Consider the following 68,422-nt stretch of genomic DNA (forward strand, 5'->3'; position numbering starts at 1 on the left):
GTTCTTATGTATAAAAGTAAGTATTATTGTTGCCGTTATTTTGTTTTTTATTTACAAACTATGTTAGTTACGAATATTTTAATTTCTGATGTAAGAATTTCAATTATTGAAGTATAAATTGGCATGATTCTTTTTTATTCAAGTTGTTTGTTTCAAAAGTCAAGTCGACAAAACGTTTAAAAGATGTCCCAGGGATGGTAGCAACAATTTTTTTCAGAGTCGATTGAAACGTTTCATCCCATGTGTTTCAAAACTGTTAAAGGTGTGTTTTGTCGTAGAAAAGTTTTATTACTTTCGTCATCTTTCATCAGCTTTCAATTGTATTTAAGGTTTTATTATTAAAATACTGTATACATGGTGAGTTTTCTCCGGGGTCTGATCCGGGAGGAGCTTGGATGTGCTGAGACTCCGCCTTCTATTCATACTCATCCGCTTCAGAATAGTAGTGTGTAATTATAGAGCAGATACTCTTATCTCCAAATCTGTTTATGTCAACACGTATTCTGAAGCAAACGAGTATGAATAGCAGAAGGCGAAGTCTCATTGTCAGCACATCCAAGCTCCTCCCAGATCAGACCCCGGAGAAAACTCACCCTGTATGTCATAAAATTGGCACAAATGTGATGTAACTAATTTTATTACTTTGTTCAAGTTCAGTATTTAATTGAATGAGACTGAATCTTAAGTAAGACGTTAATGTTGCGCATTATTCTGTAATTTTTGTCTCAATAATTAAGTTTATAACAACACTATTCTGCTGAAGTTACAACAGCCCCGAGTATGAATTTGGTTAAACAGTTTTTCCAATTCTTTAAATAGCCCCCAGATGTTTTTTTGCAATGCAGATGATGCCACTATAGCCTCATACATTAGTAATCAGATAACTAAGATTCAATTACAGCATATTATCAATTGCGCTTGGTTGAACTTTGGTTTGACTTTCCGGAAAATATTTCAACCATCCCCGGTCTCCCCTATTTTGCAAATGTTTTATTTCGATTTACAAGTGTTCCTTCTCACTTATGTTTGCAATTATTATAACTAATTATATGTTTCTCTGTTACAGATGACTTAAGTTTTATTGGCTACACTGACAAATCAATATTTCATTCTATTAACTATATTTTTTCTGCATTTTAACAATTTTTTCAGTTTCTCATGATGTGGTTTGGATTTTTCACCTTCTATACTTTATATCGCAGGTCCTGCAAGATGACTAAACATCTGTATTGAAATTATGTATAATATAATGATGCAGATGTATTAATTCAAAATCACTTAAAACATGAAAATTAAATTCCATTGGTTCTCGAACTAATAAACGATCTATTTTTTTTTGTCATTATTTATCTCAAATTGAAATCACAAATTTTAGTTTCACATCTAGTTGCTTACCGTATTCTCATAAAGAAACATTATTAATATGAAACGTCTAATCAAGTCCGTAAATTTCGTTAAAATAATTCATGAATCTAATTGAAACTAACTTGAATGTATACTTGTACTTGAATTTCTTTAGAAGACAAATATAAGATAAGAACAATATATGCTTAAAGGTAATACCAAAGCTCTATTACGCTTTCGAAACACCTCAGAGTGTATTCACAATGCTTCTCTTTATCAACAACGATTATTGTAGGCTTACCGTTAGACAAGACTAAAAGAGAGAACTGTCGAAATAGCATGAAGAATTGCGTTACTGCTGAGTATACTAAAATGAAGGTACCAGTATTTTGAAATGCAGTGGCTGATAAGCTTCAGATGTTAGTAATTTTTTTAATGCTTGGCGTTTTTGGTACCACTATCAGTTAATTAGATTCCATAGTAAATTTCAAATACTTAATCCAGGGAGAGATTTGCGAGATCTGAGGTTTTTTCAAAGAGAGCTGCCAAGAGAGTTTTTGTAAAACAGAATAAAAATGTTTGTTAAATAGAATTTATATTTATTGACTCTTTACATGCAGTAAATATAATTATATCTTCAAATTTTTAAATTTATTCATTCACATAAAAATAGAATTTAATCCACTCGAATATATTAATATTACAATTGTGTAAGATGTATTTGGTCTGGGTATCTCCCAGGGTACAATATAAATAATGATAGTTGGAAGAGCGATAAAACACAGCCTAGAAAATTTGGTATTACAATGAAACCATCATTCAATAAGTATCCATACAATAGCCACTGGAATGATACTATTAAAGATGACAATATTATCGGGAATGGTAAAGTTTCGGCACTTTTAACCCTCATAACATGAGCCTGAAAAATATTCACAATACATTATTATTCAGAAAAAATATGTCAGATAGGCATATATAAATTGGGATTCAATTAAACCGTACAAGCATGGATAATGGTGAAGCAAAAAATGCAATCGCGAGGCCAGAGCTAAGGAATCCAACTATCTGTCTCGCCTGAACTTCGTCAATCTCATACTGACTGTAGAGGTAAACTGATATTACAAATATGACAGCTGCGCTTAGCTGTTTCAACGTCAATGATTTCTTCATGCTATATGACATGAATACGAGGACGTATAGCAACTGTAGCGAAATTCCAAAGATATTCACTACAATTATTGTCTGATCACCGATCAGCATGCCATACCTAAGTGCCAAACTGCATCTAAAATTAACGAAAATGATCAGTTTCAAAGTTTATGTAACAGATTTTTTTGGTTACAGAGTATCCATTCACATGAAAGCGAAAACACTAAGGCTAGCTTTGTATCATAATGTTATAGCTACCAAAAATATATAAAAACTGTGAATACAAAGTTACGAGACTTGTGACATAAATTCATTATATATGATACTATAATCTTACGATGTAAAACATGTCACAAACGCGAGTCCAGAGGCCTCACCAGTTGTTCCATTGCGAATGTATTTTCGGCACACCAATCTGCAATGACAACCATCAGTAAATGTTTTCAAAGGTATTTAAACAAGAAACCCATACTTCTGTTTCCAGTTATTTTCAACTAGTAATAACCCAGTTTTTGCAATGTGTTAAACAAAAACACAGATAAAAATAAACTTATTTACTTGATCCAGCGATAATATCGCCTATTTTGATAGTGCACATTTATGAAACATATTTTTAATAATTTACGTAACTGTTATTTATATTTGGCATAACTAGGTTTTGGCTATCAAGGTTATGTTTATCTTTACCGAAATTAAGGTTAATGTTTCACTTACATGCCCGCTAAAAATTGTAGGATCGTTGAGACTGAAGCTGTCACGGCGATAAATTCTTTGAATTCTAACCCTATCATATTATCGTAGCACACATTTTAAGTATCTATGTACGTTTATGTGTAAGTAGGATTTGCACCTAACTGTTGATCAATCTACCGGGATTCTAATCCGTGACACGATGCTATAAATTTTTATCGACGTGTAACGTGTAACCACGTGTAACAATCAATCCTACATTACTTTGCCGGCGAAGATAGAGTTGTCAGATTCAAGTTGGATAATGCAGAAATGATCTTGAACTTACTTTAATCACAAAAGGTTATAATATAGAAAATTGGATTATAGTTGGTAGGTACATTCGTAAACTGACTTAAACTAATGGCGACTTAAGTCTGCACCGTGATCTGTACAGCTGGCACATCTTGAACGGTACTACACGGTACTGTGCCCAGCTATGCGAGTTGACATTAATTTTTATGCAACTTTTACGAGTATTCGTACAAAATTTTAATTGTCATATTATGCTTCAGTAGGTCATTATCCACACAAAAGTGTAATCGTACAATGCTATAATAAGTACAGTCTATGCGTCATAATCTACGAAAATTATTCGTTGCAATAATTATAAGAATCCCGGATATTGCCTTGTTTTCTGTAAGCGAAATTGAAGATGATTGGCACTGCTAGCACATCTCGAACGGTACTATGACTCATTATACGAGTTAAAATTAATTTTGATACAAGTTTTACGAGAATTCTTACAAAATTTGAATTATATTATGCTCGTTCAGGTCATCAACATAAAAGCGTAATCGTACTATGCCATAATTATGTAAGTACATGCTATGCGTCGTCATCTTACGAGATTTAATCAGTGCGATAATTATAAGAATCCCGGATCTTGCCTTGCTTGCTGTAAGCCCTGTAAGCGAAATTGACGACGCTGTTTGCCAATTCAGACTTGCGTGGGTATATTTGACGGAAAATAATCACGATTCGGGTTTCGCAACGTCTGTTTGCTTTCTGTTGAACACAACATTACGATTCGAACAAGGAAGCGTTTGTAAGTCTCTGAATAAATTTTAGAGTCATTTGTACGTCACTTGATGACGCGATTGATTGAATTGGTACTCATCACGAGAAATTGAGGCAATTACAACTGACGTCAAGTACTCATAGCACGGCACGCCCGAGTTAAACGCTTTGAATCACGAATTACAGAGCGACCACCGCGTAAACATAAATGTGTACACAAACTGCGGTTCAGCTACCAATTAAAATAAATAAATTCTTACGTTGTGTACAGCTTTATTTCGATTTGACCTATTAATTGACTCTATATACAGTAATTAGAGGACAGCCAATGTTCGTCATACAGTTAACTACGTTTCGTAGGAATGAACAGACAGTTGGCATTTTTACAGGGGAAGGATAAAGTCGAGTAGAATGCGGAAAAGTGAAATAAGAGATCCGAACCAGCTATGTCAACAAAATATTTCTTATTATTGTCAGTTGCGGATATTATCTAACATAATATTAGCTGGTTTACAATTAATTTTGTCTGCATAAAATACATTTGTGTCATCAAAAACATACCTGTATACTCTACATATTTACAAATGAAACAGTAACGAGGCTTTTAACGCTTATTATTAAATATCTTGTATATGTATATCTTATATACAATTGGAACAATGATGTGCATTTCAATGCTTCTTATGAAATATCAACAAACTTGTAATAAGATTATTCCTTGGAATGTAGGAAGATATTAGTTTTTCTTCTTTTCTGGTACAGATTCCGATTCCTTGGTCGATTTTGACGGGTATATCACAAATAAGGACAGTTGTGCCGACAAAAGAGTAAAAGCAACTGCATTCTGAAACTAATCACAAGCAGATATTCTAAATGAAATTATTCCACAGATACTAAATAGTTATAATATTTAACAAGATCGATTAATGTAGTCGTTTTTCATTCATCGGAAAATCATCAATTTGTTTATCTATACAATAATGACTATAGTAAGCAGAATGTTATTTCTTTGCAAACTGAAAGCGATCTTTCTTGGTTAATATATTTCATTTTAACTTACTATTAGAAAGCCGTTGTCGATAATAAAGCCGTATAAGAGCCACTGAGAGGTCACCAGAGTACCTGTGAAAATTAGTGGGAATGGCATCCCTTCTGTGCTTTTGGACTTTATGATCGTACCCTGTGAACAGAAAAATTATAATGTGATAAATTAGGATACTGTTGAAATTTGCGAAATTTATTAACGCAGTACTCTGAACTACTCCAGACAACTTTAATTGGAACTACTTCTTCATTTGTACAGGAATTTTTGAAAACGATTAATACTCTAGAGATAAATTTGCTAAATATTTTAATGCTAAATATTAAGTAATTTGATGTGCTATTTTATGCGTATCTTAAATCATTTTTATATTTCGAAATATCAGTGTGCACAATTATACTTACGATATTGAGGAGTGGAGCCGAAAGGAGAAGGAATAACACCGTGGTAAGGATAATTCCAAATCGGTAGGCTATTTTGTCTGGGTGTTCCATCTCCGCATAGCCAAGAATTGCTACTAGCACAGCAATTACTTTACCTGCTAAAGCAAGTGTACCAGTCTATAAAGATATTGAAATAATTTAATAAACTATTGCAGTTAAATGAAGCAAGTACTGTCATTGTTTGCTGATATTACATCTATGTATATGCTTTGGTAAAATATGGAGCACATTTGATACTTCACATAGTTACGAGTGCTTATTCTTATCAACGAACGATTAAATAAAATTTAAATGTTACACAACAATAAGATTACATAGACAGAAGGTACACTATCATATAAGATATGAAGCTTTCGTATAGTCATCATGAACGGTGTGAAGCAAATACGTGTATTGATATGTGTGTGTATACATGTCATACTATTTATATATTGATATACCTTATCAGGTGAATAGGCATAATAGAAGAGGAAGTATCCAACATTCAATAGAATACCACATATATTAACACTTATCGTTGGTGTGTCGCCTAGAATGTAACCATACTTGAGTGTCATGATACCCCTGTTGATAATAAAATACTCAATTAGTTGCCAAGACAGATATCAGAAGAATATTAACAATATCGTCATGTTTGATGATATTACATATCATTATAATACCATAAGCTATATGGATTCACAAGACACCAGCTTCCAAAGTTACATTTTTATGGCATGAAATTTCAGACTTTTGTTTTATTGTTTTATCAAATATTCTTACATTCCAAATCCACCAATGAATGGCATCGCTGGAAAGCCTTTGGCTGATCCTTTTTTGTATATGTCTTTACACACAAATCTGTGAAAAGAAAAAAAAACTTCAGCACAGTCAAAATTGTTAAGTATCATAATGCGCTAACAATATCTTAGTAGCCTCAATAGTTGTGTAATAAATACGAGGAGAATAATACCTAATGTATAGAGGATGTTTTAAATTTTTGCCAAGGTATCTTCCTTTCTTCTAAATTTATTCTAATCGGGAAAGGTGATCATGATTTAGGTATTTTTAATGAATATGATTTTCTTAAATAAAATAACATTTGTTATATCTAAATGTAATGTTGAATCAGTTGCGAGGTATACGGTTTAAAGGATAAACAAATGGTGTCAAAATCTGCAAAATACTTTTGCAAAACCCCTACTAATGAAGTATTTGCAACAATTGATTAATTTAATTACATCAAGAGGACTTACACGCCGGCGAACATTTGTGCCAAGGTTGTAAGAAAAGCACTCGTGGCAACGATTTCCCTGTAATCTTCCAAAGCCATTATGAAGTTTTATCGTTAAATTTTCTATTAAACTTTCTGCTTAGACAGGAGTAATCTTCAACCACGACCCAATCTCTTCAGCTGTCGGAACGTAACTGTGCGGGACCGACCTGTATCGTTGCCGTATTGACGGTGAACTTCTGTTTAAAATGAGATCAAATTGATCAAGCGGAACGATAGTAGACACGGGAGATAAAAATCTCCAGATAAACATGGTCGCGAGCCAATCATGTAAGTCTATTAACCTTCGAATTCATTAGGCGTTTTTCACAATCTCTAACAACCTGTACTCTTGCGCAGAAGGTATGTTTTATGTAACATTGCTATATCATAACCATTGTTGATATTTTTTTATGGATTTTTTTACGTCTAGCAGACGATGGTTAAAACATCACGACCTTTACATGCCCTCCATAAAAGGACTAAACGAAATACCACGAACGAAACTACACGCAATAAAGTCTCAAGGACATGAAACCGCAAGATGAAAGAAAGCCACGTGATTTCTTGCACGTGCATCGAACTCGTTGAACTCTAGCCGCTATCTGCTGACTGCTAAAGACAAGTACATAGTCATAACTTTATGGACCAGTAGCAGTGACTGAAGGCTGTTGATAAAGACGGTTACCCTAATTTATATATTACGAGTCGTACCCAATGGGTGTTTTCCATTTACTGACTCAAATCGACTTGTGTCGCTATTTCTGGTGTAACCGGCCAATCTGGGTAAAGGAATACACCAGAAATAGCAACACAAGTCGACTTGAGTCAGTGAATGGAAAGCACCCAATATAGCTCAGCCGTTCAGTGTACAAATAAGCTTTCGGTTTCGAAAATACCGCGCAAACCGCCGTTGCGATAAAGGCCAGACCAGACACTTGATGAGTAAAGCGTCCATTCAGTAGTCCATAATGATGCGCCAAGTCCTACATCTGTTACTGATTTGTTGTTCATGCCCTAACCAGAGAACTGAGATCAGCGGTCATGGAGACTGTACAAGGAGCACGAACTTCATTTACAAATAATGTACCTATATCGTTTCCCAAAATAAGACGTTGACTAAGGCTCAGTCAACAAATAAGAGAGCATTAATGTTCCATAAGTACCACTGATCACGTACCAATACGGCGGAGCGGGAGAGTATAAGCAGAGATCATCTCTGGTATAAGGCAGTAGAGCATCCCTGCAACCAATGACACTTCGGTGCTAATGGAACACCAGCGACGCTGGTGATACAAAAAATAAACCTAATGTGTACGATTACTGCGACACCATTTAAGTTCGTGCTTCTTGTCAGCGGTAGTCAAATTGAAAGTTAGATGCATAATGAATCTTGTTAATGAAATTAACCGACGATTTGAAGGGACAAGAGTTTCAATAAATCATAAAAAATAACTGTCATTTAGTAACATGTTATAAATGTTAGTTAAATGAGTAATTGTCGACAACTAGAATTAACAAGAATTGTCGTTATAAAGAAATGTCACTCTATGTATGCTGATAAATTTCTACATTCATAATCTTAAAAAAATATTCAGTACGCATAATATCTTACGTGGTGTACTATAATATCTAAATTTAAAACTCACTTGTCATCATGTTGGAAGGCCTTGTTGCTTGGATACTGAACAATTACTTGGGAAAGTATGTGGAAAATTTAAACACTGATCAATTAAGCATCGCTCTACTGTCAGGTAAGGTTACGGTACTCTAAGAATTAATTTTGTTTTGATATATTGAAATCAATGAATCAATCTTTAAAAGTAAGTTCCTAACATGGGTCATTTGCGAATACTCTAACTCGATTATCCACTAGAAAAAACATTCATACTTAATTATCTTTCCACAGGTGAGGTGGAATTAGAAAATTTGCCTTTAAAACGAGAAGCTCTACGACATATCGGATTCCCAGTTGAGGTCAAAGCAGGATTCGTGGGCAAAGTTCGCCTGCATGTACCAGTAACACAAATTCGTACTGCACCATGGGTGATAGTTATAGAACAATTATATCTAGTGGCAGGGCCAATATGCCTCAACGAGGTTAGTTCACACATACATATGACGTTCTTCCTATAATCAAGTGACCTGTTAAAGCAACAGTCATGCCATTAATTTCATAGTATGACAACGAGGCAGAGGAACATGCCGCCCAAGAATACAAACTGGGTCGATTAGATATGCTGGAGGCAAGGTGGCGAGCAGATACAGAACGCGAGCCTGGATATTATGCTACCAGCTACAGTTCGTGGCTAAACTATGGTACATCACTAGTAACAAATATAATCGAAAACCTACAACTCAATATAAAGGATGTACACTTTAGGTACGAAGATGATGTTACGCTGTCCTCGCATGATGGTGAGTAGTGCCCAAGACGTAAATGATCTCAATTGTCTTCATAATTTTGCTATGCATTACAGGAACGGGAATTGCATTTGGTGTCACGATAGGGGCATTAACGACGCAGAGCTGTGACGCTAGCTGGATACCAGGCTCGACATCTTGGAATCTCGGGGATGCTTCATTTAAATTAATGGAACTTGGGGGCCTGTCTGTCTATTGGGATCATGTGAAAAAAGAAGAACTCCTTGGTAACTTAAATCTTGGTGACTTAGCTGTGAGTACCTGGATGCAGATCAACATCCTTGACCAAACCATTAAGACTTAGTAACACAAACACTTCACATATACATAATTACAAATAAATTTTGCTAACTTCTTTATTAAGCAAATTTTTTTTTAACATTTTGGCCACAGGTTGAACAGATTTATTCACCTAAAATCGTTCTGACAAATATCTCGCATATAGTATTATTGAATAATTATTGATTTTTGGTAGCTTATACAGAGAAAAAGACATGTCTATTGTTCAATTAATTCAAATGCTTCTGTTTATTCGTTTTCAGTAGACATCTCAGGAATGATTAAACTTTTGTCTGTCCCAAAGTGAGTAATCGTCTCTAAGTTCATTTGCATTATTTTCAGATTGCAATGAGTGAGTCCAAAAAAGGAAAGCATAAACATATTTTATCTCCTGTAAGTGCACAGGCACATATCAAGCGAGACAGATCAGAGAGACCTTTACGGTCTGTAAATAAACCAAGACTGATAGTCGATTTGTTATTGGATCAGGTTCCACTATCTGTTATTGACGTGAGTATGAAAACTTCCACAAATGTGTTTATGTTACTGTTGTCAACTACTGTAATTATTTACAGTGGCAGTACGAACAAATTGTTATGTGTATTAAGAAATTAGAATATATTGACCGTCAAAAGCAACAAAGACGTTGCCGACCCAATGTGTCGATTAGTACTGCTCCCAAAGAATGGTGGAGATATGCCGCTCGCTGTCACATAGGCAGGGAAGCCCTCAAAGTGAAGATGTCTTGGGAGGATATCATTGAAAGAGGCAAAGAGAATGTCCTATACGTTGAGGTGTGCACAAAGCTATTAGGTCAGTTTTAGTAAATATTATTTCAATTAAACTTTGAGCATGACGAACATTAGCGGTATGCTAAATCAGGGTATCTTGATGTCAGGGAAATCTGGAAAACTGGGAACTGTTAGAGAATTTGCATCCGTCTGGAATAACCGGGAAATGTCAGGGAATGATTTGTTATTGACACTAGACACCCTGTCAATAGATACCAAGATATAGCAAATGTCAAACACAGTATTGTTTCGGTACACTGACTGCTATTGAAGATGGTAGCCAGACAAATGTGAGGTGAATGTGTTGTATATAGATAATAGCAAAATTGGCAAAGTTTCAAATTCAAATTTTTCGTTTTCTAAATTTAATACTTATTTATTTGATATAATTATTACTTGGTGAATTTTTGCTTTATGTAATATAAACAAAGAATGTGGTTTTCATTTTCAGGTACTCCTACAACAATTCTTACTGCAGAAACTAAGCAATTTAAAGATACTGTCGAAACAGAGCGCAGCTTTGATGAGTTAAGGATTTTGCGAGAGTTGGCAATGGCAAGAGTAAGACCACCGAAAATACCACAGGCTAATACACCTGCGTCACCACAAGGTCGAGGCATGCTTGTGCAGTGGTTTCCCCAGTGGTGGGGCTGGTATTCAAAAACATCCAACAATAATATTCAAAGTTCATCCACATTCGAAGGAGAACTTTTAGATGCACTAGCTGATACTATGGACGATGATACTTTGATACGAAGAGATACTATTTTTGGGCAATTCAATTTCACATTGTCAAAGGGCGCGGTACGGCTTTGTACATGTAAATGTAACACAGAGGATACTCAAACTGTTATGGAACTACAATTCGAAAAAGTTAATCTGAATTATGAGTCCCGACCGAGATATGGGTCACACAGATTTTCCATAAGCTTAGGAGCTTTGTTTTTACATGATTATTTGACGGAAAGTTCTACTTTTCCAGTATTGGTACAACCGCAGACTGCATCTGTTGCCACTAATAGATTACGAGGCTCCTCAGATAAGTTACCAATGCAGCCCCTTTTCGAACTCATTTACGAGAAAAAACCATTTCATACAAACACAGATCATTCTCTGCAAGTCAATTCCAAGTCACTCGATGTTGTATATAACCCAGTCGCAATGCGTTGGCTAATTGACTTCACTTGTAAACCATACAGACATGCATCAAACCAAAAATTACAAGCTATGAAACGCAGAACACGTAAACAGCTTATGAAGAATTGGGAACAAATTTTGGAGGGTGATCTAGTTCATCGTACCACGTGGGATTTACAGTTTGATATCTCAGCACCACAAATTTTGTTAGTCGAGAGATTTACAGACTCGAATGCTGCGGTCATTGTTGTTGATTTTGGAAGGTTGCATTTGACTAATGGCGCAGAAAAAGATGAAGTTATAATCAGACCTGGGTCATCAAACAGTGATGATGATGAGAAATATGCAACACCTTGCTCTACTCCACCTGGAAGCAAAGAGAATGGCTCATTGCAAGATCTTCAAGGTTTATCAGATGCGGTATTGCATCAGAAGCTCTATGATCAATATGTTGTAGAATTATCAGACTTACAAGTTTTGGTTGGCAAAGTACGAGATCATTGGAAGCACGCACGTACCAGGGGAATGTCTAGTTTACACGTGTTGGAACGATTCAATATTTCACTTCAGATTGAGAGACGTGTGGTAACAACTACAGATCCCCAGTTTCCTTCGATCACAGTGTCCGGCAATTTACCCAGATTGGTTGTACATGTGAATGAGCAAAAAGTTGAAGCCATACGTTCAATGTATAATTTATTATTGCAGTTATCTAATGTATCTGAAAATGAGAAGGGGAACATAGAAAGCCTGGAACCCGGAAGTCCGAAAAAAGAGGAAAGTCCTGACAGAACATTATCCCGGTTAATGATGATTCAGTTTATAATTGATCAAATGACATTTGAACTACAATCACGGGGACGCAGCGTTGCAGAACTCCAAGTCTCTGGAGTCAGAATTGCATTGAGCAAAAGGCCAGCTGATCTGAGTGCATCACTGTCGGTTCACAGCCTGCTCCTTGTTGATGCTCTACAAGAATTTGGACCAGATTTTGAACTTTTGGTTGCTAGTCACAAGCATGTGGGAATGGATAGTGTATCAGGTAGTCTGCGAGACTCTGAACCGGTTTCTCCAACATCACCAGTGTCTCCAGGATCCCCAGATCCAACTTTACCTAGAAGATTAACATCTCCCGTTGCTCTAACTCGAGCTTTGTCCACACTAGTTAGGGACTCCAAGACGTCTAGTCCTCCAAAAACCAATTCCTTTATAGGACTAGATCAGTTAGATTCTGAGGCTTTAATTACCATCGAACTAGTCCTAGTAGATGATATCTCGGAAAATATTCGCGTTGCTAACATACAATTCAATAACTTGGATATAATTGCCAATCAAGAGACCATAGTAGAGCTGATAGGCTTTGTGAGAAGAGTGTTTCCTACGCATAAATCAATTTCGAAACGTGTAGAAAGACTTGGTTCCTTAACAAGTCAAACTCTCGAAACGAAAACATTGACAAGAACAGAAATCACGTTCGATTTTCACAGATTAAACGTTCTACTTCTACGAGCTGTTATGCAAGACAGTCAACTGATTGGTCAGAAGATAGCTACAGCAACTATGTCGGATGCTAGAATACAAGCAACTCTAGACAGTAATGCTCAAGTTTCGGGATCATTAGGAGGCTTACAAGTACTGGATCAGACTCTGACAGGGAAAATGCATCAAAGAATCTTGAGCGTTGGCAGGGATCCGATCGCCGATCCACCCCACCACCCGTTGGAGCATTTTGCAAATTTATCCAGCCAGCCAGAAGCCTTTCGATTTTCCGTGAATAGATGTTATAAACAACTATCTCAGTCAGATAGTTTTGTAACATTAGCTGAAGTAACTATCCGCATTGGAAGTGTCTGGTACACGCATGCTCCTCATCTAATATCTGAGCTACGGTCATGTGCAGATGAATTCAAGCAATATTTGAGTAACTTCGCTCGCCAAATCGGAGCGGCTGCTACAGACATGGCAATTGGATTAGTCCATGCAGAGGAATGGGCAGCACCACCTCGAAAACGTTTACCAAGCTTATCTTTAGATGGCACAGACAATTGTGGATCATTGTGTTTAAAACTCGATGCTGTCTTAGACAGTCCAGTTCTAGTACTGCCGCGATCTTCTCATAGCACTCAAGTTTTCGTTGCCCATCTAGGTACAATGGCTTTGCAACATGATCCGCCAATTGATCAGACTGCGAATCAAAAATTAACTTTGGAAGTGCGTGATATGAATTTATACTCTTTGGATACTTCATTGAAAGGTAATTTGGTTACTGGAACTTCTCCGATGAGAGCTGAAGAAATGTATTGCTGCAAGGAATATGGGAAACCCATTTTACATGATACTGGATTGAGAATAGCTTTAGAGAAGGAACATGCGAGTTTAGTCATGACTCCAAGTTTTTCACTAGAATGTGAGCATCCAAATAATCCTGTCATTCAAGTTCGTGGCACTGTAGTAACTCCTTTAAAAGTATCACTATCCCGAGGACAGTATGAGCAACTTTTAGACACAGTTCATAGATTGGTGAATAGTTCCAATATAGAACTAGTTCCAACAGAGCAAAAAAGTACAAGCGCCAAAGTATCTAACTATTCTGAGAGATTTGACCTTTCAATAAAGGTTTTGTTTGAACTGCCCGTGCTGAGTGTAGAATTAAAGCAAGATCACCTAGAACAACCTCTAGTGGATTTGTCAATGCAAGACTTTGTCGTCAAGTACGAAAAGCTAACAAAATGTGAATCTACAATAGAAGTAGCACTCAAATCCTTACTTATGGAAGACCTTTTGTGTCCAGTTGGATCTAGACATAGATACATGATGCAATCTTCAGCACCTATTCGAGCAAAACTACCAGCTGGTGTTTCAAAGTCATGCCCTGATTTGCCGTTTGTGCAAAGGTGGAAACGCGATTTCGGCAGGGGTAGTTTACCCGATAGACTTGAAACAGATACTTTATATGGAGCTGTACCTGCACATTGGCGGAGACAACCTATTTCGCAGCTAGATACACCAAATACTCCACCGCCTTCACCTGGAGCAATAGTTAGTGAAGAAAATTTGGTATTGATCAGCATAACCATGACACAAGTAGATCCGATGATCACAGACAACGAAATACAACGGAAATCTATCTGTGTCGATTTTAACTGTCTGGATCTAGTGGTTAGTGTTGAATCTTGGATGGTTGTACTTGATTTTCTAGGAATTGGATCTCCAGTTAATTCAGATCCCCATGTAACTTTGCATGAAGAGTTTTTAGATGTTGATCAAGTTGATGGAACTGAAGAGTTTCCATTATACTCTGAAATAGAAGTTGAAATAAGGTCTCTGACTCTAGTTTTAACACAATTGGAAAGGGAAATTGCAAAAGCAAATATATCAAATGCAAGTGTACATATTCTAAAATCAAGCCACAGAACTAAAACATCCGGATCACTTGGATCCATGTCTTTATTGGATTTGACTCCTCATGGCAGACTTTATCGTGAAAGATTTTTATCATCTGGTAGGGAAGCGCTTAATTTTCAATATTTGAGTTACCTGGATGCTCAAGACAGACCTTATGACGCACAACTAAAGTTAAAAATGTCAGCAGTACATTATGTCCACACACAAAGATTTCTAGCAGAGTTGCAGGCCTTTTTTGCACACTTTTCTCAACTAAGAACTGTTATGGTAAATCTTCGAAATGACGGAGGAACTGTACTAGATGTGAACAAAAGAGATATGCGCTTGTCCTTTGAACTTCATGCTGGTGCACCAGTTATATTACTTCCTGTGAGCTCACGATCAGAGGAATTGATTCTTTTAAACCTTGGAGAATTGAGTGCTCACAATTCTTTCAAATTCGCCGATAAAGTGAAAACTTGTCTTATAGATGTAATGCTACTGGAATTAGTTAACATGGATGTTTATACAGCAAAAAGACTTAAGTCTGATGATCATTGTCATAGCATAGACGTTTTAACCATAGGTAGTTTCTTAGTAGAAAAGCTAGGTCCATCCTTATTAACAGAAAAGTGCCACTTGAAGCTTGAAGTAGAGAGAAATTTAGACACATACATCAGCAGGGATTTTCCAGACTGGAGCATTCACGGAATTTTGTCTACAATGGATTGTGCACTAGATCCAGCGCAGTATATGTTGATTCGTGGATTACTTTCTTATAACATTGGCGAAAGTTTGGATGACTTACGTCTGTTGATGGAAGATCTGAATAATGACGAATATTTCAATAATATGGAAGATACGTCTGAGAAAGTATGGACTAAGTCATGTATTAGCCTAGAATTGGTTAATGTTACCGTTGCATTGCATCCAAACCATGGCTTAGCTGCTCTGGCATGTGTTAACTTTATAAAATCACGGCTTACTTTGGATTCATTGAGTGATGGCTCGCAAGATATAGATTTGGTTTCTCAAGAAATTTTGGTAACTGATACCCGATTCCAAGATGAACCTGTCAACCACCGATCAAATGTTTTCACGAGTATTCTACAGCCCTTAAGAAATTCAGGGAGTATTGAGAATCACGTTCAAGCCGAAGTGCATCATAGAAGACGAAGACATAACGTAGCTACTACAATCATATTACATAGTATGCGACTTACTGCAATACTGGATTGGTGGGAAGCAGTTAAAGACTTCATAATTTTGAACGCACCCGAACCTGATCCAATAATTGGAATTGTTCCAATGGTTGTTCTACAAGACAACGATGAGACCAATGTAACGAATAACATACCATTTGAACTGAAACTCAATATTACAGATTCTGAGTTAGTCATTGTTGAGAATACTGCACTCTGGGATACCAATGCGGTCATATTAAAATCTACTACAGTGTTGGCATACAGATCGGCACCCCAATTTGGGGAAAAACCACTATCTTGCAATTTATCGCGTTGCGAATTATTTTCCTGCATTTTAGGACTTGAAGATGAAACAGCATTGTCTATCATTGATCCAGTTGGGGCGAGCTTTGACTTAACACAAGAGAAGTGTCTAGAGATACAACTGCAACCGTTGAGTGTGAGATTAAGCTACCACGACATTACAATGTTCACTAGAATGCTCCATTCACTTCCTAAACAAACTTTGTGGGCTAAGCAACGGTCTAATGGACCACCAGCTAATGCGAAGAGCCATGTTATGAAACTTTCTGCTCTTGGATTTGCAGAAACTGATTGTGAAGCAGCTCTAGATCGCTGTAATGGTCAACTTGACGATGCTGCTCTATGGCTAACACAAAATGCTGTTCCGAATACTCAAGTCAGTGCGAGTAACCTACTTTTTGTTCAAGATATGGAGCTACAAACTCCATGTTTAAGAATTTGCATTATAGATGATTGTAGAGATGCCGATGTACCTCTGTTAGAAATGACAATGTCAGAACTATCACTGAAACAGTCATTACCAGGACCTGGGACAGCATCAGCGAATTTCAGCGTAGACTATTACAACAGAGTCTTGAGTGGCTGGGAACCATTTATAGAACCGTGGAGAGCTACATTTCAGTGGGAACAAACTCTCACAAATTCATTAGCTTTGAAAAGATTCCAAGTTTCAATTAATTCTGAGGACTCAGTTAATGTTAATATAACATCGACCTTGGTAGAACTTGTAAAATTGGTTAAAGACAATTGGATGCAAGATTATTACTTGTCTAATAAAGATTCAGCACTGAGCAAGTCATTTGGAAGTCCTCCAGGATATCGTAGACGATCACCGTTTGTTCCCTTTGCATTAAAAAATGAAACTGGATCTAAATTGTGGTTTAAAACCATTATTGCAACAGCAGATACCGTCAGCGATTTTAGTGGTAGTTCAAAGGCGAATAATACGTTGGAACTAGACATGACTTGGATCGAAGTTTCTCCAGGAGAAACAATTCCCTTCACATTTGAAGGTAGAGGAAAGTTGAGGCACCATTCTACACATATTGTCAGAAGACATCAAGTATCTGTTTTAGTAGATGGCTGGAGAGCAGTGGAACCTGTCACTGTTGACAGAGTTGGAGTTTACTTTCGTCATGCAAATGCAGATATCATTGGTAGTTCACAGGTAACACAATGAAATTTTACTACATAGCTAGAATTAAGACAAGTCTGCATATTCTATCGATTTAAATGAGTTTTGTTAAAAAAACTGTATGTTGTTTTTATTATAATATGAATTTATCGCAATATGCAATTTCTTTTTATTGTTCCCAGTCGCAATTAATGTTTCCAAAGGCTAGAGTTGTTTTTGCTGTTGAACTCGAAGGATCAGCACGGAAACTTGTGACTGTTAGATCTGCTCTACAAGTTATCAATAAACTGGACTATGCTGTGGAAATTAAACTGGAAAAACCAGTCAATCACCATGGAAGTTAGTATATGATTACTTTTATAATTTTATTGATATCAGAACTGATACAGAATGATTTAGTATTCTCTTCAAACTGAAGTGTATATGAGACAAAATTAACCTCATGACGTTTTTTACAGTTCCTTTGGTGGGTCCAACTGTAAATGGAAAAATATTGCAAGTAGCTGCGAAAACAGTGGTATCAGTACCGTTGTTGCATACGGGAGCACATATGTGGCTGAGGCCAATATATCCAAACCGGTTGTTTCAGTTTTGCGTAGAACCTATTGATTGGTCAATTGTGAGGAAACCATCAGAAGTAACTGAAATTCATACCACTTGTAAAACTAATCAAAATCATGTATTCAGGTATATTGAAAGATTTGGAGTTAATTGTAAAATTGTACTGTCTGGCGGAATGTGTAATATGTATCTGTAAATGTATATTCATTGCAGAATGTGTGTTGCCATAAAACGGGATAACTACCCGCCTGATGCCAGTCAAACAGCTCCAACAATTCCAGCACATACCATCCTATTCCTGGCTCCTATCACCTTAACTAATTTGCTTCCACATGAGATAGCATACACTGCTGGATCTGAAAGTAGCAGAATTCCTCCAGGCAGGAATGCTGATCTACATATTTCAAATAACGATGGACCATTAGAAATAAACATTCAATTGGAAGGATATCCAGGTGTTGGAACGGTGAGAGATTAACTACTGAGGGACTATCATGAAAAAAAATAAATAAATAATGGCCCACTGATTCAAATGCTTATTTTGGTATGTGAAAATACATTTTCTTACAGCTATTGTTGCCTCAAAACAGTACCTCTTTTACGGGTCGAATGAGGCTGACGGATTCTTCTGGCAGAATACTATTTTTGAATGCTGCAGTTGTCGTGGAAAAAGGCTCAGCATTGCGAATTAATATAACTGCGCCGTATTGGATCATAAATAAAACAGGATTGCCATTGGTATTTAGACAAGAAGGTGTAGGTGTAGAAACGGCTGGTCAGTTTGAAGAACATGAAAGAGCTCGAATGGTGGCTCCATTATTATTTTCATTTAGTGATGACGAGGCAAGCAGAACATTAGTTGTCAGAGTTGGGACTGGAGTACATCCATATGGATCTCCGCAATGGTGTCAACAATTCCACCTGCAACTTGGTGTTCAAGTCAGTCCCATATTGATTTCTAGGCATATTAGATACATACATAATACTATAATAGGTGGTAATGACACTGAAACTAAAAAGTACATATACATCTTAAAACACTGAATTACCTCAACTTTTTAGGTACACCGTCTACGGGTTAGCTTACGTGATGGAAGACCAGACATTGTATACTTAATTGGTGTGGCGACTAGAGCAGCACGAGGCAGATATAGTGCTACTACCGTTGTCACACTGTCGCCCAGATATCAGTTGCACAATAGATCATCCTGTACCTTGGAATTGGCTCAAAAGTGCTTCACTACTACAGTGGTAAGAAAATTATGCTTAATAGCTTTACTGCTGCTGGCTCCAATGGGATCCACTCGGCAGTGTCAGCGACTCTGATAGTTATTATTTTCTGTTTTTTTTGTAATACCAGTTGTAAGTTGCCTATCGAGGTAGGTCATACCTAAACGTCATACCTAAAAAAGTCTTAATAAAAAATGACAACTTTGGAATATAGTCAAAGAAGATATTTTCAAGCTAATTATGTATGTTGCGGACTTCAATTCGCATCGATTTCTATAGTTCTAAATTTTTCGTCTATATTTTTTAAATATTGATTCATTTTTAAAATTTGCAGAGCCACCCAGACGCACAAGCAACATATATAACAGCAATGCCAGACTGTTATATGCCATTCCACTGGCCTAGATTGGATAAAGACCAACTTTTGTGTGTCAGAGTGATTGATGTAACCAACTGTATGTGGTCTGGAGGGATTAGATTAGATGGTAATCATTCACTGACAATCAACATCAGAGATGCTGCAGGAAAAATGCATTTCTTACGAGTTGATGTAGTTCTGCAAGAGAGTACGTATTTCGTTGTATTCACGGATGCCGACACCATGCCGCCACCAATAAGAGTTGATAATTTTTCTGAAGTACCGCTGGTCATTAACCAAGTAAGTAACGTTCCTCATAAGCAATTTTGCAATTGGCCTTGAACTTATATTCTATTTGCTATTGAATTTGTTGACAGGGTTATGATGTAAGTATGCAATGTCCTTGTATGTTTCTTTACAGACAGGAATAGCAGAGAGCCAACAGTGGACTGTCAGGCCACATTCTTCCGTGCCTTATGCATTAGACGAGCCAATCCACTCAGCTAGTTTAACAGTAACTGCCCCTGGAGGTGTTGCAGCATCATATGATCTAAATATTCTTGGAGAAACTGGAGGATTGACATACGAAAACTTTATCTATATTGCCTTCACAGGTAATTGATTAGCTTGTATCTGGAATTTTAACAGTAGGTTTCATGAGCAACTTTAAATAATATCTTGCAATCGGACAGGGACTTTCAAAGCTGATGGTGATATAAGTTCGAGAGAAAATGGTGTCGATCCTTTGGACGTAGAAACGCAGAGTCTTGTATTAGAAGCTGGCCCTGGGGGTTGGGTAGCTCTACGGCGAAAGCAATATGGAGCAAGATCCCAACTTTGGAGAATGACTAGCGACGGCCAGCTGCAGCATGAGGGTAAACAAAGCAATGTTTCGATAAATTTCTGACTCCTTGAGAGCTTTTTATTCAGATGAAATTTGCTTTTCATAATTTCGAACAGGCTCTAGTCCACCCAGAGATAAACATTCTAGAGCACCAGAAACAGTACTGGTTTTGGACATAGCTGGGACTGCACCTCAACCATTTTCGTATTGTGCTCTCGCATTGCGGAGGCCAGATCCACGCAGAAGATCCACCCAAACTTGGCAGTTCACAGATGACGGAAGATTATGTTGCGCTCATCAAAACATGTGTGTTCAATCTAAAGATGGGTTTATGGGCCTGCATGAAGGTGCGACTAGAAAAATTTCTCCCGATTATAAGTTGAACGTATTTTTTATAAGGAATAAATTTTTCAATCCAATGAATTATTTAGGAAGTATTATGCTATCGATATACCATGAATTAGTTGAAAAAATTAACAACAACGTAGAAACCTTGTGTATTACGTTGAAATGTCAAGTATTTCTTTCAACCATGAAAAATTTTCATTGCAAGCTTGCTTTATTTCTCACATTACTCACTTTAGCAATAAAATGTTGCAGGGTGCGGCGTTGCCCGCTGGCAAATGTGTACGTATAGTTTTAGTATATCACACAGGTGCTGATTTTTTTCTCTAAAATCTTTATGAATATATTTGCACACAGATTTGTTCTTATTGCAAAACTCCACAACAAAAGAAACAACATTTGCTATATTTTCTTAGATTATCTGTAAATTATATTTGTACGCTGAGTATCTCCGAGTAAAGAAGAAAGAGTTGGCACTTTTGGTTTTTTTAGTATCCCTTATTTTTGCATTTGCAGAAATTTTTTTTCAATACCTTTTTTTTTTAGACATATAATTCAATTGAGATAATTTTTTTTCGAAAGTTCATTTTTTAGACAATTATAAAAATTATTGATATGTATAACAAATCCACCTGTGTGTTGAAAAACATTTTCTTGGTTACCTTAATGCTACTGTTTTAAGTCTAGTTTAGTAAAACATTGTGTCAACTCCAGAATTTTATCACTCCAGGATAACTCAATCTGTATATATTCTAATTTATCCACAATTCAAAAATTGTCTTGCATGTAGTATGCCAACTAATTTTTTTTGCAGGGAGCGAAGCTGTTCTTGGTCCGCAAATGCATGTTAGCCCACCCCCGATTGAACAATGCGTTGGTAGGCAAAGATTGCGCCCTGGTTCGGGCTTTTTGTCAGTTAGAGTTTCAACTGATGGACCGACAAGAGTATTACAAGTCTTGGACATCAAAGAAAGAGTGAGCAATTTATCAGAATGGATTCCAAGTTTTAGAAATCCCAATAGTACCAATGGCGATTGAGAAATTCCAATAATTGAATGAAACTGAAAAATATTTTAAGCATTGTAACTTGTGACAAAATTTCTTTATTATAACATTTTATTTACAGAAAAAAACCTTTGCGCTACTCGAAGAACGCGATTGGTCGCACATTGCAGTAACTCAACGACCTACACATATTGGTCAAAGTGCTCCAAATGCAGATACTTGGGAATTACAGCTAAGTGTAAGATTACCAGCTGGATTAGGTCTGTCCATAGTATCACGCAGACCAGCGGAGGAATTGTTATTTGCTAGATTGGCTGGTATTGCATTGGAACTTATGCAGACGCCTACAAGTACTGCATTGGAATTAAGTGTGGAAGATGTTCAGGTCGACAATCAATTATTCGAAGCCCAATGTTCCACTGTATTATACATCACAAGATCATCTCGCGCTGATATCGATAGTCGACCAGCGATTCATGTAGCATCTGAAAAATTACCTTCAAAAAATCAAAATGCTGAGATTTATAAACATCTAATAGTTAGCGTCAAGCCGCTTTGTATGCATTTAGAAGAAAGATTACTGCTAAGGCTCGCCGCATTTGTGGGGGCTAGCAAATCTGACTTAGACGCACCAATGGATGAAAATGATTTCAAAGCACAAAGATTTATTTCAGAAGTTTCTGCTGCCCATGCCACAAGATATTATTTTGGAACGTTGAAGCTAGTGCCCAGTCAAGTAAGTAAACCGTGTATTATAAATTGACAGTTAATTCGTGGCAACAATGTAGAATAATATACTATATAAAAACTCAATTGTATACATGTTTATGAAGATGAGCAAAATTGAACTGAAACTGTACTGAAACTTTTGGGTCTATTTTTTATATTTCTAGGTGAGATTAAGCGTTTTGACGACAACTAAACTACCTGCACAACTTCAAGCTATTAAAAAGAAATTGGGATTGACGTTAATTAAATTTGAGGATGCCACAATCGAACTAGAACCATTTATTAAAAAACATCCATTTGAAAGTAGCCAGTTTCTTATGCATTCCATACTAAAACATTACAAAGATGTAAGTTCTAATAGTAATGATACAAATATAAACTAAAGTCACTGTAAGCATTTATTTACTACGCTTAGGTGAAAGAGAGGAACAGTGTCAATCACTATAAAAATAATCAATAAGTCAAAATGTAATGCAAATTCATCAACATCAAGTAATTTCTAGTTTTGTTCCAGGAGTTGAAATGGCAAGCCGCTGTTATTTTAGGATCCGTGGACTTTTTGGGGAACCCATTGGGTTTTGTAAATGATGTGTCTGAAGGAGTATCAGGACTTATATACGAGGGCAGTGTGAAAACATTAGTCAAAAATGTCACTCATGGTATCTCAAACTCAGCAGCCAAAGTTACGGAATCTTTGTCTGATGGGTTAGGTCGGGTTATACTGGATGAGAGACACGAAGAAGCCAGACAAAGAATTCGTGCTAATACTACTGGGAGTAGTGATCATATAGTAGCCGGCTTAAAAGGTCTTGGATTTGGTTTGCTGGGTGGTATGACCAGCATTTTCAAACAAACATATGACGGCGCTTCTACTGAAGGTTTCCCTGTAAGTTTATTAATGAATGATAAAGTTTTTCTGACTTGTTACCGTAGTTATGGGAAAATAAGATGCCCCTAAGTGCAAGATGTATTTCTATCATTTTCACTAAATTATCGCTATTCTTAAACACACCTGATCCAAATCATCCCTAGCCATTCCGAGCAGTATTAAACGTACGTGAAAGCGTGCTTTCTAACAATTTATTAGGGTTTTCCGGATCTGTGTCCCCATATGAGACACACGCAAATTAGAAAGGTAATTCATTTATTAATGCTAATTTGTATTTTAGGGATTCTTCACTGGTTTTGGGAAGGGTGTTGTTGGAACAATCACAAAACCAGTTGTAGGAGTGTTGGATCTGGCAACGGAAACAGCTAGCGCTGTTCGGGAGACTAGTAGGAGGTATGTATTTAACGTATTTAAATTTTTTATTAATTATAACTGATCAGTGAGGCGTATTGTGAAAACATGAATATGTTGACATGTCTTATAATACATGTGTATTATGTTTTAGTGCACATCGTGCAATACCAAAGCGAGACAGACCTCCACGGGTGGCTTCTGGTCCTGCTGGCCTTCTTCCTCCATACAATAGTCATCAAGCAGAAGGACAGGAGTTTCTTTACAGTATAAATAACCACAATTATTCAGAGATATTTGTAGCCTACGAATGTTTACGTAGTGGTACTGAAGACTTGCGGGTTTTGGTATCGAATGAAAGAATCCGAGTTATATCTGGTGGTACCAAAGGTATTGTTACTGAAGTGAGTCTAGCAGAATTAGTTCATTGTCAACCTACTCATAAAATCGAAAGTAATGGGACAACACTGTACTATATTGAGTTGACATCACGGACTGAATCTGGAGCACTTAATAATATGGATGGGCCTGAATTACTGAGAAGACCGAAAGTTCGATGTGACAGTGAAGAAGTTGCGAAATGGGTGAGTTGTATTTTATTTTAAATCAGTTTCTTAGGACACAAATCATTACATGTAATGCATATCTAAAATTGCATATAAAACTGCAGGTCGCACAATTATATTGTTGCTCCACTAATTCAATTACAATTTCAGATCAATCATCAGTATTGCCATAAACATTCTTATTTTCAGGTGTCTCAGCAGATAAACTATGCCAAAGGAATGCACGAGGAACGAAGCTTGACTTTAACTTCCTCAGACAATATGCTAGATGACATGAGAAGTTATAAGTGATTTCATATGGCAATAAGTTTTTTGTACAGTTAGAGTTTTTGAGTAATTCTTTCTATTCTGCTATTGTAAATTATTTCTTAATTTATTAAAATTATAATATATAAGAGACTGATCTAAAACTGGAATAGTATTGTGTGAAGTAATAAATTTTTATTAGAATAATGTGTTAAACTCTACTATGTCGAATTTACTAATTATTAACATCATGAGTACATTAAAAGCATAGAGAAAAATAGGTCGTACTTTATCAAGATCATGGCTGCAAGTAAAATTCATATTTTTTTATTCCGTCTTATTTACGATATAAGCCTATCAATTGCACTAAATTTTTCACTATTATACAGTTTACTTAAAGTAAACTAGTTTCAACCGTGGTTTCGATATTATCGAGGCGTAATCAGATAGTAGATATGTATTATTTCATTCATTTACGAATTACATTCATGAAACTTTTTTTACAGCTTTATATTACTCGCCAACGAGCTTATCAAATTCATTGACCAGCAAATCTCGTACCTGATTGTATTTGCACAGTTTTCGGCAGTTAATTCTCATTCAGCCAAATAAATTGTTAGAGATTATAATTCTCATGGTGAACAGTAAACCTGACATCTGGCGATATCAGATCATATCACAAGAAGGTGTTTTCCGTATTTTCAATTGATGTGCGGGATTATCGTAATCGTATCGTGAGTTGGGATCATTCGGAAGATGATTATTACAAGTTACAGTCCATAATAGTAAAAGATATTTCTCTAGAACTGTTTATAATATACACATCATCAGGTTTGGTCTCTTGCCCCTATAAGCTTAATTTTTCTCAATTTGTACGAACCTAACCTCAAAATGGATGACAGCTCGCTAGATGAAGGCCCATCAGTAGATTTTGGTCGTGCGACTTTAGAAATTGCCAAAGAAAATGAAGCTTCTCACCAAAGTCAAGGAGAGACTTCCTCCAGAAATACTGGTATTAAAGTACTTACTGATTAATCAGTCTTACGTCGTTAATACTTTGATTGACAGATGAACAATTATATATATATTTACTACAAGACAATTTATTCAGAGCTTGCTAATTTTTTATACTGCACTTTCATTACACAAATAAATTGCATTCCTTGAGAGAAAGAAATCAATTTGTCTGTGAGTTGAAAGTATTTACTTTAATTTCTGTGTAAATTTACAATCTCAATGTGAAATAGATCAATGAGCTGATTGTGAACCAAAGTATCCTTCAATTGTGTATATTCTTTTATAATATGCAATGGAACACAAATGTTGACATTGAAGAGGAATCTACATTGTAACTCTTGAATAAGTCGATTTACGCATTAAATTGACAGTTTTAGTGCTTGCCAACAAATTTTACAGCATTGATTTACATCTGTTCTTCACCGTTGCTTTCAGCTCCAGAAATTACAAGTGCCAATAATGTGCCCGGAGTAGCGCAGACACCAAAAAATGTCACCACTCTACCATTCAAACGTCTTGATGCCCACACTTTTTTCTCAGATAGGAATGATGTTGTGGAAAGAGCTATTAAAGATTGTACTGATACTTTGACCAAAGATGTAGATGGAGAAATCATTGGCTGCTGGCTTTTGACACAGTTTGTAGTATTTACATTGTAATTTTAAACGTTTTTCCAAAATTAAAATATATTTTTCAACTACGAGCAAGTTTAAATAGAAATGGAATTACTCATTGAATGTCACTATTAGAAAATTTACGTGACAGTAATGAAATGTGATTTATACTATTTTATCTAGGATCAGTCTCTGGGATACAGAAAAAGAAAGGCTTGTCTTATTGACACAAAATGCACTCTTCTCAGTTAAATATGACTTCATATCACTCAAGGCATTGGAATTTAGTAGAGTACCTTTGTCAGAGATTGATACAGTTGTAAATGGAGAACTTGTTTACCCACCAACATCACTTGTACCGTAAGGGCTTCTATATCATACTCGTTATGGTCACATAGAATTTTATAACTTAATCATTTGCAAGTAACATTTACAGAAAGTAAGAGGAAAGTGTAATGTAATTTTATTTGTACTCTATTTTACGAAGAATGTTAAATTGCTTTTAACAACATTCACATATCTGGGAAACATTCTTTCGTACATATATTATTGGTGGATCTCGTTTTTTATTAATCTCATGCAGATTGATTTACACATTGCATCTAGCAGTCCTTTTAATCATTTCTAGGCGATTAAATGGCTTAGCAGAGGGTGTATCGTCTATCTTTCATAACGCTGTTCGCCAACAGTGGTCATCCTTCACTGCACGCTCCAGTTTTGGGGAATTTGAGTCTAGGTACATCCATGGGTCGGATGTTATATAAATTTTTCCGTAGTTAGAGTACTCCCGTACGAATTGCTTTCACTTTTCTTAACTCATCTATCTCGATATTTTTTATATTTTTTCTCTATAATTTGTGCAGTTATAGAATTTTTATAACGGCTAAGTAACTTTGATCCTTTGTTCGATTTCCTGAATGCACAATCCTAGCTTTCAGACACACGTTTTCTAAATAATTTATTACCTAGCATGACAGATACTATCTCAATGATAATGTATTAAATATAATGAAGACAATTTTGTCTTGACCTTGGTGACTTGTTGACTAATGTTATTCTTGGATATGAAGGTCAGAACTCAAAACACTTTTTAAAATTTAAAAAAAAAAAAAAAACAAAAAGTGTTTTGAGTTCTGACCTTCATTTCCAAGAATAACATCAGTCATCTATTAAATATAATATTGCATGTTTCATTTATGTTTACTAATGATTCATTTTAAATTGTATCTAGTAGTGTGCGTATGTTGTTATTATCATAGCTTTTCAAAATGATATTTCAGATTGCAACATCACGTATCTAGGTAGAGTCTCGCACCCAGTAGACATCAGTTGATTTTTAGTTTATTTTATGTCATACTATTTGCATTGATATAATAATGCCCTATAGAAAAAAATTGTGAAAGCTCTAAGCTGAAATACTCTTCACAGAGGACGAAATATGGTTGGGTTACAACTTATGTGGAACAAAGGAAAGCCTTTACCTTTAGAAAAGAAATGGAACCCATTCGTTAAAAATATTCCGTGGCTTACATTTGCCAGCCATCCGTTATTCTGGCATAAGGGTAAATAAGCATGATATTAAATTGCGTTCATGAATTTTTTTTAGTTATATGATATAATGATGCATTTCTTTTTACAGGTACAGATCTGGAAAAAATGAAGTTTGATGTGGAGGGATTGCATGCGGCGCTAGTCAGTTTAATAGGAGAAAATTGTCATGTCGTTTCTAATTCAATCGTACTAGAAAATTATTTAGGTCTAGGAGCCCTGTTGCATAATAGAAATGCTCTAGGATTTTTTAAAATTCGTGGCAAAGTTAGTTTTTAAATCTATCCAAGTTTTTAGGCACGTAAAAAATGTATTTTTTTGCTGTTCAATATATCGATTAAGTTTTCGGCAGATATTCAAATGCATAACGTTAATACAGAAAAAGATTCCAGTAATTTATTATGAAAATTTTCTATTTATCAATATAAATTTATCATGTGTTATAAGTATATGGATGTAATAATATCAGTGAAGTATTACAAATCCAAAAAAATTCAATAGCATACATGATCGACTTTAAGTACATAACGTAGCCAAATAAAATGGTAGGGAAATTTTAATGTGCTGTACGATTATGTTTTTCTTCTAATTCTATATCATCACAATGACTGTTGTAACTGATACATATTCAATATATTTGAAAAATGTTTATTAGACTGGGCCAAAAAAAATGAAGAATTGGCCCAGTCTAACGTTTATATTAATAATTGATATAATGCACACGTTTGCTTGTGTACTGTGGCAATGCTTGTTGGCATACTATTTTTTAATCATGTAATATCGCACAATGTGGTGCAAGTTTACAAATAATATGAATAAAAATCAACTCTGAAATGTAAATAATTATTTAGATGTGCAAAGTTATCATTTAAATGTACACCAATTTACAAGGTAAATACTACAGAAGTAATACGAGGCAATGATACTCTGTGAGATACTTTGTTGATATTGAGGTGCGATTTGATAAAGTGAGTTCGTAAAAAAAAGAATGCAAAAATTCATTGTCAGAAATATTTTCTTCACGTCGAGAAATTAAAGAATTACGCAAACCAGGTGAGTTGGGTGATTGTTCTCGAATTTAATAAACTCGGTTTGCACCGTGCAGGTATTTTCGAATAGTAAAAGTGCGCGCAGTAAGAATTTCGAGCTCCGTGAAGAATAGATTTGCAAGAAGATTTAAGAGCTACCGGTGGCTACCGCGACTTCATCGGTAGTGGGGTTAAGGACCTCCATTGAGATTGATCCGTCTACACATAGATCTTCGAATTTGTGTGGTGAAGCAATTTTATGGCGATTACTTTTAGTTTGATCCGTGACAATGGTATCATTGGAAGATATTCAACGCTTATTGTTGTATTTGCAATTTCAATAGGATAATCTAATTGTATTTATTCTCGTCTTCTTACCGTCGTTACCTTAAGGTTAGTCAAGATCATTTCCTTCAACAGGTGTTGTTGCGCACATGCTATATCGTCATAATAGAAGCATTCTTGCATGATTTAAATATCCTTCATTGAATACCAGGCAAGGATAAGCTACGTAAAAACAATGATTCAGGGAATTGAAAAATCGAAATATAACGGGAAGCTATATGAAAATATTAGTATTAGTCTACAGTTTTATATATAATCTAAATAATTGATAGATTTTTTTACTCATGCTTCCTAGTACTGTTATTTCTTCTGTTTTCAGAGAGAAACCTTGAACATTGTACATCGTCGACATTCATTAACTCGCTAACCGGATGTTGTCTGGAGGTTTCGCAAGTAGGTCAATCAGATAAAGCCACGTATCCGGCAAAATGGTTTTTCTGCTAGTAAAAACTAAAGCCGTATTCTTCATCGGCTTTACAATTGGTGGGATTCTTGCACTGATCTTAATGTTAGCTGAAGATTTAATTAGTACCAAACCTGTTTGCAATGTGAGACCATCAAGATTGTACAGAAATCTAGAGGAAAAGGAGAGCGAGGTACAGGGACAGAGCTACCGAAAGTGGCTGCGCCTTCAAAATGTAAAAATCTCTAAAGCTGACATGGATGAATTGATGTATGCCAAAAAATACCATACAGCAGCAACAAATAGTCCAATCTTAGAGTCAGATTGGCTGAAATCAAAAATTCATATTACATGTGTAGTATTCGTCGAAAAGATCAAGCTTGCCAATGCCATAAAAAATACTTGGGCACCACATTGCAACAGGATATATTACTTCGGAGCTGAAAAGGATAAACGAATTCCTATAATCAAATTCGACATAAAACTTACATCTTCTTGGCAACTTCTCTGTGAATCAATAAGATATATCTGGCACGACGTATCAAATTATAAAATATCCTTAGACACCCAAGCCAAAGACAAAATAGAATGGTTGATTTTTGTGAAAGATGATACAATGGTTATACCAGAAAATTTAAGGTACTTTGTAGCTCCGATGGATTTTGACAAAGGCTACTATTTGGGTCACCCCATCACTCTATGGCAACAAGCGTATAATGTAGCACAGGCAGGCTATGTCCTTAGCAAGGGCTCGTTTCTGAAAATTGTATCCAACTTCAATACCACAGAAAAGTGTGCCACTGGTGGTAAATATTGGAAGAAAGAAGATTATGATCTTGGTTAGTAGGAGGAACAGAATATATTTAATCATACAGTAAGCTCAGTAAAGTTTAATATCCCTATGTCTGATTTCAATATTGTAGATAGATTTAGAACTTATGTTTTAGCCTACAGTCCGCAGTAAAATTAATTATTTGAATTTCTTTATATGCAGGAAAACACTTGGGGTCTATGGGTATTTATCCATTGGATACTAGAAATGAAGATTTGAGTGGGATCTTCCATGGCTATTCGCTACAAAGTCTTTTGTGGGGTGTAGCCAAATCTGGTAGCTATTGGACCCATTCCCTATATCCTATAGGGCCTGATTGCTGCTCGCCTAGATCGATAACGTTCAGTGCAGGAGTGCCGGATGAAATGTACAACACATATTATATGCTTTACCGCCTTAATGTTTACAAAGGGAATGGTACTTACGGTAATCAACCAGCGGCTACGGATATTCCGGACCAAGAGGTGAGATATTAATTTTTTTTTCCATCAGTAATATTCAAAAATACAACAGTGTAAAAATTCTGCTTCTACTGAGTTTTGTTCAACTACACAGTACAAATGTTAGCTAATATCAAATATTATTTATGACAATTATTTTTACTAACTGAGTGTTTTAAATATGTTTTTTTAGATGTGGAAGATTATACTTGAGGAAGAATTCAACATCACTAATATAAATAAAATATCCAGCCAGCAATATTACAAAATTTGGCGCGATAGATACTCGGAACCAGAACAATTCATTAAGAATAATTACAAAAACATGCCTGATGTATTGAGCTCACTACTCACAGCTTATGAAGCTGAAAAAAAATTAGATCAAAATAATACATTAATATAGTGATGTGTTCTCATGTAATGGATTTGATGTATTAAATTCTCAGATGCGTGAGGTAAGAAACATTGTTCCTAGTCAATGGAATCTGAGGTGCTTACAATTCCTTTGCAAACGTATGTACAATTGAGTTTATTTATTTGAAGGGAAGATCCTAATACATATATTCATATAAAACTTAAAGATATAATGTAAAATGTATCAAGACTCTTAATGCTTATTAATACTATTTAAATAATTCCATATTGTATATGATGCCTTGGGCTTGAGTTTTAATTATTATGCCTCTTAAAATCATACATAGTATTAAAGTTCGAAACCAAAGTGTGGATGACGGATGTTTGAATGTTCAGAAAGTGACGTCACTCAAAATTTTTTTTTTCTTGACGTCATCGATCTCTGGTAATCGTCGATAACGAAAATCAGTTAGCCGAATTCGTCATTCTGGAAACAACCGCGCAGTAGAGAGGACGTATGAGAATCCCGCTCCGCAGATTTCGAGTACCGGGTTCTCTGTCCCCGTGGTTCTTGCACTCCGGGTTCGCTACCTGGTGAAACTCGACTTCCAGGACAAGCGCTCCGTGGTTCCTGCGCTCCAGGTCCGCTACCTGGTGAAACTCGATTTCAGGGACAAGCGCTCCGTAGTTTCTATACTCCAGGTCCGCTACCTGGTGAAACTCGACTTCAGGGACAAGCACTCCGTAGTTTCTACACTCAAGGTCCACTACCTGCAGGAACTCGACTTTCAGGACAAGTGCTCCGTAGTTCTGGCTGTCCAGGTCCTTGACTTGGTGACTTTTGACTTTCAGGACTAATTTTCAAGTGTACAAGTTTGATTATTGAAAACGCTATGTCTTGTACTGTCAGACCAATATGAATGCTTCAGATAACATTTTGAATCCGAAAAAAAAACCGAACGACCAGGATCAACAAATTAAAATTGGTGAGGAATTGGCATAGTATACATAGGAATAAGAATACTTATAAAATATTTACAAATTTAGATAGCTATGAAGAATGAACAGTTTTGTGGAAGGTAAGTTTTATTTTTATCAATGACCATTTTCCTGTTAATGAGCTACTATTTATTTAATAAATGGGCATCGATAACATCCTTTTTAATCATATACCATTTCCGGTGGTGTTTCCACGAAATAGAAATATTTTTCAACCTTGGACATAGGTCGTGTAACTTCACCACAAAATGTTTTTATCTCTACAGAAAGCCCGAATGCTTGATAACTGCTTTTCTTTACAGTTATAAGTTTTCTCATTACTTGGATGTTGATTGGGCTCTACAAAAATTCTGCTATTTTGATCAGGATAAAACTGGTAACTGGAATGAGTGGCTGAAGATACTAACACTGATTGAAATGGGGCAATTAGAACTAAGAATCAATTTTATATAAACTTTCGGGTAGAGCCAATATTATTACAAAAGTGTAGCGTGAAATTAAACTGTATATTACATATGAAAGCAATTCTGACGCCAATTCCAGCCTGAATCTAAAACAGTTGAAAATTTTGGTGAAACATTTTGCAACTTATTGACATGAAATATACACAAGTGTAATAATGGCTCAGTCATACAGAATGTATAGTTCTTTTCGGAGTCATCATTGCAGAAAAAACGAATATTTCACTTGATCAAGCATGACGTGCCATAGAAACAAATATTTAAGCTTTAATAAATTTAAAAATCCATGTAAAATTAGTGTTACTAATTTTTTCGACATGACGAATAAGTCAATGTCTAACAAGCAATTAATTTTGATCTTTCATAAAGCAGCATTATTCGTATCAAAGATAGTTCGAATGTATAATAACTGTTATTAAACTGTTAGAATACATTACACTGTGTGTAACTTCGATTATTGAGAGTATATTGATATATTAATATCATGCAGAGGCTAGTATATGTACTGCTAATTGACTTTTGTTGTCAATTGAGCCTTGCTTCAAATTGCTGATTGTGTATCAAATAATCGAAACATTGTTGATTTATATGGAAAAAATTTAATCGCTGTAGATTTGCATTTTGTAGTAAGTGACCTATTTTTCGAATCTCTCGGAGCCGTCTGTCGCCCTTACCATTTATCAAAGGTCTCTTAGTTTTATCAGCTTACCATTTCCTGTCATGGAAAGGTATAAAAAACCTCCGCAGGCTGAATTCCCACACTCTGCTCTTGCTTGTGAGAATGGAGTAGGGCTCGTATGGGTGTTGACTTGTGTTACTTAGAGAAGAGCATATCTTCTGAATAATAAAAATACTTGTGAAAATAACATAATATAATGTTTTCGGTGAGATTATGTCTCATCGTTATTACGTTGTCTATAATAGGCATAGTTTTGGCAGACGAAGACTTAAATCCTGCCAGTGTGGATGTTGCGGATGAAGAACCGTTAGTATGATGTTATTATATCTTTTCTAGTTTGACATCATCTCCGATTGTTAGAATAAACTTGCATATAGAAACTTACGCCAGTTTGATGACACTGTTATTAATTTTTGCACTCTTCCTATTCTGTTTTTGCAACAGTTTAGCAGACAGTGGCTACTCTTCTGGATCCTCCCATTCATACAGTGTAAAAGGTCGCTCAAGAGTAAAGTAAGTAGACTTTTCTAAGTTTTTCATCTGTAGCTACTAGTTGTCACGTTAAAACGTTCGTTACTTTAATATTCGAACCTAATTTTACAACTAGTAGAAATTTATTTTTCTGGTTCTATTTTTTAGCATCAAATCACTGTCAGGAGTTATTTAATTGGGAAATATATTTTAACCGAAAGCGAAAACTCAGCATTGCATATTATTAATACAGTTGCACCTACTATGACGGGAAAAGATGAAAAATGTTCTTATAAGTGAATTAAGATTCTATAGAAATTGTATAACTGTTAGATATTCCCTGGTAAGTTTCAGAAGATAAAAGAAAAACTTAGACACTGAACTTGCATAAATTCTGAGACTCTGATATGTACTTCTATTACTACGTGCTAAATATTTCTTTTAGAATTGGTTAAAATTCTCTGTAAGTCTTTATGAATGTTTCACATCTGAAAAAATGAACTTATTCTCAAACGAAATTTGAATTATTTTGAGAATACTCACGATGAATTTTCAAAAATTGGCATATGTGTTGTAATAATAATATCAAAGCATAGTAAAAATAACTGATGACCCACTATCTAATACTTTCAGAGGAGGCCGTTCCCGCAAAATATCTCAAAAATCTACTACCTATTTGGGTCGTGAGAAGAGTGGCAGAGTAACAGCTAAGAATGGAGCCAAAGCTGAATGCAGTCCTCTACCTGCCTATCTTATGAATGGATTACTGGAATATTCCCTATACAAGTAAGTCATTGATTATAAAACTTGTCACTAAAAATATTGTAACATGTAAATCGTTTATTTTAGTAGCGGGAATTGGGCATCATGTAACCCAGGCTACACGTTTCCAAATGGTAAAAGGCGAGTGTTTATCACCTGCCGAGAAAGTCAATGGATGGCCGACGATATAGAATGGGACAGTATTTCCAGTTGTACACGTAAGCTTGATTTTCTTACATTTGATTCTCAATAATAAGCACAATCCTTTGAAGTATTCCAGCCTTATAGGTTTTTCTGATTGCAATCCATTTTCACATAAATATCATCATTCTTTAAATAAGCTATTATGTTTTCTCTTCCAGCCGAATGTCTACCCGAGTGCCAAAACAATGGTATTTGCGTTGCACCAAATCAATGTGACTGTCCAGATAATTATTCTGGGGCCCAATGCCAGTTTAAAGACACACCATGTTATAATCTGCCTCGTCCGCCATTGAATTCAATGATAAAGTGCAGTTCAAAGTAAGTACTTAAAAAAAAGAATAAATAATCATTGTGCTGCGAAATAACTCTTAATACTTTGTTGCGTATCTAAAATGACTTTAGGATCCAAACCACAATATAATTTAATAAGCCTTCAATTACCATAATTTCTAAGCGTTAATCACACACAACCACATACTTTGAGATTTAATAGTTCTACCACTGTAAACAAGTTTAAACCACATCCTGAATCAGAGCATTTACACTACTTGCTGCGTCAGTATGTAACCACAGAAAACTTCCTGTTATGAGCAATTCCAACATTCTTAAAAGTATAATAGGGGCCATTCAAGTATTACCTAACGTAGTTTTGAAAACTTTTGCATTCCATTCATAGTGATAACGATTGATAACGTTTGCGTGTTTTGCCCACTACTGTTTTGTAACATTAACTAACGCTGTTTCAAAAGTTTATCGGAATGTCGGTGCTTTACCTGGAAATAACAGAAATGCCATTTAAAGTCACATCCTAATCAATTTATTCGAACTTTATTAAATATTAATCATTATTAATTATTAATACATATTAACATGTTCCGTAAAACGTGAATTCATCATTTATTGAGTATTACTACATTACATATTGTCGTCCTTCTTAAATGCGTGCAATAAACATTATATTTCTTAAGATTAGTATTGAATAATTCATGCATTATTAACACCCCCTTTTAAAGAAAGATTTTTTTTATTCTCAAGTAGGTGGCATGTTGGCTTTGAGCACGCACTTCAAATTTCCTATGGTATCTAACGCTTGCCTGGAATACCTACTATTACAGGTTTCTCTAGACGCCAGGTTCGATTCCTGGCTCCGTCGTTGATTTTTCGAAATCACCAAATTTTCGAATTTTACATTCTTTCAACAATATTCTTCTCGTAAAAAAATGATTTGCACATCCGCATATCATTCATTAGACGGCTTTGCTTGTCTTACGTGGCTTCCCATCAAGAAGCAAGAATTTCAGATGTAAACATTTCACCTACACATTACATTCTTACTGGTGCTTGAAGAGACGAAAATTTCTTAACACATACATACCCGGGCACATGACAACAAAATTCGAAACTCACTGGTGATGAGAGAAATTAACGACAACAGAGTCAGGGCGGCTAGGTGGTCTAGTGGAGTAAGTCTCCGGTAAAGCATCTCTAGATGCCAGATTCGATTCCTGGCTCCGTCGTTGATTTTTCGAAATCACCAAATTTTCGAATTTTACATTCTTTCATTACAGGGTAACATTTGATAATGTTTCTCTGAACGGTCTACCCCTGTTTTAGCCTTAGTTAATACTTGAACCGCCCCATATTTATGTGATATTAGTACAAAATTACCTACTATATGTATTTTGATTCGTTTTGGTATCGTATTTCAGATCGTGTACTATAACATGTGTGCCAAATCATGCATTTCCAGATGGTTCAGGTATCACAAATCTTATTTGTAAAGATGGAAATTGGTTACCAACCAGACCTGATTGGGTCTCCGTACCAGATTGTGAAGGTGAATATTAACGACCTTACTAATTTAGGAGTGGTGCATATGATGTATTAAATTATAAATAATGTTACATTATAGTAGAATTTAGAATGATTTGGACTTTTTATTGAATAATTAATGTTTTTTTAGCTGTTTGTTCTCCACCATGCCAAAATGGTGGTTATTGTCTCAGTCTTAATCAGTGTCAATGCTTGGAACAATTTCGAGGCCCACAGTGTCAATACTGTAAGTTGAAATATTGTATGGTTTTTCTTTCCCCTTAGTTTCAAATTAATAGTCAAAACCTGTTGAGAATATTGATCAAAAATTTGAACAACGAAATTGATGTAACTCTGATTCCAACTGTGCTTATAAGAATATCATTTTTAGCTATGAATGCATGCAACATTGGAAAACTGGGTTTCAATGGCGGCTACAATTGTTCTGGCGATGCACTTCATTTTTCTTGTACCTTGAACTGTCCTGATGGAATAGAATTCGAATCTTCACCAGCAGCGGTTTATACTTGTCTTTACAGCGAAGGAATTTATAAACCACAACCGATTCCACAATGCAAATATGCAAACAATATGATAATTATACCCCTCGGTAATTCTCGGAATTCATTCTTCCAAACCAGCAATCAATCTGCATGGTCAACGCAAGATATGTTTGGAGCGATTTCGGGTAGCAAGAATCGAAATGGATCTGAATTCAGGTGGAATGCAGTCGATGAATTAGGCACCTACAACAATGTCGAGTCGAATCAAGTAAGCAATTGATATAATTTAGAAAATTATGTATACAGCATTTCTTTGAGATTCAACTATTTTTTTTTTCAAGAGTATTTTTGTACTTCTCAGTCTCGTACCTAGCTATATTGGCAATTAAGCCTTATTCGTTTGTATTACTTGATATCATTGTAATATTACGGAATCGTTATACGTCATATGAAAATTTGAATCCTTCCTAACAGCAGAACCGAAAAGATCACTATCACATCATCGAAACAAAAAACACTGGTCAGAATTTAAACAGCGTATTTGGAGAGAATGCAAAAGAAATTGTCATTGTTGAGCAGAAACGCCCTGAACCTGGAGTCTGCTTTACATGGGGAGGAGTGCATTACAAAACTTTTGACGGAAAAATATTCAGCTTTGAAAGTGAATGTACCCATACATTAGTCCGGGACGCACAAAACAATTTATTTGCCATTACAACAACAAATAGTCCTGGATGTAGAAATGGTGAAGCATGCTTCAGAATTGTCAAGATATTTATTTATGGAAAGGAGTATACTCTTTCGCAAAACGAAGAAGGAATACTGGAATTCAGGACCATCAAAGAGGTTGATCTATTTTCCTTTGCACACTATTTCTTTTGTTACTTTAACTATATAGATGGGTTTGCTCCCATTGATCTGAAAAACCAGTACCCTTACTCAGGTTTATTTTTAATATTCTTTTTCTATATTATCGTCATAGGCCTTGACTATACCAGCTCAACTGTCAGGTTTGCGTGTAGAAATGTCTGCACAGTTTATGATTGTAACATTGGATTCGATTGGTACTACCGTAAAATGGGATGGTGCTCTATTGGTTGAGGTGAAAGTGACCGAGAGTCTTTGGAATAACACGGTGGGTTTATGTGGTAACATTGATGGAGATACCAATGATGATTTGACAGCTAAAGATGGAAGTCATCCTAAAAGTATTGCCACTTTAGCCAGCAGTTGGCAATCACAAAATCTTGGTGGTATGTTAGTCACTTCGGAAAAAAATTTACATTATGATACAGTAATTTTATTCTTTAAAAACTTTCAGGTATAAATTATTTACAAATAAAATTTTTTTTTCAGAAACTTGTGACGAATACCCCAATATACAACATTCCTGTCTGAACAAAAATGAGTTAAACAACGAAGCTTCAGAATTCTGTTCAAAACTGCTATCTGATCACAGGTTTGAAGTTTGTGCTAGGGTGATTGATTTGAGTATTTTGCAATCCACTTGTAGATGGGATTACTGCGCTTGCAAATATGAAGACAAGAAAAAATGTGCATGTGACACAATGAATGTTTACATCAGACAATGTGCACACAAAAATCTCATTACAATGTTGGGCTGGAGGGACAACAATACTTGTCGTGAGTAATCTGTATTGAAAATATTACAAAACCAACTTCCGTATTATGTCACGTTCTTTCATGAATAATTATACCATTTTCACCAATTTTGATTTCCCTGGAACAGCTATGAAATGCACGGGAGGTCGAATTTATATGTCTTGCGGTCCAAAGACACAGGCATCTTGTGGTGTTGCTAGTGAAGTGAAGAATGAACGAGGACTCGCTTGCGAAGAAGGTTGTTTCTGTCCAGAAGGTGCTGTCTTACACCATGGACAGTGTATTTCGCCTGAAGAATGCCCTTGTAAATTACGTGGCAAGGTGTTTCAACCAGGTGGTGTTGTAAAGAAAGGTTGTAATACTTGTACCTGTTCATCTGGAAAATGGATTTGTACCCAGGCGAAATGCAGTGCACGATGCGCAGCCATTGGGGATCCACATTATATAACTTTTGATGGCAAACACTACGACTTCATGGGGAAGTGTACCTATTATTTACTGAAAGGTGACAATTACAGTATCCAAGGAGAAAACGTTGCTTGTCCTGGCGCTCTGTCTGAGGTGAATATAAATTATTTATTGTTGGAAATGGTTTCCTCTCATTATTTCATTTTCCAAGCTTCTTACATATATTTTCAGTACATAGTCTTTCATATGTTTGCGATCATATATATGGCCTTCATTTTCAAAATGTAATATTGCACCATCATTTTATTCATGCTTCTTTTGATAGTACAATCAATATTCGTAATATGTAATATTTGTAATTTAATAGAATATGGGTTACACGTCATCATTGTCATCTGAGGCTCCATCGTGCACTAAAACTGTAATAATTCAAGTAAAAGATGTTACAATCAAACTAAAACAAAATCGTCAATTGTCGGTTAATGGTGAGGAAGTAACAAACTTACCTGTCACATTGGGAGGAATAAAACTTCGAGTAGCCAGCAGCATTTTTCTGATCGCCGAGCTGCCGAATGGCATAGACGTATGGTGGGATGGAATATCTCGTGTATACGTTAACGCACCACCTGAATTCCATGGTATATTGCTTTACAATATTTACTCATTGAACTTGACAATACTGTATGATTTATTTAATTGCTGTTATAATTTTTTAATTCTATCAAGGATATTCGTAACAATTTCACGTCTTTATCTTTCGATTGATGCTTTTAGGCAAGACAGAAGGCCTGTGTGGAACATTTACATTGAACCAGAAAGATGATTTTGTCACACCTGATGGTGACATTGAACAGTCTGTAGTTCCTTTTGCTAATAAGTGGAAAACAACGGAGTTGTGTCCAGATACTATTAAAGAGCCAAATCATCCTTGTGATGCAAACCCTCAAAAAAAAATTCAAGCTGAAAAGTACTGCACCAGATTAAAGTCACAGTTATTTTCTGGCACGTATTTTTATAGCTTTCATATCCTCTTGAAAATTGACGATCCATTTTCTACATTTTCTTTACTTTCAGGCATTTGAAATAATCCGATATATTATTTTTCAGATTGTCATTGGCACGTTGATCCAGAACCATACTACAAAGACTGTTTGTATGATATGTGTGCTTGTGAAATCGATATTAGCTTATGTCTTTGTCCAATATTAGCAGCATATGCTAAAGAATGTGCACACGAAGGCTTAAGGTTATCATGGCGGCAGGATATTGATCAATGTAAAATTCATTGCCACGCAGGACAAACTTACCAAGTTTGTGGCAACAGTTGTACGAGGTAAAAATTGAAATACTTTCATGAAGAAGTACAAAATTTTGTATGAATTAGTACTCTAGAACTTCAATAAATCTTGCAGGTCCTGCAGTGACATATCATTTAATCCATACTGTAAACAAGATTGCGTTGAAGGTTGCAACTGCCCTGAAGGTCAAACACTCGACGAGAAGAATGAATGCGTACCTATAGGCCAATGTCCATGTCAACACGCAGGTTTAGAGTTCAAAGCTGGTTATCGTGAAGTTCGACCTGGAACAAAGAGCCAGGAGCTGTGCACATGTGCAGGTACTCCTGGAATTTCAAGTCAAATAATATTTTGAATTGTAGTGATAAACGTAATACTGATTTTCTCAAAGCTAGTAGTCTTTCTGATGGCTGTTTATCATATTTATATATCACCATGATAAACTATGCGACGAATTATATGTATCTGATTAAATTGTGGCAGGAGGTATTTGGAGCTGTAATCCTGCTAGTCTGGATGAAATACGTGATTACCCTGCTGCGGCTGATTTAAAATCAATATGTAGTACAGCTGCAAACCAAGAACTCTCAACTTGCATGCCAATTGAGCCAAAAACTTGTCGAAATATGCGTAATCCTGTTTCCGAAAGCCAATCGATTTGCAAACCAGGTTGTATTTGCAAGAAAAATCACGTTTTGGATGTACCAAGTGGTAAATGTGTCAAAGAAACAGAGTGTCCATGTTATCATGGCGGGAATAGTTACAAAGAAGGCTCCTCTATGCAAGAAGAATGTAACACATGCACATGTAACAATGGCAAATGGAAATGTACCGATAGAATATGCGATGGTAATTGATCATACAGCAAACTATTTTTAATGCAGTTATGTTGACTCGAAAAAAGATTAAATAAATGATTACAATTTTCTACACAATTTATGTCATTTCGTTTTCTTACAGGTGTTTGCTCAGCATGGGGAGATTCACATTACACAACATTTGATGGGAAAGCTTACGAGTTTCAGGGTGTTTGCGATTATGTTTTATCTAAAGGAAGTTTGAGTCCAGAAGAGGCTTTTGAGATTTCCACACTAAATGTCCCATGTGGAACAACCGGTGTTACGTGTTCCAAATCAATCAGCTTACTAGTTGGCACTGGAGTAGATCAGGAAACTGTCACTTTAACGAAGGGTAAAGAACTACCAAAAGAAAGTTATAAAAGGATTGCAATTCGACGAGCTGGATTATTTGTATTCCTGGACGTACCTGATTTGGGTTTGGTATTACAGTGGGACGAAGGTAGATAAGTTTAAATAATTTTAAATCTTTAAATTTTCTTTTAATATTGCTCAGAAGTTGACTCAAATTCAATTCTCTACATTTATCTATTTTTTAGGGACAAGAGTTTACCTAAGATTAAACCCGAAATGGAGAAGTCGTACAAAAGGTCTCTGTGGCGATTATAATAACAACGCAGAGGATGATTTCAAAACTCCGTCTGATGGTGTATCCGAGGTATCTGCTACTCTTTTTGGAGATTCATGGAAGAAACAAAGTCATTGTCCAGAATCCACTGAAATCGCAGATACTTGTGCATCTAATCCAGATCGCAGGGTCTGGGCTATTCAGAAATGTAACATACTCAAATCTGCAGTATTCCAAGACTGTCATTCAGAAGTAGAAGTGGAACCATACTTGGAAAGGTGTATCTTCGACACATGCGGCTGTGATGTAGGTGAGTAATTAAAAAAAAAAAATGTATCTGGATAACAGATTTTCAGAGCATTTTTTTTACTTGTATTTGTTTAAATAATTTAATTTGTTTGTATTCATAGGTGGGGATTGTGAATGCCTGTGTACAGCGCTGGCTGCATATGCTCAAGAATGTAATGTGAGAGGTGTACCAGTCAAGTGGCGTACCCAAAAACTTTGTCCGATGCAGTGTGATGAAGATTGTAGTACCTATTCTCCATGTGTCTCAACTTGTCCTCGTGAAACGTGCGATAATATATTTATTCTGGGAGATAATTCACATTTGTGTTCTCTGGATTCATGTGTAGAAGGATGTTTGCCCAAGCCATGTCCGGAAGGAAAAATATATCAAAATTCTAGTTACAGCGAGTGCGTTCCAAAGGCATCTTGCAAACCTGTATGCATGGTCGTCGATGGGGTAATAAATTTTCCACGTTCAAAATTGATGTAGGAATTATAGCCAAATTTAATTTTAGAAGTGCCTGCAATGAATTCTTTTAGTGGCCAGGAATTCAGTACACTTTGTCCAAATTGTATCATGACGAATTTATGCCTGAAAATATTTAAATTTAATTTCTTTCATAGGTAACATATTATGAAGGAGACCAAATAGAGAGTGATGATTGTCACAGTTGTTACTGTAGCCGTTCAAAGAAAACCTGTCAAGGGCAACCTTGTCCAACTACTCCTGAATCTATTCCAACTATTCCCATGGAAGAGAAACATGAGTGTATTTCTGGGTGGACTACTTGGATAAATAGAGATTTGCCTGTTAAAGGAAAGAAAGTGTCTGATGTTGAGCCACTGCCTTCAACTTTAGATCTAGTGAGTTTCTGTTCTGATATCATTTGAATAAGTAAGGAAAGTATATCGTTATTTTAACTCTTATTTTCATTTTCTGTTTTAGCTTGGTATCAAAGGATCGGCAGTTTGTACAAAAGATCAAATGGTTGACATTAAATGTCGATCCGTACAGAATCATATTACACCAAAAGAAAGTGGACTTGACAATGTAGAGTGTAGTTTGGAACGAGGCCTTTATTGTCAAGCGCTACCTGATCAAAAACCGTGTATAGATTTTGAAATAAGCGTCCTTTGTCAGTGTACTCACACTACTGGAACCATAGAAACTACACCCCGTAAGTTTCAAGAAGTTTCATTCCATCAGATCTAAAAAATATTTTGTTTAAGTCGTGTTCGTTCTATAACCATTTTAAAACTATGGCAGAGACAACAACATACGAAAGTACAAATATCACCAAATATTTACCTTGTGACCTGGCAAAGCCTTATCAAGCACATCCAAGGGATTGTCGTGCATTTTTCCAATGTGCACCTGGGTCAGATGGACCTGAGTTGGTTGAAAAATGGTGCGGCCCAGGCACACTCTATAACCCAATAAGTCAAGTTTGTGACTGGCCGTCAGTTGTGATTTTACAGAAACCAGAATGTGCTATTGAGACCACGACAACTATAGTACCACCAACAATGGGTATAAGACCCACTGCAGGTTGAAAATTATTTGTTGTTAATCAACAGGACACTTTTCCACCACTCAATGCAATATTTGTCGTAAAAAAATTACCTGTCGCTGTTTTTTAGCCCAATGTAAGGATGGCGAAGTTTGGAGTGAATGTGCAGTACAATGTAGCCGAGCCTGTCAGTACTACAAATACATGCTAGTGAAGACTGGTGTATGCGATGAAAGTACCGATTGTGTTCCAGGTAAGTTCCTGTAATATATTGCGAACTTTTTCACAAGACCAATTGATGGGAAATTTAAGAATAGTTGAACTTGATTTTTGTAACGCATGTTTGGGCAGTCACCTGCTGAAAAGCTCATTTTGTCTCATGTGTCTCTATAGTTGTATTATCAGTTTAGTTAAAAATATAATAGAGTGAAATGCTTTAGTAAAGGTGTCATAGCAATCTCATTCGTAGAACTGCTACCATTAAGCTAATAACATGTTGTGAAAAAAACCTGAGTTCCATATGAGCAGCATTTATGGGCTTCTCAAATTTCTAACTTATTATTGTTTCATAACTTTTCAATTCATAGGATGTGTGCCCGCCGATAGAATAGAATGTGCGTCGCATAGGCTTTACAGAGACTTTCATACTTGTGTTGACATTCGTGACTGTACATGCAAAACACACGATAATAAAGCCATCAAACCAGGATTCCCTGTAAAAGAATCTGAATGTGAATTGTGTCTATGCCTAAGAAACGTTTACACCTGTGACTATTCTGCATGTACAACTAGTCCATCACCAACAACATCAATAACAGTAACAACTACACAGACTGAAGTCTCCATAATTGCGGAAAAAACAGAACGGTGCAAAGAATCTGATTATATTTACTTAATAAATGGAGAAGAAGAGCCCCTGTCAGATCAAGCATTTGAAGCGAGCAGTTATTCCACTCATTTATCTAAAGCACCAAATGCCAGATTGAATAATGAACCATCAAAAGATTCCGCAGGTAATACTTCTCCTTTTAGCAGTAAACCATGTGTATATATTTTGTTAAGGGTTCAACGTAAAAATCCTTCTATTTCTATTTTAAATCATGATTACGGTAATTGAATTAACATTTTCTAAATAGGAAGTTGGATACCGGCAAAGATGGATAAGAAACAGTGGGTTTCTGTGGACCTAGGCCAACCGAAAACAGTTTATGGTGTAGTTTTGCAAGGCAGTCCATCAACTGATAATTATGTTGAAACGTATAATGTGTATTATTCTCCTGATTCAAATGATGAACTGTATGAGCCAGTTACTACATTAGGATCTGAACTACCAAAGACATTCCATGGACCTTGGGATAATAACACCACAAATCGAGCGGTATTTGATGAGCCATTGGTAGCTCAAAAAATTAAAATTGTTCCACAAACCTGGCATAATGGTATTGCAGTGAGGTTTGAAATCATTGGATGTGATAATCTAACTGATGATGCTGCACGAATGATTCTCTTTACTCGAAAACCAAGCACAGTTATAGTTGGACAACCTGTTTCTACCAGGTAATTGTTCATTTTTGCTTCGTCTCACATTTGAGAATATTTTGACAACTGGTCTGTTTTTAAACTATACCTATTGTTCTTCCATTTCAGTACCTCAACTGCAACAACTCATTCAATCCCAGATTACACTTTCATTGTAACCAGTGAGATGCCAATGCTTGAAGAATGTGCTCTAGATAATTACATTTTATTAATGATGAATTCTGAACCAGGTAGCATTACTTTAGATGCAAGCAGTGAGTTACATCCTAAGGTTTCTGTAGAACACGCATTCTTAGATAATGAAATACCTAGTAGTGGTTGGGTACCAGCAACTACGGATAAAGAACAATGGTATGTTATTAAATTATAATGTAAGCCTAACTCTTACAACTTTCTTTTGTATAAGTCCCATTCCATTTTAAATACTAAGGTATTGGAAAACAATTTCTCTTTGGAACTGTCCACTTGCAACCAGTTATTATTTCTAAAATCTGTTGCAGGTTGGGTATAAAGCTTCTGGAACCAGAACCGATTTACGGTGTCATTCTGCAAGGAAGTCCATTAGATAAAAAATTTGTGACAAGTTACAAAGTTTTGTATTCCGAAGATGGTGTAAAGTTTTCATATATTATGGACAAAGATGGGACAGATCAAATATTCATTGGACCTGTTGATGAAAATGAGCCAGTTGCACAAATGTTCGACTACCCAGTTGAGGCAAAGGTTATTAGAATCAATCCACAGACTTGGCATAATGGCATTGCAGCCAAAGTAGAACTCATTGGATGCCAAGCAGGTGAAGAAGCTTGGGGATCATTAATAGGCCGTAACGATACACAAAAATCCGGTGTAAGGAAAGGACAGCATGCAGTAGAAATTGCCGACGCGTATCAACGTAAAGTGACAGTTATGAGATCCAGTAAGTATTTGATCTATGCCCTCAACAGAATGTAAATTGTTCGTAACCATCAATCAATACAGAAATAAACCATGTTTCTACACAATTCATTTCAGTCTGTGACGATCCGTTGGGATTGGATGACAGTATTATGTCTGATCAACAAGTTGCTGCATCCTCTTCATATGACAGATTGTTACCAAATCTTCGATTATCATCTGATGGCATATGGCGTGCAAAGAAGGATAATCCTCATCAATATGTTGAGTTCGACTTTTACGAACCACGCAATTTAACTGGAGTAGAAACTAAAGGCTACAATAATATTTGGACCATTACCTACAAGATATTATATAGTCATGACGGGCGGCAGTGGAACCCTGTAACTACTACTGATGGCACTGAGAAAATATTCTTGGCCAATTTTGATGATAAAACGACACGAATCAATTATTTTGAACGTCCAATTCAGGCGAGATATTTGAGAATTCAACCAATCACTTGGCACGAGCATGTTGGACTAAAGGCTGAGATTCGTGGATGCTATTTGCCATACCGTAAGTAAATTACCTGTGAAATTAAAACATTTCACTTTATTTGCTCATTTGATTTCAGCTGTTACTACAATATCCTCTAGCACAGTAGCAGTTCCACATCGCGGAGATATCGAACATCCTATATTCCAATCATATTGTAATGTTTGCGACGGAATCTCTGAACCATTACAGGAAAACTGCAACTGCGATTTCGGTTGGTGGGATGGTGAATCCTGTGTAATGAAACAGGAATGTCCTTGCGTCGTTGGACACATAACGTGAGTAATCAAGTGAAATGAAACTGCATTCTACTGATCATTAATTTCAATGTGCCCTAGGCCAAAAACTTTACCTAAATTATTATCCTAAACTAAAGTCTTCTGTGATTACTTATTTTAGAGATATCGAAGTTTCAAGTCTGAAATCAATCTAATATTCGTCATTTGATACTCATTTTATATTATCGGAATTACAGGTATGCAGTAGGAGCCATTTATGATACGGAAGATTGCCAACAATGTACTTGTACACCTGGTGGTGTATCAGCCTGTCATAGAAAAGAATGTGAACCCTGCAAGACATTTGGCTTACAACCAGTCTTGACTGAATTATGTTCATGCATTTGCAAACCATGTCAAGATGGAACTAGGCTATGTCCAACCAGCAACATTTGTATAAATGAAACATCTTGGTGTGATGGTATCGAGGATTGTCCAGACGATGAAACGAACTGTACCACAGCTACATCGTTTATAAAATCCACAACACCATTGGAACCTGAATACTACAAATCTACAACACCTGTCTATCAAAATCAAGAATCTACAACAGTAGAAACTGAAATACTCGAACATGGGACACCAGTAACTACAAGCGTTATTTGGTCTGAAACACCAGAACCTCTAACATCAACATTATCTGTGGCAATTACTAGAGAAAAAATTATGAATTCGAGCTACGCAGAAGGTTAGTCATCAAGTGTGTCAATTTTCATTAATGCATGTAATATGACTTGCCCGTTTCTAAAAATCCATGTCTTCATTTCAAATTATTTAATATTTTTTCTCTGTCACAGTTGCTCAAGATCATTGCCTGAAACCGACTTGTCCTCCGGGTTATAAAGTAGTTTTGAAACAGAGAAGATATTCAGAAACATATAGCATGTTAAAAGCAGCTCTAAACCGTGGTATTAAAGGAGGTACCAAAGGTGGCATTAAAGGAGGGGTCAAAGGCCGCGTTAAAGGCAGTCCGTATAATGGTGGTTCATCTGTTACAGACGAGTTCAAGTAAAACTTTTTGATGTGCTTATAAATTATACACATGTTGAGTTAGGATGGTTGAAGATAAATAACTATCTATTGTCAAGTTCTGTGACGTTTAAATGAAAATTTTATACCCCTGGGAAACATTGAAAAAATGTCATAGATTTCCGGCTATTAAGTGATAAAATTAAATTGATAATATTTCTGACAGATTACCTGACACACTGGCTCCAACGGAAATCGAATGTCCCCAGTTTTCATGCATATCAGCAAAGCCTCCACCTCCACTGTGGGGTGTAAAAGAACCAGTGGTAACATCATGTCCTAAAGAGCAATGTCCACCAAACTACAGATTGATATTTGAAAAAATGAGCTTTGCTCGGCCAGAAGCCTGCCCTAGATACCTCTGTAAACCTCCCCCTCCCAATGAAGCTGTGTGTAAGGTTACTGGAAGAACATTCAACACCTTTGACAACTTAGAATACAAATATGATATCTGTAATCATATTTTGGCAAGAGATTTGCATCAAAATAATTGGTATATTACATGTAAGTTTACTGGAAGCTGCACCTAACTTTATAGACTTTATTGAATACAACAACGACATGTATTGAAATTACTGTTGCGGTTACTTATACTTGATATTCACAAGATTTATATTTTTTTTTTCAGTGGTAAGACAGTGTAATGAAATCGGTATGTTTTGTGAAAAGGTCCTTACCATCACATTTGACAATCACGTGATATTCTTATATCCTGACATGCATATTGACTTTGATGACTACACATTTTTACCACATCAAGTGAACCGCCTCTCAGATAAGAACAAGGCATTCAAAATAACGCGAGTCGGTGATGCCCTGCACTTTGTGTCATATCGTTATGGATTTTGGATAATCTGGGATATAAACTCAAACACTAAAGTTGGTGTGACAACTAAATTATCAGGTCATGTCGATGGGCTCTGTGGATATTTCGACGGCCACATTAGTAATGACAAACGACTACCAAATGGTCAACAAGCCAGAAAGACAGTAGATTTTGGTAATAGCTGGGCTGTAGATGATACCCCCGAATGTGAACCACAGGTGATTATTATTTAAGAGTGTATTCCCATGCTAATTATACAGAGCTTATTTCAATAATATAATTGCGACTCTTTATTGAAATCATTCGATTTTGTGTATGTATTTCACAGGTTTGCCCACAACATGTTCAACAAAAAGCTTGGGATATGTGCAACACCGTCAAACAGCGATCGTTTTCAATATGCTCAAGTGTTGTGAATTTGGACAAGTTCATATCTCGTTGCTTGGAAACTATGTGTAGTTGCTTGCGCGGAAATTTGTCAGACGCCGATTGCCGATGCCGTGAATTAACTGCATTTGTATCAGAGTGCCAAGCTGCAGACCCAAATATTGACTTATCCTCTTGGCGTGCAGTGCATGATTGTCCAGTTTTTTGTCCAGCACCATTTGTTCATAAAGACTGCTTCAAGTAATCTTTTAAAAAATTTAATACATTCCTCAAAAATATCTTGAATAGTCACGTATGACAAACATTTTATTTACTGGATAACATATTTTTCTTTTTACAGGTATAAATGCGAATCGACATGTAATAATCTACAAGAAACTGATCCTTGCCCTGTCATGCCAGGTATTTGTTTCTCTGGTTGCTTCTGTCCAGACGGAACGGTTCGTAGAGGGGATGAGTGTATCTTGCCCACTGAATGTAGAGACTGTCTTTGTGATGGATTTGGCAATTCAAAATTCGTCAGTTTTGATAGGAAAAACTTCACCTTCAATGGCAACTGCACCTACATCTTATCCAGAGATATAGCCAAAGATATAAAAAGTGGAAAAGGCGAACATACTTATCAAGTACAACATACAACATTTTTCACATTTTGAAGACTATGAGATATATAAATTGTTCTCTTACTACTTACGTATTTTTTAAAATCCTTTTTAGATTCTAGTAACTAATACAGCATGCCCTGAAGGGGTGTGTACTAAAGCAATTATAGTTCTCTACAAAAATCACTCCATACAAGTAAAACGAGGACAGCAATTGAAAGAGGTATTTAAAGTTAGCATTAAATTCAACTCCAACAAACGACGTACAACACACAACATATTACTTAAATCTTAACATAAACTTAATAACTGAATTTATTTGCTCTATTTTAGGTAGTAGTCTTTGTTGATGGGCAGTTGATAGATAGGTTCCCATATAAGACTGAATGGGTAATGCTTGAAGGAACATCAGGGAGAGATGTTTCACTTCTCATTCCTGCAATTCAATTAGAAGTAGCCAGTTATCAACATAATTTTGCATTCACGGTAAGATTACCATCTCATACTTTTGCCGGAGCTATGGAAGGCCTTTGTGGAGATTGTAATGCAGATTCTTCTGACGACATGAGAAAAATGGATGGCGAGGTACGTTTTAAAATATTGCAATTCAAGTAGTCGGTAATAAATGTGACAGATATAAGAATCTGATAGGTGAAACTTTTTTGACAATACAGTTTATGTAATGGTATTGTAACATTTTCTTCTAGCTTGTCAATGATGCAAATGATTTTGGCAATAGTTGGCTTGCAACAAACGTCCCAACGGAACTAGACATTAACAATGATAAATGCGCTTCTGAACCAGAAAAAGAATGTCTGATCCCATTACCCAGTGTAAATCCATGCAACAGGCTCTTAGATCAAAAACTATTTGGTCAATGTCATGAATTAGTCGATCCAGAACCATATTTGGCTACATGTCAGCAGGGCTTGTGTGACGGCATTGATATTTGTAATGATTTGGAAGCATATGCAAGAAGTTGCTTACGAGCTGGATTATGTCTGAATTGGAGGACTGATGATGTCTGTCCTTACAAATGCTCTTCACGTTAGTATACTTTTAAATTTTTTTATGAATCCAACAATTCAAGATTCTTCATAAATTAATTCTCGAATCTTAATCTTTCTCATTTAAAGTGAGTGATTAATAAGAAATGTTTAACTCTGCTTTTATGAGTAGTATCAGTTATTTTTGCATTTTATAGCTTTTACATATCAGTCGTGTGGTCCAAGTTGCCAAGAAACGTGCAATGATGTTGAAGCAGTTCAGAAAGTGAAGTGTCCCTCAGGCCCAATTGAAGGTTGTTTCTGCCCACAAGATCATATTCTTATGAATGGAACGTGCATTTCGAAAAACAAATGTTTGGTTTGCGATAGAGATGGACATATAGAGGGTGAAATCTGGCATCCCGATAAATGTACAACATGTCATTGTGAGAAGAAGATAATTACTTGTTCAAAGACGGAGTGTCCTGCTTTGGGAAATATTTGTTCTGCAGGCCACACTCCGATTGAAATCTCTGAATCTGAGAATGAATGTTGTCGTAAATATCTTTGTAGTGAGTATCATTTGTAAATACAATAGGCAATATAAATTTTATGCAAATAATACCACTTCAAAGCATGTTACATGGTTCTAGTAATATATGGACGGTTTTTTAATTTTATATGCATTTTACACCTATTCAATATCTTGATGAATGTTTAATGTAGTTCCAGTTACTACTACGCCTCCAACTTGTGTGGATCAGCAAAAACCGTCATGTGGGTATGGACAAGTTCCAAAATCGATTACAGGATCAGACGGATGTTTGAAATTTGTTTGTGGTGAGTATATTATCTCTGGGTATGAATAATGAGTATATTATATTTGGTCCTGTACCATACGAAATCGTTCAAAATTTGTTAATTAACAAACTTGTATTTATTTCTAGAATGTATTCCGCCAGAAGAATGTGAATTGTTAACATCAGAAGAACGAGTTATTGAACCTGGAATGGTTGAAGTAGAGTCAAACACATCTGATTGTTGTCCACGGCCAATTCTTGTTTGTAAAACTGAAACGTGTCCTTTGCCTACAAAATGTCCAGCACTTCATAATGCTAAATCTGTTGAAGAAACAGGAAGGTGTTGCCCTAAGTATGAATGTAGTGAGTATTGACGTCCACATTACATACGAAATATTTGAAAACAATTTTACGTTAACTGTACTGTATTTTACTTTATCTTGCCCAAATAACAAAATGATTGACATTTCATGCAAATTCGTTAATTTTACTTTCATATATGTGGTTCGTTTTGCAATCATAAGACGATCGCAGTAACGAAACACAAATGTGCTGCAATTATGCAGCAAGTTATGCAATTGGAGTAGTGTGTAGAAAGACTAGCGTTTAATATACCGCTAATTTCTGTATTTCTTCTGCACAATAATCTTAGTCGAAGTGTGATATCATATATTGTAATTTACTTGTTGCTTATTTGTGCTCCATTTATGAAAATCAGATCATTATTGGTAATGTAATAGTGATTTTCACACAATCTTTGTTGATCAAAATACTCCAAGTCGTGAGGTTACGTCAATTATAATTGGGTTATTTAATAAGAATTCTATCATATTTCTGATCACTTTCACCTTATTTTCATTTGGTAGAACTTCAAGAGGATATTTGTTTATACACTCCTAAATTTTATGGCAATGCTGATACTGTTCAAATTGTATCACCAAAACATCTTGGGGAAAAATGGCAAGATGGTCCATGTACAACATGTACATGTGAAAAAGAAGCTGATGAAAACAAGTCAAAATGTGTTACAACTGAATGCACATCTATTGACATACATCCAGATGTAAACGACTTTGTGCTTGAAGTAGTGCAACCCGAGAACCAATGTTGTCCAAATTTCAAACGTATAGCATGCAAAGACCAGAATAATACATATTCCGTAAGTAATATTTTAGTTAATAGAATTCTCTTTCCTAAATTCAAAACTAACTGAATGGAATAGAATGTTGTATTAAATTCCGTAGCATTGATATAAATAATAAGTAAATTAAAATCCATTCAATATTCAGTATGAATTTCGTATTTCTACAAATGCATAGATTGGCGATGTATGGCGGCCTAACTCAGCAGATGCTTGTGCAACGATGGAATGCATTAACAATACGAATGGAGTTCAAAAGCAACTCAAACTTAATAAATGCGATACTGATTGTGAAAAAGGCTACGAATATAGAGAACAAGAAAATAAGGGTGTGAAGTGTTGTGGACAATGCGTTCCTGTTGCTTGTGTGGTTAATGGAGAAGTTAAGAATATTGGAGAAAAGTGGCAGTCTGATGATCATTGTACAAACTATTCTTGCCTGGCAATCGATGGTTCAGTAAGTCAATGATTCGAATTTTTTTCCCTTTACCAGTTCTTATATATTCGATATTACTCCAATTTTTTGCACATATATTGATTGGGTTTCTCCTAATTTATAGCTTCAGGTTGAAGGTTTCACAGAAACATGTAAACAAATTGATGCGTCCGAATTACAAGAATTTGAAATAGAGATTCGTCCAGTCAGTGGCAAGTGTTGCTCAGAATTTATCAAAACAGGTTGCCGTTACAATGGCACAGTACACAAGCCAGGAGAAAAATGGATATCATCAAATGATGTCTGCCTGACTGAGATGTGTATTTCAACTGTGGAAGGAATTGTTAAAAAACGAGAAAGAACAACTTGCAACAAACAGTGTACTCTGGTAAGTAATTCACGGCACTTTACTGTATTCTTCAGTACTGTGACATGTAAACATACAGATTTGCAAGTTACAACAAAAACTGCAAGATGTTCACAATAATAAAGTTCAGTGGTCACTTCCGAGTTTCCTGAGACCTGATTAAACAAAGAACGTTCCCCATTAAATGCACCTTTCCAGCATTTCTCTTCCTTGAGAGTAGGTGTCAATAGTCTGGTACAAAACAGTAATTTGAAACCTTGTTTGTCCACGTAATAGGGGAATTCCTCTGTTCTTTTACTTTTACTTATTTGAGTCCCTATGACGCATGAGGTATAGGGCTCGGGCTGCCTCATTACGTAGTAAGCAATATGCATATAGTATCAAAAGTTTTCATAAGACACTGAAAAGTCCCTGAGAAAGTTAGCCCCACAAGAAAACCCCTGTACAGGTTTCCATGATATTTTTCATTTTTTCAGGGCTGGGAATACCGAGAACCACAGCATGACGAATGCTGTGGAGAGTGTAAGCAAGCTTACTGCATTGTTGGAAAAACCTTATATAAACCTAATACAATTTGGAGTTCCAGTGACAATTGTACAATATTTGAGTGCAGACATGAAAGCGATCAGGTACGATATAGCATGAATTCATACCAATCGCTGTTCTACACCTATCAGAACGTCTATTGATTTTCGAATACGTGTAATACATGTGTGAAGTAATATATGCGTTGTTTCAGTTTGTAATAAGCAGTTCCTCGGAGACTTGTCCTGATGTAGCAGATTGTGCACCAGAATCAGTTTATAATGATGGTTGCTGCAACCGTTGTAATATAACAGCACTCAATAAAAAGCGTAAGTTTGCTCATTTTGTAACTTGGTGTTCTTATTCGTTCATGGATCATAATATAAAAACTTTTATTTTTCAATTTTTCTACAGAAGATTGCGTTGCTGCAAATATTTCATTAAGTGATACTGCTGGAATTGTGAAGTTGCGTCGAGGTAAGCATGGGCTTTGCCAAAATATCGGTCCGATTGAAGGTCTCACCGAATGCCATGGCAACTGTGATTCGTCAACGTTTTTCAATACCTGTAAGTTATTCACTATACTTAGTTTGGTCTGTAAAATCTAAGCGTGTAATTACTTATGTATAAGTTAAAATAATAGCATAGTATATGCTAAACGATTTCTGATGTTTTTAGTAACCTTGCAACAAGAAAGCAACTGCCATTGCTGTTCGCCGAAAGAATACAAAGGACTAATCGTTGAACTCTTTTGTGAAGATGGAAAAACTGTAACGACGCAATTAGCCATACCTAAATCATGCACATGTGAATCCTGTGCATCTGCCAAGCAGTCAGTAAAAGGACGAAAGACTTCGAAGGCATAATGTTTTAATCAGCCGGAGAACGGATTTGAAATTTTTTTTGTAAATTTAGGAAAACTTTGTTTCAAGATGGACGAATAATGGTCAAAAAACCCATTAAGATGTAACGTAAAAAAGCTTCGTGTACCAAAGAAGCATAAGAATTAGTGTAAGTATTGATTTTAAAATGAATTATTTTAAATTAATAACTAAAGTACAAATAACGTCAATCTCTTAGCATTTTTAAGTCTTAGCAGTGTAAGGATTATGAATATTGTAACAAACAGGATTGAAAATTAAGCTCAAGTCATTATTTTGAGCTGGAATAGTTTTAATCACCTTGTAACCACATGCGATTCACTTTAAAGAGCATGCGCACGGGCCCAATGTTTTGTTAACACGAGTTATGAGACATGAAACATGAGATATGACACAGTAATAATGGTAATAATAAAAACAAGGAAATTAACAATATGGATAAACCCCTTTGAAGTGTGAACCAAATTTGGCCGATTTTGAATGATGCTGAGATTCTAATTCTTTGGTGTACTGTACCGACGTAATTTTGCGTAGAGAAATCGATTGGACGCAGTCCGAATACGCTGCGAGCAAGTGATCGAAAGTAAGAAGCAAAATACCAAAAATTTCTTTTGTGACTTTGCTGCAGTTGGTCTTACACTCTTTTTGACGTGTACTCTGGTGTCTGAGGGTACAATGAGCCTGCAGAGCGTTATACGAATCAATTGGCAGACAAAAAAGTTCTTGCCTAAAAAAAAAATAAGGCTAACCCCTTTGTATTTCAGCTGAAAATCTATCAAAAAACATCCGAAACTTGGCCCATTCCCAAAAACGCTGGAATCAACTCAGCAAGACGCTATTCAGGCGCATTTTCGCGACAGAAAACGATAGGGCATAGGCTTACAATGTTTTTACTTTTGAATCAGCCCGTCTCAGTTAAAGAGCTTTTCACAGCTGTTTTCTGTTAAGCACAATCGTACAGTGCTAGTTTGTTTGAATATAGCAGTCATAAATCAGCTATGTTCTTGATTTTGATTTACGTTGCCTCCATCAACTGTTCATGTTTATTTTACAGTTCAAACTAATTTTTTTTTATGAACGCTCGTAATGCTCACATAAAACTTGGGTGCCAAAATTTGTGGAAAAAAATCCTGATATACTTTCAATACTTACATTCCATGCTAAGAAATTGCAATTCACAGCCCGTGGTTGTCTCTCCAGAATGATTGTGTTAGCAACTGCAGCTTTTCAACCCGAAGTAGGACTGGGTGGAAACTTACACATCTCTTGGGTAGAAACAGTATCCTGCGCAAATTTTATGGAAATTGATTCGGCGGTTTGACTTATATACAAAAAATTGGGGGTCCTGAAAGTCCTCGAAAACCACTTCTCGGGTGCTAATACGTATTTCATATATAGTTTAGAAATTTTTTCTCGTTCCCAAGTTTTTAGCGATGGCAAATTTACGAGACACTTTGCAATGATCGTCCATAAAAAGCATGCGTAGAGCCCAGTATTGTAGTAACAAAAGTAGACAAAGTGACATGGAAATATAGATAAGTCTCACAAGATTCAATGATGAACAAGTGATAATTCAAACTAATGTCTCGCTTCGTAGAATCCTTTCTGTATTTTCACAGTAAGAAACAACCACAGAGGCAATTATGTGAAAATAGATTTGAGCCCATGTATTTAGTTCGATTGTGATCAGACAAGTCGTAATATTAGTTACAAACACTTTTTTTCCAGCTTGATAATAAAAATAGATGAAGTAGATTGATTCTAAGGATATACACATGCATGTAATTCACAAACATACATAAATATCTATTTACAATACTGTACATGCACGTTTTTCCACGTCTGTTCGCATCACTCGATGTCTTAAATAATAGTGGCATTTTTATTGAATAAATAAATTCCTGAAAGGTATGAAAAACTAAACAATTCTCAACACATATCTTCCACTTCACTATTGCTGTTGTTTTTTCTTGATGAGCTCTACTAACTGCCGATAGCGTATCTGACACTCTTCCTACACAACAAAGAATAAAATATATGTATTGACCATAATTATATGCCATGAATATTACTGGATAGTAAAAAATATTCAGAAATACCTTAGATTTTCCGTCGACACAAGTTGCGATCTTCTCCCAACGATCCTGTGACATGCCCTTGGGATATTTACTTAATGCAGCTTCAAGTGCTCTTTGTTGTTCCTGACTCCATTCACCAACTGAATCTGTTACTTCCGCACGAGTTTTGATCTTCTTTGGCAATTCTTCTAAAGGAGTTTCTTCAACAACTTGATTTGGTTTCAACCCCTCATCTTTGACCTTTTAGAATCACAAATCATATCTCACTTTTACAACGATCTTAAGAAAAACCAAACTTAGGTCCACAAAACTGAGAAAGTTATTAAACTATAATTACTTTTTTGGCCATGTGTGTGACTTCAGTAACAGTTCTGTTCATGGCATCTGCGATCTTCTCCCATCGATCTGAAGTACCGCCAGGATATTTTTTAACAAGTTTAATTAATTCTGATATATCGTCATCGGTCCAAAGGCCTCCTCCAGTCGGTTTTGGCTTTTCAATCACATGGGTTTTCTGATAATTCTCTTGTTTATAGTTATGAACTTCACTAAAATTACTTCCACTACGTTCTTGTAGAGTAAAACCAGCTCTGCGTCGTCTTGGACCCCGTGGTATGGGCTCAGGCTCGGGTTCTTCATTCATTTGAGCCCTGAGGATATGAAAAGCAATATTTGGACACATAGCCAATAATCTTTGATCACCTCCACACAGAGAATCATACAAGAGATTAGTATGAGTTGTAGACAATGATCGTTACTTCAAGAATTATGAATCTCCACTCACAAAGCCATTTCTTCTTCTTCCTTCTTTCTACGTCTTCTTTCCGCTAGTACTTCCTTGATAGCTCGGATGCCTGATGGAATGCCAACAATGGAAAAGAATGTCCACCGAGGTAGTTGGAAAGGCAAAGTATTCCATACGCTTGGTGTTGGAATTTTCTCCAAGATGTCAGCCAAATCTGGTACATCCATCCTACCTTTACGATTTTTCTTCTGCATTTTCTGCAGCTTGCTCCCTAATACTTGTTCCTGTGAAAGGTGTATTACTGTTAGCAAGGTAACAAAGTATAGCATAATAAATCAATTGAATTGTGTAATAATAGAAAGTGATTATAAGACTGGTGCAGTATATATGTTTGAAGTTGCAAAAAAGCATCTCTATTTCATTACTCAGCAGCATTATTACTCTTGCATAGTCATCTGGTACTTACATAAGTATATCTTTTTTCAAAATACGCCGCCCATCCAACAATATACTGGCCAATTGTAATAACTATAAATAATATAATGCTCATTTCTAATAGTCCCATTTTTCGTACATGACGATAGTAGTATACAGCCGATCGCCAGTTAGGCAGTCCATTAACAAGAACATTATTATATCGTTCCCGTTTTCCAGGGTCCCTCAGGACATCATACACTGCGACTAGCTGTGAGTTAGAAGAATGAAAATAACAGCAATTATTGTGGTCAACACAGAGCAGAGTTTAAATACAATAAACGGTGCACGACTTTCGAAGAACAATAATATCTAAGAATCAGTTAGCATCTTCAGAAATACTTACATGCCTAAATTTTTCGTCAGCATCTGGAGCGCTGTTTTTGTCTGGATGCAGCTGAAGTGATAACCGCCTAAAAGCTTTCTTAATATCTGTAGAATTGGCATCCTTGAAACGAATATGATGATTAGTAATGACACGAAACTAAAGGAAAACCATGTTGGAGAGTAAAAAAAATTGGTGAATCATTTGAAAACACCGATTTGTGTAGAGAAAATTTGATACACTTCTTAGATGTGATACAAACCACAAATTAGATTCAATAAATGAAAATTATAATGATTATTAACGGGATGTTCTAGTTACCTGGGGAACACCTAAGAGAGCATAGAAGTTCTGATTAACTTCTTCGACGACGTCGAAAACTTCCAGTTCATCGTTGTCCCATGCTAATGAGAATCTGCATATGTCCAAAAATTGCAAGACACCGAAAATCACTAGCGACACCCTCATTTTTAAATTTTAAATATGTACATAACACATGTAGATTACTATCAAATCATTTACTACTCTTTTTGCCGGGCTATTTCGGAAACTGCATCATTTTCTGAATAAAACGAGGAAAATTTTGGTATAGGTTAACAATGCATATGCCACATCCCTGTCTGCTGCTAATGCTGCCACTGACTAGTGCTGACTATTCATTGGCGTGAGTTGAAAGTCGGAACCAAAGAGGATGGAGTTTTTGCGGTTGACGTGCTACAACACCCAAACACCTGATTACAGGCAACCCATCGTGCACTAAACGCTTGATGTTGAAACTTCTCTGGAGCGCCTTGGGTTGGTCAATGATGTAGCTTTCGGTTTTCCACAAAATCATATAAGTTGGAAGAGTATCACAATCAACTTTAAATTACTTCTAAGAAAAATTATGAAAGGTGAATCCACGAACGATTATAGTTACGTGCTAAATTACTTCTTCTGTATTCAGAATCAATAACATCAGTTCAGATCATACATTTAAAAGTTACAGCTAAAACTTATTGGTCCTTTAATTTTTGCAAAATAATTTTGAGACTGAAAAAGCTCGGCTAAATTTGAGTATTTTATAAGCTGGTCTTAATTTATATCAGCTATACAATATAGCCAGAGATGCTGTAGAGCTATAAAAACCGGCCAAGAATAAAATGAGCAAATCGGAATCACAGCATTTCGATCGTGCTGCTATGTCGAATCGGTCTTGCGATTTTCCGTTTGCGAATATAGGTTTGTCACGAATTATTTTTATGAACGAACATAATTTTTCATTGACAACGAAACACAACAATATTTATGGAATTGCAAAAACCAATTGTACAAAAATACTGGCAATTTTCGCTTCATAAATCAAAGTTTCATTCCAAGGTATACTCGGCTATTCTAAAGGTTTCTAGCCTTACAGTCACATGAATTGGCTGTATGTACTTGATATTCGAATTTAAAGAAATCTTATTTAAATTGACAAGATTTATAGTGTACACTTAAAATTAGACCAGCGCGTTCATCCAAATGCCACATAATAGGCATGCATTACGTGTATGCGAATAGCGCAGAATCCTGTTGTGACTCTTCCACAGTGTTCTATATCGTTCAAATATCCCTCAAAATTATATCGAACCTTAGAGAGGGTATACATAATTTGATTTTCTGATACAACTTTTTCTTTTGAACAACAGTGGAAATAAAATTAGATATCTCAACTATATTCGAATATAAATAATTGCATCTCTCCTTAAAAAATCGCGCCTTTCCGTTAAAGCAACGCGTGTCTGTTAGAGCTTGGATGAAGCCGATCAATACGAGGCCCGCCGCACTCATCTGTGCTGGAAAATGTGCTGATAGTCAGTAAATTCCTCCCTACTTGTAGTCGTAAGAATTTTTTAAATATTTAGCTGAGTGTAACATTACGTGGTTGTGACTGATTGAAGTGCGCCTAAAAGTAATTTTTTCAATAAAATATTTTTGTACGTGTAGTATGGTTACTATTTGACACAATACCTAAGAACAGTGAAGATCAGGAACATCGAACGAAATTATGTAAGAACATGGTACGATCGAAAGTGCTACATTTTTTTTCAACAATCAATTTTAAAGACAGTCACGATTTAAGGTTTAACATCATTTTTGATACACAGAATTTTTAAATAACCCACACATATCTGGTTCTTTTGAAGAAAATTATAGTGAATCATTTACACTTCTAAAATGAACTTTCATTTGCAACTGATATTAAATAATTTCATTTGTTTGTTCGAGATAAATATAACGCGCGTTAATAAATAAAATTAAATAATGAATGTATACACTCGTGATTACTTAATACTGCAAATAGTATAATTTTTGCTTGTCGTTATAATGTGAGTGCTCAAAGACTGTTTTCTTCGTAAACGTAGTTAACACAATTTTCGCGAGAGCGTTATTTTCGCAATAAGTGATGTATTACGCAATTCCTCGCGCATTTCCAAACTCCTAATCATGAACGTTTAAAGGAAACGGGAATTATTTTATTATGTATCATAAATTACTAACAATTGTTGAGCGATTTATGTACGACTATTCCATCATCCATGGGAAATATACCAGTAAAACCTGAAAATCACACAACGATTTACACTAAACTTAAGTCTAATAAGTGCAATAACAAAACTTGCTTGTAACTAATATAGTGAATTTAGAAACATTTCCTTTTCAATACCTGTGCCCGAAAAGGGGGCCAACTGCTGAAAGAGATGTTCACAATTCTGATTTCGACCTATTGGTACTTATGGTATGTGTGATGTGATTAGCAACTGGTATATAATTGTGATTCACCGTAACGACTATGTATACTGTTTCTTTGATATTATTATTCCTTGTAGTCAGAAACATGAACTATTTTTATCCTACAAACTTCCCTTACATTCCTTTCGATCACCCTTTATACATTATATATTCTCTATAGGGCGGCTGTATTAGCAGGACTTGCAATAACAGCTGTGTGCGCTTGTTGGTTCTGGAAACATTATGCAACTGGCTCAATTGAAGATGGGTCTCCATCAGACAGAACGTCAGCAGCTTCCTGTTACTTACCTCCGCATTACAGCCGATGCAGTTCGTTTTTTCAAGCTCTACCACCTCCTTACAATGAGGTAAATATCCCCTATTCACAAACCTTAATATTAGCAAAAATCTGTCTGATACATTGAATAATGCCACCTAGGTGACATCAAAGCCGGACCTGTATCCGTTGGTGATTGGCTATGACGAAGGCATAGGCAAAAGTACTTCCGGCTTGGTGATGCGCTACTTTCGATCTTTGTCTCACGCGAGTACGTTGGATTCTCTGAGCTCAAGTTTTATGTGCAATGTGGTTAACGAGGCTAACACTATTATCCCACCACCATACTCCTGTAATAATAGCATAGATGAATTGTCAACCGTTGAATGCAGCCGAGGTCCAAACTTGAATGGTGGATCTATCATTTCATTAGCAAACCACAGGACAACTTCTGATATCTCTAGTCTGGCAGCTCAATCCCCTTGCTCACCTCCCAGAGCGACTACTCCCACTATAGAGGTAGGGTTCATTTAGTATGGTTGATTGATATAACAATAACCCATTTCCGATTTTTTGTCTCAACTTCTGATTATAGGTGAGGGAATTATTGGATAAGATCCACCAGCTCCCTGCACAGTTTCCACACGAGCCAAACGTCAACGCTTTAACGACGCAAAATCGACCACAAATGCTTGATAGTTTGAGTTCGTTCGGGGCCTTGACACGGCCTCTAAGTCCTGGAGAATTAGTGGCATTTAGGCCCAGAAGAGCTCGAGGGAAGATGTATATGCCTCTTGGCCTACCGAGTTCAAGAAGTAAGTCAAAAAGGTGGCTTTCTCGATCAGCGCCCACAACACCATGCGGGACCGCACCTCCGCCGCTATTACCTGGGCAGAATAGGAGACCATCCCAAGTCGAGAATAAGAGTATAGACTATCAGGGCGTTCCCTTGCTTTCTGAACAGGATGAAGAACCACAGCAAGTTTGACAGGATGAGAATTTGGTGCCTCAGAATAAGTAAAATAACGTTTTTATGAAACAAAATCTTGATAAAACAGGTTCTCATTGAACAATAAGAGCTTTCGATCCCTGATTGAAAAGTGGGTATATGTGACACATTTTAGTACACTAATAAGTAAATTTCAAATTATACATTACATTCCGCAGCAGCAAAAGTATACCAATATGTATGCATTATCTCTTCAAATAAATCTTCAAAGCTTCAAATGTTAATGCTCAAGATAGCTTTGAATATTATAGAACCTGCTGCGTTAACTTTCATAAACCTTCTATAGGTAGATATACAAACAAGGGAAATAATTTAAGCAATCTTCTCAACTAGATCAATTCTAATAGATGTATATTTATAACAAAACTATTTCATGTTGTAAAACATTAAGTTTTCAGATTACCGGAAAGCTGTTCGCAGTTATATTACTTGAATAATTACACCTTGTGATAGAATATTATTACGAAAAAAGACGTAAAATGAAACTTCACACACCGATAGATCACGTGATCTAAAGATTTGAGAGATTTATTAATACACACAATTTACCTAAGCAACGATTACAGAAACCTTTTACCTGACCTATATCTCATAGGTAGGTACATGCAATAATATATTCAAATATCACGTACATGATTACTCATTGTTAAACAGGATGAGTGAAATAATCGATAAATAATGATATTGCAAAGTACTACATGCTGAAATAATTTAGAGAAATAATACGTCCATTCTGGCCTTCCATTGTAGGGAATTAATATTCATACAAGAGACAAAAGAGAAATAAAACTAACAATTCCAAGACAATATGCAGAAAATTTATACAAGAAGGATAGTAGTACACGAACATTGCATGTATAGGATGTGCCTACAACGGAATCCTTACATAATAGAATAATGTCAGCTGAAATTTCAGGCCTGACAATAACGCCCTGCGTGTTGAATTGAAAGTGTCCCGATATTTGTTTAGTAAAGCGATTACGTGATTTACAGCCAGTTCTGAACTCATTATTATGCAACAGTAAATCTTCAACCAAATTAATCTGAAATATACCTAGGAAAGCTAAAAAAAAATATTTAAAGAAATATTAACGAGGCCTGACAATGTCATATAAAAATTGTAAGTAATTTATGTATGCACTGTGTAGTTACATGTATTTTTTTATGGAGTCTGATGTGAATAAAAATGAGCTGTTGTGGCAGGAGAAAATCACTTATTGTATGCGTGTTTTCCTCGCCAGTGTTACTATCATTATGTCTAATACTAATACTCTAAAAACTATTGTTAACCCTGATGGTTTACAACCCATATTCACTGATAGATGTGTACCATAATTTCTAAAAGTCAATGGTACAATTCCGAAGCACAGGTGTGTAGGCTGATAAAAAATCCTGCATACATATATGCATACGCTGTAGCAGTGTGATATTAATTAAAGGTCGTCCATTCCATTTCCCCATATATATTCGGGATGATGAAATTCACAGTACAGTTCAACTCATTCTCACAGCAAAAAGTTAATTTTCGAGTAGTTTGGAGGTACACGTTTTTGGGACGAATGTGGTGCTCAGGAGTAGTAATCATTCCAATTGGGTATTGATAACACGAAATAGCTTGTGTCTTTACACCTTACGTAATTGTAATATCCGTCTAGGCGCACGCGGGCGCACTCGCCTACAAATGATTTAATTAAAGTATAGGTACCCGAGAGAAGAATGTATATATAGATCATAAATAATAATAGATCAGATGTAATAATGATGCAGTGACAAAGAAGTATGTACCGGAAACAAACTAGATTATCTACAATAATACGGCTATGATATGAAAACCGAAGAATTATTCATTTCGAAATGGGATTCTATTCGACACGCGCTCGATCTATTCCATAACATTAATATTCATAATTATTCCAACAACTTTTCATTTGATCTCTCGATCTTGAATTTTCGTAGGCATGGAATCGAAACGCTGTTTTAGCTAGTCGCAAGTAAAGTATCTACGTTGGGTAGAGAGGCAGAATTGTTTTTCGAAAGGTGTTCAAATGGAAAAAAATTCGAAGTAACTGTAATACATCACGGATGCGCTAAGTTTGATTGAGATGGAATGGGATGCTCCGTATATGAGACAGTATTTAACGCAATGTCGTGATTTAAAGACCTAAAAGGGTGATTGTCGGCGATTTTTTTTTTTTTATGGAGAGAGATGCAGCGAAGCTTCTTAAAACTTCGAATGTATTTCAACACACATTTGAAAGGTAGGACCAAAGATTTTTATCATCTAACTGTCGCAGAACGTCAGCGTTATTAGCTGACCCGAAATGAAGAATATATCTTTAGTCAACGGCTGACCATCGAAGGGCCTAGTCGCTTGAGTCTGGATTCGGCAGAAAAGATAAAGTGCGTAGGTATGTCTTGACTGAAAAACTAAACTCATTATACATCATATCATATCATATCATCATACATCATCATACATCATACATAGTATTAAAGTTCGAAACCAAAGTTTCGATGTGCGGATCTTCGAATGTTCAATAAGTGACGTCACCCAAAATTTTTTTTCTCCTGACGTCATCGATCTATGTACACGAAAATCAGCTCGCCGAATTCCTCAGTCTGGGAACAACCGCGCAGTAGTGAAGACGAATGAGAATCGCGCTCCGCAGATTTCGAGTACCGAGTTCTCTACTTCCGTGGGTCCCGCACTCCGGGTCCGCTTCATGGTCCAACTCGAGTTCCAGGACAAGCGCTCCGTGGTTTCTATGCTCCAGGTCCGCTACCTGGTGAAACTCAACTTCCAGGACAAGCGCTCCGTAGTTCTGGCTGTCCTGGTCCTTGACCTGGTGACTTTTGACCTTCAGGGACTACTTTTCCGTAGTTCTGGCTGTCCAGGTCCTCCACCTGGTGGATTTTGACATCCAGGAAAAGCGCTCCGTGGTCCAGGTTCTTGAACTGGTGACTTTTTACCCAGCGCTGCGTAGTTTCTGCACTCCAGGTTCGGTTCCTGTTGAAACTAGACTTCTAGGGCAAGCGCTCCGTAGTTTCTGCGGTCCAGGTCCACTACCCGGCGACACTCGACTTCAAGAAGAGGACGAGGAGGACGAGGCGATGGAGGAAGACATGGAGATCAAAGAGGACGAGGTGGACGAGGAGGATTTTTCGCGCGAGCCCAAATTTAATAGCTATCAATCTGCTAATGAAATTTGTATAATTTTTTATAATTTTCTCATATTCTCCTTGGTCAAATCTGTCGATAAAAAAATTATACTGATCCTTACACAATATTTTTGATGTAGTCTAATACTTAAAATATTTATCAGTATTCAAGGTGTAACTCGAGGTGGTTGGCGTTGGTCGTCGGAGGTGGTTGGCTGTGGTTGAAGGTGATCGAGGTGGACGGGGATTTTGAGGATTTGTGCACTGTGAGTGTAACATTTGTATAATATTTAAGGGGAGAAATCCCTTTAGAATTTTCAAAAAATCGATTTTTTTTTACACATTTCGAAAGTATAATACCCAAAGAATATACTGAGCAAAGGAAAACCCGAAATAATCAATATTTGCGGAGTTATCGCATATAGTGAAGAGCGGAGCGACAGCGTGCGGTCAGGTAGCGAGTTGGGCGCTCGGACCATTAGAGGCGGAGCAACCTTCACATCACAATGCTCCCTTATCTACCTTTTTTTTTTGACCAGGCGGATGTTTCGAGAAATTTTATAAAGGGGACATTATAGATATATCCATATTGCGTGAAACGGTAGGTATACGGAACGAAACGTCGCCCGAAAAACAGATTCAGTTTCGTTTGAAATTTTGTCACGCACGGCCGAGTTTACCAAAGTAAAATGCCAAACTATCCGAAAGGAACGCGAGGCAATATAGCCCGAAAATGTGCTTTTCGAGGAAGAAGAAGGTCTGCTGTACGCGCCTGGCATCGCTGATTAATCGGTAAGTCACTACAATCACTAGTTTTCACATGTTGAAACTTTGAACGCGATTATCTCGAAACAACATTTTAAAAAACTACTCGTGTTGTAGCTCCAAAAGTTATCGACCGATTTCGATGAAGTTTTGGGAAATCACACTCAGTGATATTATCGGAAGGATGTACCTGAAGTTCGAAAGGTAGCGCGTAAATAAATACCTTTTTAGGGGTCGAGTATGTCGGAAAAAAGGTCGAAAATTCGAGCCTTAGAATAAAAAGGCTCCCAAATTTTCGTTTTTGCACTTTGTCATCATTTTTTAGGTACATCCTACCCTTAATATGTCAATAAACGAATAACACTAGTAAAATCTTTTTCAGATCAACAGCAAGAGAGTGACAACTGCAGCACTTTTCGATGTCACGGAAAACAGGCGTCCCAAGACCCTTCATAACGCCGCCATTTTGTGTATGATCGCAACAAAGAAAATTGTTTCTCACCTTGAATGCCTCAATAAAATTATGTGAAAATTTGAAAATTATATAATGATTTTTACCCCTCTAAAAAAATTACCGAAAAATACCTATTTTTCACGCTTCCAAAGGGATATCTCCCCTTAAATAGAATCTGAAACCAAAAATTTTCGGCTGCAAAAATGAAAAGAGTAAGGCTAACCCCTTTGCATTTCTGGCGAAAATCTTGGCGATTTTGAAAAGTGCTGAAATAAATTCTTTCTGGCACTACTCCGACGTAATTTTGCGAGAGAAATCGATCAGGCGTGGTCCCAAGACGCTGCGATCAACGCATCAAAAGTTAGAGCCAAAAAACGAGAACCTGTGTTTTCAACATTTTTCGGCAGGTGCTTCTTCCTTCGCAATTACTCTCCTGTTGATCCCGCGCTCTTTTCGCTACGTTTTCTGAGTTCCTTGGGGTCCAATTGGTCGGGCAAGAGTCATACGAATCAATTCTGAGACGAAAAATTTTTTGGTAAAAAAAAAAGGAAGGTTAACCCCTTTGTATTTTTGGCGAAAATTTTCGCGATTTTGAAAAGTGCAGGAATCAATTCTTTCAGGCACTATTCCAACGTCATTTTGCGAGAAAAATCGATTGGGCACAGACCCAAGACGCTGCGATCAACGCATCGGAAGTTACAGCCAAAACACGAAAACCTGAATTTTCGACATTTTTCAGCAGGTGCTTTTTCCTTCGTCATTTCTCTGCTGTTGATCCCACGCTCTTTTCGCTGCGTTTTCTGAGTTCCTTGGGGTCCAATTGGTCGGGCAAGAGTCATACGAATCAATTCTGAGACGAAAAATTTTTTGGTAAAAAAAAAAGGAAGGTTAACCCCTTTGTATTTTTGGCGAAAATTTTCGCGATTTTGAAAAGTGCAGGAATCAATTCTTTCAGGCACTATTCCAACGTAATTTTGCGAGAAAAATCGATTGGGCACAGACCCAATACGCTGCGATCAACGCATCGGAAGTTACAGCCAAAAAACGAAAACCTGAATTTTCGACATTTTTCAGCAGGTGCTTTTTCCTTCGTCATTTCTCTGCTGTTGATCCCACGCTCTTTTCGCTGCGTTTTCTGAGTTCCTTGGGGTCCAATTGGTCGGGCAAGAGTCATACGAATCAATTCTGAGACGAAAAATTTTTTGGTAAAAAAAAAAGGAAGGTTAACCCCTTTGTATTTTTGGCGAAAATTTTCGCGATTTTGAAAAGTGCAGGAATCAATTCTTTCAGGCACTATTCCAACGTAATTTTGCGAGAAAAATCGATTGGGCACAGACCCAAGACGCTGCGATCAACGCATCG

At 36.2% G+C, this 68,422-nt stretch overlaps 8 protein-coding genes and 1 long non-coding RNA gene across 18 annotated transcripts; 5 read left to right on the top strand and 4 right to left on the bottom strand.

Moving 5' to 3' along the window:
- Positions 1-1,941: 1,941 nt before the first annotated feature.
- LOC124176740 (sugar transporter SWEET1) lies at positions 1,942-4,449 on the bottom strand. The gene is made up of 4 exons (XM_046558377.1): positions 3,211-4,449; positions 2,834-2,911; positions 2,350-2,632; positions 1,942-2,266 (listed from the first exon to the last, which is right to left on the bottom strand). The coding sequence occupies exons 1-4, from the start codon at positions 3,285-3,287 to the stop codon at positions 2,045-2,047; spliced, it is 660 nt and encodes a 219-aa protein (XP_046414333.1). The 5' UTR covers positions 3,288-4,449; the 3' UTR covers positions 1,942-2,044.
- Positions 4,450-4,692: 243 nt separating this feature from the next.
- On the bottom strand, positions 4,693-7,525 carry LOC124176739 (sugar transporter SWEET1). 2 transcript variants are annotated; one of them, XM_046558376.1, is made up of 7 exons: positions 7,288-7,525; positions 6,966-7,182; positions 6,493-6,570; positions 6,171-6,294; positions 5,692-5,847; positions 5,306-5,425; positions 4,693-5,095 (listed from the first exon to the last, which is right to left on the bottom strand). In XM_046558376.1, the coding sequence occupies exons 2-7, from the start codon at positions 7,040-7,042 to the stop codon at positions 4,982-4,984; spliced, it is 669 nt and encodes a 222-aa protein (XP_046414332.1). In that variant the 5' UTR covers positions 7,043-7,182; positions 7,288-7,525; the 3' UTR covers positions 4,693-4,981. The 2 variants fall into 2 exon arrangements, with proteins under 2 accessions (XP_046414332.1, XP_046414331.1); XM_046558375.1 differs by having other exon boundaries at positions 6,966-7,525.
- Positions 7,526-8,030: 505 nt separating this feature from the next.
- On the top strand, positions 8,031-24,971 carry LOC124176736 (vacuolar protein sorting-associated protein 13D). Of its 3 annotated transcripts, XM_046558366.1 has the most exons (24): positions 8,243-8,736; positions 8,892-9,082; positions 9,163-9,400; positions 9,463-9,659; positions 10,028-10,195; positions 10,261-10,498; positions 10,928-17,673; positions 17,823-17,979; positions 18,099-18,327; positions 18,415-18,667; positions 18,772-19,140; positions 19,264-19,452; positions 19,766-20,089; positions 20,211-20,403; positions 20,482-20,664; positions 20,750-20,980; positions 21,234-21,260; positions 21,793-21,953; positions 22,105-22,719; positions 22,877-23,059; positions 23,227-23,598; positions 23,882-23,994; positions 24,107-24,536; positions 24,708-24,971. In XM_046558366.1, exons 1-24 carry the CDS (start codon positions 8,640-8,642, stop codon positions 24,807-24,809), a joined length of 12,006 nt encoding a protein of 4,001 aa, XP_046414322.1. In that variant the 5' UTR covers positions 8,243-8,639; the 3' UTR covers positions 24,810-24,971. The 3 variants fall into 3 exon arrangements, with proteins under 3 accessions (XP_046414324.1, XP_046414322.1, XP_046414323.1); XM_046558367.1 differs by lacking the exon at positions 21,234-21,260 and having other exon boundaries at positions 8,244-8,736; XM_046558368.1 differs by lacking the exons at positions 23,882-23,994; positions 24,107-24,536; positions 24,708-24,971 and having other exon boundaries at positions 8,031-8,736; positions 23,216-23,353.
- Positions 24,972-25,418: 447 nt separating this feature from the next.
- On the top strand, positions 25,419-28,781 carry LOC124176738 (tumor protein p63-regulated gene 1-like protein). 3 transcript variants are annotated; one of them, XM_046558372.1, is made up of 7 exons: positions 25,458-25,498; positions 25,667-25,776; positions 26,217-26,418; positions 26,579-26,755; positions 27,024-27,131; positions 27,824-27,957; positions 28,035-28,781. In XM_046558372.1, exons 1-7 carry the CDS (start codon positions 25,473-25,475, stop codon positions 28,220-28,222), a joined length of 945 nt encoding a protein of 314 aa, XP_046414328.1. In that variant the 5' UTR covers positions 25,458-25,472; the 3' UTR covers positions 28,223-28,781. The 3 variants fall into 3 exon arrangements, with proteins under 3 accessions (XP_046414329.1, XP_046414328.1, XP_046414330.1); XM_046558373.1 differs by having other exon boundaries at positions 25,419-25,776; positions 28,035-28,780; XM_046558374.1 differs by lacking the exon at positions 27,024-27,131 and having other exon boundaries at positions 28,035-28,780.
- Positions 28,782-29,143: 362 nt separating this feature from the next.
- LOC124176737 (C1GALT1-specific chaperone 1-like) lies at positions 29,144-31,638 on the top strand. Of its 2 annotated transcripts, none has more exons than XM_046558370.1 (4): positions 29,144-29,364; positions 29,636-30,558; positions 30,714-31,015; positions 31,185-31,638. In XM_046558370.1, exons 2-4 carry the CDS (start codon positions 29,745-29,747, stop codon positions 31,392-31,394), a joined length of 1,326 nt encoding a protein of 441 aa, XP_046414326.1. In that variant the 5' UTR covers positions 29,144-29,364; positions 29,636-29,744; the 3' UTR covers positions 31,395-31,638. The 2 variants fall into 2 exon arrangements, with proteins under 2 accessions (XP_046414326.1, XP_046414327.1); XM_046558371.1 differs by lacking the exon at positions 29,144-29,364 and adding an exon at positions 29,409-29,525.
- Positions 31,639-33,575: 1,937 nt separating this feature from the next.
- LOC124174684 (hemocytin) lies at positions 33,576-55,450 on the top strand. 3 transcript variants are annotated; one of them, XM_046554062.1, is made up of 49 exons: positions 33,576-33,790; positions 33,929-33,997; positions 34,589-34,741; positions 34,805-34,935; positions 35,080-35,239; positions 36,631-36,758; positions 36,885-36,980; positions 37,125-37,504; positions 37,711-38,082; positions 38,219-38,489; positions 38,593-38,880; positions 38,987-39,420; positions 39,635-39,905; positions 40,042-40,269; positions 40,375-40,600; positions 40,680-40,885; positions 41,049-41,414; positions 41,526-41,864; positions 41,962-42,300; positions 42,401-42,735; positions 42,903-43,142; positions 43,225-43,456; positions 43,546-43,827; positions 43,920-44,042; positions 44,377-44,802; positions 44,926-45,346; positions 45,437-45,679; positions 45,829-46,247; positions 46,343-46,783; positions 46,842-47,040; positions 47,238-47,728; positions 47,838-48,048; positions 48,236-48,573; positions 48,698-49,113; positions 49,224-49,522; positions 49,623-49,908; positions 50,000-50,107; positions 50,218-50,469; positions 50,592-50,931; positions 51,089-51,442; positions 51,597-51,710; positions 51,818-52,033; positions 52,537-52,829; positions 52,990-53,268; positions 53,372-53,635; positions 54,091-54,243; positions 54,354-54,468; positions 54,554-54,706; positions 54,818-55,450. In XM_046554062.1, the coding sequence occupies exons 1-49, from the start codon at positions 33,681-33,683 to the stop codon at positions 55,003-55,005; spliced, it is 12,798 nt and encodes a 4,265-aa protein (XP_046410018.1). In that variant the 5' UTR covers positions 33,576-33,680; the 3' UTR covers positions 55,006-55,450. The 3 variants fall into 3 exon arrangements, with proteins under 3 accessions (XP_046410018.1, XP_046410019.1, XP_046410021.1); XM_046554063.1 differs by having other exon boundaries at positions 37,714-38,082; XM_046554065.1 differs by lacking the exons at positions 33,576-33,790; positions 33,929-33,997 and adding an exon at positions 34,038-34,298.
- On the bottom strand, positions 39,417-40,698 carry LOC124174687. The gene is made up of 3 exons (XR_006868972.1): positions 40,575-40,698; positions 39,774-39,893; positions 39,417-39,686 (listed from the first exon to the last, which is right to left on the bottom strand). It is a non-coding gene; the product is annotated as an uncharacterized LOC124174687 (long non-coding RNA).
- A 651-nt stretch (positions 55,451-56,101) lies between the features above and the next one.
- Positions 56,102-59,299, bottom strand: LOC124174685 (dnaJ homolog subfamily C member 1). Of its 2 annotated transcripts, none has more exons than XM_046554067.1 (7): positions 58,964-59,299; positions 58,664-58,765; positions 58,418-58,528; positions 57,883-58,127; positions 57,436-57,748; positions 57,120-57,338; positions 56,102-57,034 (listed from the first exon to the last, which is right to left on the bottom strand). In XM_046554067.1, exons 1-7 carry the CDS (start codon positions 59,108-59,110, stop codon positions 56,972-56,974), a joined length of 1,200 nt encoding a protein of 399 aa, XP_046410023.1. In that variant the 5' UTR covers positions 59,111-59,299; the 3' UTR covers positions 56,102-56,971. The 2 variants fall into 2 exon arrangements, with proteins under 2 accessions (XP_046410023.1, XP_046410022.1); XM_046554066.1 differs by having other exon boundaries at positions 58,310-58,528.
- Positions 59,300-60,451: 1,152 nt separating this feature from the next.
- LOC124174686 lies at positions 60,452-63,895 on the top strand. Its single transcript, XM_046554068.1, has 5 exons — positions 60,452-60,477; positions 61,346-61,403; positions 61,578-61,764; positions 61,836-62,192; positions 62,269-63,895. The coding sequence occupies exons 2-5, from the start codon at positions 61,366-61,368 to the stop codon at positions 62,659-62,661; spliced, it is 975 nt and encodes a 324-aa protein (XP_046410024.1). The 5' UTR covers positions 60,452-60,477; positions 61,346-61,365; the 3' UTR covers positions 62,662-63,895.
- Positions 63,896-68,422: the final 4,527 nt, after the last annotated feature.

Source organism: Neodiprion fabricii, chromosome 2 (assembly GCF_021155785.1).
Source record: "Neodiprion fabricii isolate iyNeoFabr1 chromosome 2, iyNeoFabr1.1, whole genome shotgun sequence".
Taxonomy (NCBI): Eukaryota; Metazoa; Arthropoda; class Insecta; order Hymenoptera; family Diprionidae; genus Neodiprion; species Neodiprion fabricii.

What these genes read in the sequence shown, in the direction of transcription:
- LOC124176740 (XM_046558377.1), bottom strand. Translation starts at nt 3,287, where the DNA reads ATGATAGGGTTAGAATTCAAAGAATTTATCGCCGTGACAGCTTCAGTC. An exon ending in CTACAATTTTTAGCGGGCAT is followed by an intron (nt 2,912 to 3,210) that starts GTAAGTGAAACA and finishes TTGTCATTGCAG; the next exon opens with ATTGGTGTGCCGAAAATACA. An exon ending in CTTCACCATTATCCATGCTT is followed by an intron (nt 2,267 to 2,349) that starts GTACGGTTTAAT and finishes AATATTTTTCAG; the next exon opens with GCTCATGTTATGAGGGTTAA.
- LOC124176739 (XM_046558376.1), bottom strand. Translation starts at nt 7,042, where the DNA reads ATGGCTTTGGAAGATTACAGGGAAATCGTTGCCACGAGTGCTTTTCTT. An exon ending in CGGCTCCACTCCTCAATATC is followed by an intron (nt 5,426 to 5,691) that starts GTAAGTATAATT and finishes TTCTGTTCACAG; the next exon opens with GGTACGATCATAAAGTCCAA. An exon ending in TCGACAACGGCTTTCTAATA is followed by an intron (nt 5,096 to 5,305) that starts GTAAGTTAAAAT and finishes GCTTGTGATTAG; the next exon opens with TTTCAGAATGCAGTTGCTTT.
- LOC124176736 (XM_046558366.1), top strand. Translation starts at nt 8,640, where the DNA reads ATGTTGGAAGGCCTTGTTGCTTGGATACTGAACAATTACTTGGGAAAG. An exon ending in AAGCATCGCTCTACTGTCAG is followed by an intron (nt 8,737 to 8,891) that starts GTAAGGTTACGG and finishes ATCTTTCCACAG; the next exon opens with GTGAGGTGGAATTAGAAAAT. An exon ending in TACCGCTGGTCATTAACCAA is followed by an intron (nt 20,090 to 20,210) that starts GTAAGTAACGTT and finishes GTTTCTTTACAG; the next exon opens with ACAGGAATAGCAGAGAGCCA.
- LOC124176738 (XM_046558372.1), top strand. Translation starts at nt 25,473, where the DNA reads ATGTGCGGGATTATCGTAATCGTATC. An exon ending in GACTTCCTCCAGAAATACTG is followed by an intron (nt 25,777 to 26,216) that starts GTATTAAAGTAC and finishes CGTTGCTTTCAG; the next exon opens with CTCCAGAAATTACAAGTGCC. An exon ending in GGCTGCTGGCTTTTGACACA is followed by an intron (nt 26,419 to 26,578) that starts GTTTGTAGTATT and finishes TATTTTATCTAG; the next exon opens with GATCAGTCTCTGGGATACAG.
- LOC124176737 (XM_046558370.1), top strand. Translation starts at nt 29,745, where the DNA reads ATGGTTTTTCTGCTAGTAAAAACTAAAGCCGTATTCTTCATCGGCTTT. An exon ending in GAAAGAAGATTATGATCTTG is followed by an intron (nt 30,559 to 30,713) that starts GTTAGTAGGAGG and finishes CTTTATATGCAG; the next exon opens with GAAAACACTTGGGGTCTATG. An exon ending in CGGATATTCCGGACCAAGAG is followed by an intron (nt 31,016 to 31,184) that starts GTGAGATATTAA and finishes ATGTTTTTTTAG; the next exon opens with ATGTGGAAGATTATACTTGA.
- LOC124174684 (XM_046554062.1), top strand. Translation starts at nt 33,681, where the DNA reads ATGTTTTCGGTGAGATTATGTCTCATCGTTATTACGTTGTCTATAATA. An exon ending in AAAGGTCGCTCAAGAGTAAA is followed by an intron (nt 33,998 to 34,588) that starts GTAAGTAGACTT and finishes TAATACTTTCAG; the next exon opens with AGGAGGCCGTTCCCGCAAAA. An exon ending in TACCGATAGAATATGCGATG is followed by an intron (nt 41,415 to 41,525) that starts GTAATTGATCAT and finishes GTTTTCTTACAG; the next exon opens with GTGTTTGCTCAGCATGGGGA.
- LOC124174685 (XM_046554066.1), bottom strand. Translation starts at nt 59,110, where the DNA reads ATGAGGGTGTCGCTAGTGATTTTCGGTGTCTTGCAATTTTTGGACATA. An exon ending in TTGAAAAAAGATATACTTAT is followed by an intron (nt 58,128 to 58,309) that starts GTAAGTACCAGA and finishes CACCTTTCACAG; the next exon opens with GAACAAGTATTAGGGAGCAA. An exon ending in GAAGAAGAAGAAATGGCTTT is followed by an intron (nt 57,749 to 57,882) that starts GTGAGTGGAGAT and finishes TCATATCCTCAG; the next exon opens with GGCTCAAATGAATGAAGAAC.
- LOC124174686 (XM_046554068.1), top strand. Translation starts at nt 61,366, where the DNA reads ATGTTCACAATTCTGATTTCGACCTATTGGTACTTATG. An exon ending in TCGACCTATTGGTACTTATG is followed by an intron (nt 61,404 to 61,577) that starts GTATGTGTGATG and finishes TATTCTCTATAG; the next exon opens with GGCGGCTGTATTAGCAGGAC. An exon ending in TACCACCTCCTTACAATGAG is followed by an intron (nt 61,765 to 61,835) that starts GTAAATATCCCC and finishes AATGCCACCTAG; the next exon opens with GTGACATCAAAGCCGGACCT.